The sequence below is a fragment of the Babylonia areolata genome, chromosome 21, assembly GCF_041734735.1.
Source record: "Babylonia areolata isolate BAREFJ2019XMU chromosome 21, ASM4173473v1, whole genome shotgun sequence".
In the NCBI taxonomy this organism is placed as follows: domain Eukaryota; kingdom Metazoa; phylum Mollusca; class Gastropoda; order Neogastropoda; family Buccinidae; genus Babylonia; species Babylonia areolata.
Window position 1 is genome coordinate 35,283,953 of NC_134896.1, and position 72,089 is coordinate 35,356,041.

The following is a 72,089-nucleotide window of genomic DNA, read 5'->3' on the forward strand; positions in this document are numbered from 1 at the left end:
TAGTGTCGTTTGCAATTAGACCATAGGATATTTTGACGCGAGTCTGTTTGCGAACGATGCTGCACAGTCACTGAGCACTCTCAAAAAGGTGTGTTTGTGTGCGGTGTGGGGTGTGCGTGTTTAAATGTCTGTTTGTATGCATGTGTGATCAAAACCAACAATACAACAGCGGTCTGGCGCGATGTTCCAATAATAAGTTATGTCTAATGAGTTCAAGACCTGCTTCTGTTTAAATTGTCAACATGTACCCAAAGCAATCGTTCACAATATTAGACTTGCCCGTTCGCATTTACCCTCAGGCACCCCTGCCATTTCAAACGTCGACAAAACGTTGAAAAGAATGAGCAGACGAACTTTTCCTGGTGCAACCAGTTAGAGAAAGCCTTTGAAAACAAAAGAACTGTGTTTGACTATCGTACGACATGTTATCTTTACAGTACACACGTTGAGCTGGTCGCTTCTACTGGATCGTTCGCAATTACCCATACATTCCTTAATTGTCATTAGTCATAGCTAAAGGTATGTGACCAAATAGTACGTTCTGAACTAAATCTGCTTTGATTCAAAGCTAAAGATATGCGACCACAGAGTTTGTTTTGAATAAATCTACTTCTGACAGCTTTATATACATACATACATACATACATATATATATATATATATATATATATATATACTTTCCAAGCTTTTCGTGCGCGTGACGGGGATCATTCATAAGCTGAGTATGAATGGATGATGTAAATGACATGGCGTTGAAATTATTGAGGTGGGGGCGTTGGCGGTAATATGTGTGTGTGTGTGTGTGTGTGTGTGTGTGTGTGTGTGTGTGTGTGTGTGTGTGTGTGTTCGTTCATGGGCATTAGTTTCCGTCCGATAACATAGCATCATTGAGCTGAAATCCCCGATTTCTTTTTCGAATGACCTCTGCTCTGAGGTACACGGTCAATCATCAATCAAACATGTGACATTTAAATACAGTAGAAAACGCCATTATCAGCAACCGCTGATTTTTAATTTTTCAAATGGGTTCTGCTTTTGTGATTATAATATCGAAAAATGAAACAAAATGACGAAATGTGCAGGTTAAAAAACAAACAACAACAACAACAAAACATTCATATATATATATTGTATTTGTATTTCTTTTTATCACGACAGATTTCTCTGTGTGAAATTCGGGCTGCTCTCCACAGGGAGAGCGCGTCGCTACACTACAGCGCCACCCTTTTTTTTCTTTTTTTTTTTTTCCTGCGTGCAGTTTGATTTGTTATAATCAAAATTCATCTACATATTCCACCAATATTGAAAGACGCAGCTGCAGAAGTTCGCGATAAGCTGAGCAGTTTCCACAGTCTGGCGGGGGACCTGAGACGTCAAAAATACCAGCTGAAAAATCTCGTGGAAAACGGTGTTTTTTTTTTTTTGTTTTTTTTTTCCCCCGCCAGTAATCTGACTTCAGCCAGCCGACATGGCGAAGGCGTGCTTGCGCATGTCTGATGACCTATGTTTTTCTGCTTCCTTCCTGTCAGCGCATAGAGGGGTCGGGTGGGAGGGTGGAGGGTGGGGGGGTGGAAAGGGCGTTAACGATAAATCAACATCATAGCATTAATATGCCGCATTTCCCTCCCCGCTTAATTCTTATTCGGTTTTTTTCCCTTCTTCTTCTTCTTTTCTTTTAACCTTCAAGTTAAATCGTGCTATTTGTATTCCGGCCGACTCCTGTGGACAACGCAGAACTTTATTTTATTTTATTTTATTCTTATTTCATTTTGGTTTTTTTACTTTTCTTTTACAACCTTCTCTCTTTTTTTTCTATAGCGCATCTCATGGACACAGTGTACCCTCAAGCTTTACATAGTTACACAATTCACTTTACCTATCTGTTTTTTTGTTGTTGTTTTTTCCCTTTTTTTCTAATGATGTTTCTTCTTTTTTTTTCTTCTTTTTTTCAAGGCCTGAGTACGTGCGTTGGCTTACACTGCTGGTCAGGCATCTGCTTGGCAGATGTGATGTAGCGTATAATTATGGATTTGTCCGAACGCAGTGACGCCTCCTTGAGTAACTGAACTATACTGAACTGTGTATATGTGCTGTGCACGGCAGGCCCGCATTTCTGAACCAGTACTTGAAAGCGAAAGCGAAACTCCAGAGAATCATTTGACAAGCCAAACTCCCTGGCTTTTCAGTTTTTTTCCAGCCAGCATTTAACTAAAACGGACCTATCATGAAAAAAAAGGGGATGAAAATTTGAAGTGCTGATTCAGCCGCCTGTACCTTTGTGCACGGAAAGCGAACATTGGGTGCACTGGGAATGATCTGAGGTCCTCAAGTCGAAAGGTTACGGGTTGCAGAGACAGCACGAAATCTAATCACGGGGAGGGCGTTTGTTTTTGCACCGTATCGATTTCACAAGAGCGCAGAGAAACACAGAGAGAGAGAGAGAGAGAGAGACGGAGGGAGGGAGGAGAGAGAGGGAGATATGTGTAGAGAGAGATATCGGGGAAGGAGAGGGAGAGAGAGAGAGTGAGATGGAGAGAGAGATGGAGAGAGAGAGAGAGAGACGGAGGGAGGGAGAGAGGAGAGAGAAGGACATATATGTAGAGAGAGATGTCGAGGGAGGAGAGGGAGAGAGAGAGAGATGGAGAGAGAGACGGAGGGAGGGAGAGACGAGAGAGATGTCGAGGGAGGAGAGGGAGAGAGCGAGCGAGAGATGGAGAGAGAGGGAGAGGAACGGAGGGAGGAGAGAGAGGGAGATATATGTAGAGAGAGATATCGGGGAAGGAGAAGGAGAGGGAGAGAGAGAGTGAGATAGAGAGAGAGATGGAGAGAGAGAGAGACGGAGGGAGGGAGTGAGAGAGGAGAGAGAGGGAGATATGTGTAGAGAGAGATATAGGGGAAGGAGAGGGAGAGAGAGAGAGACGGAGGGAGGGAGAGAGGAGAGAGAAGGACATATATGTAGAGAGAGATGTCGAGGGAGGAGAGGGAGAGAGCGAGCGAGAGATGGAGAGAGAGGGAGAGGGACGGAGGGAAGAGAGAGAGGGAGATATATGTAGAGAGAGATAACGGGGATGGAGAAGAAGAGGGAGAGAGAGAGTGAGATGGAGAGAGCGAGGGAGAGAGAGAGGGGGGGACGGAGGGAGGGAGAGAAGAGAGAGAGAGGGAGATAGATGTAGAGAGAGATATCGGGGAAGGAGAGGGAAAGAGTGTGAGATGGAGAGAGAGGGGGGGAGCGAGGGAGGAGAGAGAGACAGAGACAGAGAGACAGAGATGAGGGAAGGAGAGGGAAAGAGGCCTCTGCCTTGTGATGAAGAACGACAAGCAATTACATATGAGAAAAAAAAAACGTTTTGAGAACAGGTTGATGCATTTAGAATTAGTGAAAGATGAACATAATGGAGTGAAGATATCTTAAGTGAGTATAGAGCTATAGACATACTTAAGAACATAGTTTCCGAACAAATAAGGATCTTTTTCTTTCAAGTATAATCTATCTGAACACGTCTTACTCTGTGGTATGCAAAAACAACATCAGTCCATTTCAAGTATATCTGAACACACGCATTACCATGTGGTATGCAAAAAACAAAAGTGTCATGCTTAGAAAAGTAGGTTTTTTAATTGGTTATGAAACTTGTTTGACTTATCGTACAATTGATATGGAGCTGGAATTTGGGGTCTGTCTGTGTTTTGCTGCAGCCTATTGTGAGTCTCTTGTCTGTGTCTCTCTGTGTCTCTGTCTCTGCGTTGTCAATGATCTTTGTGTATGTATTTCTGTTGTTTGGGGTTTTTTTTTTCGTAATTTGAAATCTACCAAAGTCATGTTATGCCTTTTACATTGCGTGCTTGTTATGTTTTCCCTTTCATGAGGACAGGATGAAAATCAGCCTTATGCGCTTATTCCATTTTTCCTTAATAAAAAGTTCGTTCTCCCTCTCTCTCTCTCTCTCTCCCTCTCTCCCTCTGCCTCTCGCTCGCTCGTGGAAAACGTTGCGCCATAATTGACAGGCGAAACCAAGTAAATAGATAAACCACATTATAAGATACCACTTAAATAAGATAATTAGGGTATCTCTGGATATGCAAGACTTCCTGCTTTGACTGCGTGCGAACCCGGTTCCTACCTCCCCCCCCCACCCCCCACATCTCCCCCTTGTGCCACCATACCCCTCCTCCTCCCCCGGCCCCCTACCACCCACCACAACCACCACCTGAAAATTATAGGTGTCTAAAACAGGAGCTTGTGTAGAGGAAGTAGCCATGTGTGTGTGTGTGTGTGTGTGTGTGTGTGTGTGTGTGTGTGTATGTATGTGTGTGTGTGTGTGTGTGTGTGTGTGTGTGTGTATGTGTGTGTATGTGTGTGTGTGTGCGTGTGTGTGTGTTGTGTGTGTGTGTGTGTGTGTGTGTGTGTGTGTGTGTGTGTGTGTGTGTGTGCGTGCGTGTGTGTGAATGGGGGCGGGAGTTGTGGGAGGAGGGGGAGTGTGGGGTGGGGGGATCGTGGAGGGAGGGTCATAGCATGGAAGCTGCATCAACAATAATTATTCTGCATTAATTGCATGCATGTGACTTTTCTGGTCATTGCGTCATGCAAATTCATCCGCCATCCTCTAAGTATGGTTATTTGTTTTTTGTTGTTGTTTTATTGTTTTTGTTGGTGGTAGTGTTTTTTTGTTGTTTGTTTGTTTGTTGTTTGTTGTTGTTGTTTGGTTGTTTTTTTGTTGGTTTTTTTGTTGTTTTTTTGGGGGGAGGGGAGTGTGTGTGTGTGTGTGTGTGTGTGTGTGTGTGTGTGTGTGTGTGTGTGTGTTAATTTTAGACACAGACGCATGTGCATTGCTGGTTGAAAAGAAACAGATCCTTTTACACACACACACACACACACACACACACACACACACACACATATACATATATATATATATATATATATATATATATATATATCAACCAATATGAAAATGTATGAATGAATAAATGATTGAATTTATTTATTTACTTATTTATCTACTTATTTGCAATTAGTTTTTACATTTGACAGCCAAAACCGAAGCCAGGACCATCACATACATCTAAAATGAATCAAAACAATCGTTTCAATAACATCGGATAAAAGTTAAAAAAAATACCTAGCTACTACAAACTATGAACAGACAAACAAAAAATTAGGAGAAGAAAGGGATAGCTGGAATGATATGAAACTGTCATTGTTGATAAAACAAGACATACCATCTGTATACCATCTCTTTCTGGTTTGTTTGTTTGTTTGTTTTTTGTTTAATTTTTTATGATGATGATGATGATGTTGTTGTTGTTGTTGTCGTTGTCAGTCATCAATAAACATGCAAAAAATAAACGCAGGAATACAACGCCACGCTAAAATGACATCGATTTCAACGATCCGCATTTGATGGAGAAAACTGAGCAGATATTTTCTTCTGTTTCTGCAACGACTACGACTACTACGACTACTACAGTTGCTGCTACCACTACTTCTACCACTACTGCTGTTGCTGCTACTACTATTACTACTACATCTACTTGTACTACTGCTTCTACTACTTCCACTGCTGATGCTTCTGCTGTGAGATTGGTACTATTCCGAGTAGAGCGCACTAGACCTACAAACACTTCCGTTCAGTGCTACCTCAACTGCTTCTGCCTAATGCTGTCACTGTTGTTATTGCTGCTGCTGCTGCTGCTCACTCCTACTACTACCACTACTGGAGTGATGGCCTGGAGGTAACGCGTCCGCCTAGGAAGCGGGAGAATCTGAGCGCACTGGTTCGAATCCTACAGTCTGCCAGTATTTTCTCCCCCCCCCCCCCTACCACCCACCCCCTTTCACTAGACCTTGCGTGGTGGTCTGGACGCTAGTCCTCGGATGAAATATGCTCTCAGTGGGGCGACGCGCTCTCCCCGAGGAGAGCAGCCCGAATTTCACACAGAGAAGTTTGTTGTGACAAAATACAATACTACTACTACTACTACTACTAACCGGGAACTACTACTTCTACGATTATGCTACCTAAAGCAGCCGCTGTTTGTGCTCCAACTTGCATATATCTTACTCCTGCGACTGTCTCTCACTAAGTCATGTCGGCATTCATGCAAGAAACACCCGGGGGAGAAATTTTGTGCCGGGGTCACTGGATCCCTTTAGTTCTGGTCGAATGTTTTAGTGAGGGGAGGGGTGGGGGGTGCGGGGGGGGGGGGAGGAGGAGGAGGAGGGGGAGGGCAGTTATGGGGTCGGGGGGGGGGGGGGGGGGAGGCTGGATGGGTGAGGTGGAGGTGGGTGGGTGGAGTGAACTTTGGTGCCGGAGAAATGGAGAAAGGATGCGCGTGGGGGTCAGGGTCTGTGTGTGCGTGTGTGTGGGGGGGGGGGGGGGTGGAGGGGGGAGGGAGGGAGAGGGGTATGTGGGGGGGTGACAGGTTGAGTTGCAGAGGAGGGACAAAAAGAGAGAGAGAGAGAGAGAGAGAGAAAGGGGAGGGCTGGAGGTAGTTGAGGGAGGAGGAGTGGGGGGGGTGTGGGGCTGCCGGGGGGAAGGGTGGGGGGATGTGTGTGTGTGGGGGTGGGGGGGGGGGGGGGGCTCAGGGGGGCGTTGGGAGGGGGGGGGAGGTTGTATTATATGCAACGAGAATGTCGTTTTGCTATCAGGGGGCGAGAGGCCTGTTTGCTCTGCAGGGCCTGACATTGCGTGCCAAGAGCTTCCCAGGGCAGAATCGTGCTTTCGCATGCTGGTCGTCATTAAAGCGATAGATTTTCCGTGCAGTGCATTTATTTTTATAGATTTCCCGAAGACGAGCGAAATGTAATTTCCTCCTTCTCTCTCTTTCTCTCTCTCTCTCTCTGCACACACACACGCGCGCGCGCGCTCGCACACGTACAAATGCGCGCCACGCACACACGTATGCACGCACTCACACACACACACACATACATGCAAGATCAGTGCACGGGCACGCATGACATGCACGCTTGCATACATACGCACATACACAAATTCATGTACACACACACTCAAAGCCAGAACAACGCGAGCGCGCGCGTGCACACACACACACACACACACACACACACGCACGCACGCACGCACGCACGCACGCTCTTCTTCGTTGTTGAGGGCCCACTATCATACAGGTTGATTATTCTGGCACGCTCGAACACACACACACACACACACACACACACACACACACACACACACACACACGCACACACACACACATACATGCATGCACGCACGCACACACACACACACACACACACACACACACACACACACACAGCGGCACACGCAACCAATCTTGATTAAAACTGAATCATTTTTACAGAAAAAGCATACAAAAAAAAAAAACCCAAACCTTTTCTAACTTTGACTTGAGGAATCTTTAAGACAAGCATGTGCATTAGATGTGAGGTGTGGGCAAAGTTTGTTTTTCCTTCCTACTTAAACAAGTTTAACTCACTCAGTACGGCCAGTCCTCTCTTCTCCTCTACACAGACCCCTTGGATGTCCAGTGGGTGTCTGAATGACCCAACCTTTAGCTTCTGTCGTCAGAATTGTGGTATTCTTTGTCAACATTCACCTCTTCAGTATAAGAGCCTTCCGCTTGTAATATTTTGATGATGGTAATTGGGGTGAAACGCTGTTAACGTCGTCTCTTTCGCCGTTCGTATGGAGAGAGTTAAAGCCCCCTGCTCTCGCATATTCCCCCGGCACTGAGAAACAGTCAGCGACATCAACCAAATCAATTAAATCAACAGATATACATATGCGCATCTTTAGGTATTATGATAGAGAGTCACGCTATGTGTGTGTGACAGGAGAAGAAACAGAGAGAAAGAGAGAGAGAGAAAGATAGGGGACTTGGGGGAGGGGGGACGGGAGGCCGGGGGCGGGGGGGGGGGGGGTGATAGAGAACAGGGGGAGAGAGACAGACAGACAGACAGAAGGGGAGAGACTGAGACATACATACAGATATTGGATAGACAGAGACACACAAAGAGAGAGAGGGAGAGAGAGAGAGGAGAGAGAGGGGGGAGAGAAAGAGAGAGAGGAGATAGAGGAGAGAGAGAGAGGAGAGAGAGGGGGGAAGGGAGGGAGAGAGAGACGGGGGAAGAGAGAGAGGAGAGAGAGAGAGAGGAGGGAGAGAGAGAGGGGAGAGAGCGAGAGGGGGAAGGGAGGGACAGAGGAGAGAGAGGGTGTGGAAGGGAGATAAGGGGAGGGAGAAAGAGAGAGAGGGGGAGGGAGAGGGGGGAGAAAAAGAGAGAGGGAGAGAGAGAGGGAGAAAAAGAGAGAGAGGGGGAGAAAGAGGGAGAGACAGAGGGAGGGGGAGGGTGGGGGGAGACACAGAGAGAGGGAGGGAAGGAGACACAGAGAGAGAGGGGGGGGGGAGTGAGAAAGAGAGAGATGGAGAAACAGGGAGAGAGAGAAAGAGAGAGGGAGACAGACAGACAGACAGACAGACAGAAAAGAAAAGCCACGACTACGAGCGTGTACGTCTTTGGTTCGCAAGTTTGTTCCTTTTTTTTTCTTTCTTTTTTTGTCTTATTTCGTGATTTTAACTTTTGAAGTTTGCTCTCTCTCTCTCTCTCTGTGTCTCTCTCTCATGCCAATTCTTTTTTTCCCCACTAAATGGCTTACACGAACCTTTTTTTTGTTGTTGTTGAAACATGCATGCAAACATACATACATTTTTTTCCCCATTTTTTGGCAGTTTATTATTTGATATTTCCAGAAACGTATAACATGTATGAAACTGTGTTACTTTCCCCCAACATACATACATAGCCTACATACCGTGCTCAATCATTGGCGTGTGTGTGTTGTTGTTGTTTTTTGTTTTAGTGTTGTTGTTGTTGTCATTTTTGTTGTCCTCTCATCCGAAAATCTCAAAACAGAGAGATGGGAAAAAAAAAAAAAAATTTAAGCATATATACTACTACTACTACTACTACTAATAATAATAATAATAAATAAAATAAAATAAAAGAAATAAGTAAATAAATAATAGATAAATACATAAAAAAAGGAACTACTACTACTAATAATAATAATACTTATAAGGCGTAAAAACGTGATTAAGTCAACTATAAGCGTACTAAAAAAAGAATAAATAAATAAATAGAATAAATAAAAAATAAAATAATGAAAATTAAAAAAATAGATAAATAAATAAAATAAAACAGGTGGGGTTAAAAAAAAATTTGAGAGAGAGAGAGAGAGAGAGAGAGAGAGAGAGAGAGAGATTAGGTATACTTGTTTTCTTCGACGGTTTTCTTTCAGTATTAAACAGAAGGGAAGAAGTTAGATCAGGATGGCAGAGGGCCCAGCTCATAATTATACGGTCCGGGCTTTGTGAGTTCGAACACACAGACACACAACATTTAAACAAAACAAAACAAAAAACAAAACAAACAAAAAGACATTTTCGCTGTCTATGATATTCTGGTGGTGACAGTGCAGTGTCAAAAAAGTCACTCAGCCCCCCCCCCCCCCCCCCCCTCCCCGCCACGATTTCCAGGAATGGTTAACCCGGTCGTCCATAGTTATGTATAATAACTTCTTCTTCTTCTGCGTTCGTGGGCGGCAACTCCCACATTCACTCGTATGTACACGAGTGGACGTTTACGTGTATGACCGTTTTCAACCCCGCCATTTAGGCAGCCATACTCCGTTTTCGGGGGTGTGCATGCTGGGTATGTTCTTGTTTCCATAACCCACCAAACGCTGACATGGATTAAAGGATCTTTAACATTTGATCTTCTGGTTGCGTATACACACGAAGGGGATTCAGGTACCAGCAGGTCTGCACATATGTTGACCTGGAAGATCGGAAAAATCTCCACCCTTTACCCACCACACCATGCGCCGTTACCGAGATTCGAACCCGGGACCCTCAGATTGAAAGTCCAACGCTTTAACCACTCGGCTATTGAGCACGTCATGTAAATAACAATAACAACCATTATCATTATGCCTGAATTGTGATACCACACCCTCATATCTTTCTAATCTTGTTAACCCGTACTTGCCAAACAGAACATTGAGATCTTTTGACTCCTCCCAGCTAACTGTTCCCCGATACTTCCTTAACTCCTGTGGAAAGAGATCATTTTCCATCTTCGGCCCAACAACTTGGAATTCTCTGCCTATTGCTCTCAGACAAACAACTCATCTGTCTACCTTTAAAGCAAATCTTAAAACTTATCTCTTAAAAAAAAAAACTTGTCATAACTCAAATAGTGCTGTTGTCCCAGGCTCATGGCAATATGAGTGTGTGTGATGGGTGAGTAGAGAGAATGGGGGTGGGTAGATGGATGGTGGTGGTGTGGTTCGAAAGGGAGAGTGATTTTTACCCCTTTTACCTTTTCTGTCCAAAACTTTATTTTACAATTTTTACAAAATCTATGGCATGCAAATTACAATTATGCTCCTTTTTACATGTATGTATTTTAAGTGAAAATTGCTGTTTGCCGTTTAATCATGATGTGTGTGTGTGCGTGTGTGTGTGTGCTGGAGTGTGACAGTTGTAGTATTGAGAGTATGTTTGTGAGTTTTATGTATTGTATTTTTATTAATACTAATGATTCTGTTTTATGTTTCTACTACTTTTTTCTTGTTTCACTTTTGGTACTGGATTGTAAAGCGCTTAGAGCTTGCTTATGCGTGTGTTATAGCGCTATATAAAAAATAAAATATTACCATTATTATATTATCATATTATCATTCATCACCTGACATCGTTCTAGTGGTGTAAGTGTAGTGTCATACTGGTCACCTCCCCCCCCCCGCTACCCCCTCCAGGGATGGTTAACCCGGTCGACCATAATTATGTATAATAACAATAACAACCATTAATAATCATTCATCACCTGACATCGTTCTGATGGTGTCAGTGTAGTGTCATACTGGTCTCTCCCTCCCCACCCCCATTTTCCAGGAATGGTTAATCATCAACCGGTCGACCTAAATTGTTTCTAACAATAAAAAATGATGATAAGAACGATAACCATAATGTCGTTGGTTATCACCTGACATCGTTCTGTTGGTGTCAGTGTAGTGTCATATTGGTCAACACCCCACCCCACACCCCAACCACCACCAGCACCCCTCCTGCTTTCTTTGGATGGTTATCCACCCTTGTAGAGCGGTGTAACATGAGGTGAGGACGTAAAAATCGAAGGCAACCACCAACAAAATAATTCCATATAACCAATTCACAGCACACGTGCTAAAACTCTTTTTTGTTTGTTTGTTTTGGGAGTGTATTATTTGTGTGTACACCTTCAAACGGGCCCATGGCCTTTCTTGATTAAGTATCGTTCTCTCTATCTGTATGTCCCTCTCTCTCTCTCTCTCTCTCTATATATATATATATATCTTATCTCTCTCCATCTCGCACTGTCCCTCTGTCTCTCGGTCTTTCTCTTTCTATCTGTCTGACTCTCTGTCCCACTATGTCTCTCCCACAGTCTCTCTCCCTCTCTCTCTTGTCTCTCCATCTCTCTCACTGTCCCCTTATCTGTCTGTCTCTCTCTGTGTCTGGCTCTCTGTCCCACTATATCTCTCCCACATTCTCTATCTCTCTCCATGTCCATCCTTCTTGTCTGGGAATGTACTCAAGACATAACTAAGTAAAATATCAGGTCCATGAACAGTATGATATTATATTATGATGCTACTCAAGCATTATAACACCCCCTTCCCATGCCCACCCCCAAGTCCCTCGGTTCTGACTTGTGGTCCATGGCCAAAGTTCATGAAAACATATTCGTGAGTTCGTTTGTTCGTTCTCTGTCTCAGTATCTCTCCTTCTCTCTCTCTGTCTCTCTCTCTCCCCACCCAACCACATACCCTCCTCTCTCTCTCTCTTTCAGCCAGCATTCACTCCGACTCTCTCAGCACGTAGACAGCTTTGCCAGATCACGACACGAGCGGCACGTGCTCAGACTCCGGCTCCACCAATCAGCTCCGAGAGAGGGAGGGAGAGAAGGGAAGGGAAGGGAGGCTACTCTCACTTCAGCACACGTCTGGGCGATGTGAAAATCCTGACAAGAGTCTGGAGTGAATGGGACGGATGGATCGAGGTAGGAGGTGATGGGGGAGGGAGGGGCTTCGGGGTGGGGGGAAGCAAGGTTGCTGAGAAATGGACACTGAATGGAAAACGTGCCTTGAATGGGAGGTGACACCTTTTTCAGACTCTCTGGAAACTGGTGAGAGAGAGAGAGAGAGAGAGAGAGAGAGAGAGAGAGAACTTTCGGGGAGATTTGGGATTTGGGGAGGAGGAGGAAGAACTAGAGGGTGGGGGAGAGGAAGGTGGAGCGGTAGTCTTTTACTGCGGGGTGATTCATGAGTTTGAGAACACAAATTTCAATAATTAGGGGGAGTGGAGGGGTGGGGGAAGCGGGAGGGAGGGTTGATAACGGTAAAGAAGACTGTTAATGAGTGCAACGTCACAACGAATTGCTCTGTGTGTGTGTGTGTGTGTGTGTGTGTGCGTGGGTAAAGTAGGAAGCATCTTTCGAGGCTAAGATATTCGTATGTTAATGACACAAGAGTCAGGATGACACTGAAGTAAAAGATTTTTTTTTAAATTAGATGCCTCGATTTCACATCATTTGGATATTTTCTCTCACAACATAGCATGCCTCAGCGTCATACAAAATTTGTAAGATTTTTGATCGCTTCTTTCCAGTTTCTCACTTTTTCAGTTCAACAACTGGGTTGTGGCGGAATACGAATGCAGAATTTGTGTGTCATTATCAAAGTAATTAACAAAGATAAGGAGAAAAAGACAGAGGGGGGAGCAATGAAACCCATTAATGAGAGCAACCGCCGTCCAACCGACAATTATATTATCGATTCTTGTAGACAGAGAACACTCGAGTGCCAATTCAAGCTTGACTTGACGTTGTCTTTCTTCTTCTTTTTTTTTTTTTTAATTTTTTTTATGATTGAATATACTATAAGCTATCCACTCTGACCTTTTCCGCAGTCAACGGATCTGGCCCCAAGTATCTTTCTGAACTCCTCCATATCTATACCCCGTCTCGCCAGCTCCGTTCTTCCTTTGATACTCGACTTCTCAGGATTACCTCACGTCAGAAGTAAGACCTATGGACACAGATCGTTTTCTTTTCAATCGCCAAAGACGTAGAACAAGCTCCCTGATAACCTCCGTCATTCTGACTTCTTTGCATCTTTTAAATCTCGTCTCAAAACTCACTTTTTCCCTCAGCGATAAGTTCAGTTGTGGCAGGTCCACTTCCTTTGCGTTAGCTGTGCTCGACTATGTGTGTATACCTTGACATAGTGTATACCTACTCTATACCCAACTCCCTCCCTTAACCCCTCCCCCTAATCTACTCCATGCGCCTCCCCCCTCCCTTAACCCCTCCCCCTAATCTACTCTATGCCCCTCCCCCCTCCCTCTAATCTACTCTATGCCCCTCCCCTCTCCATTAACCCCTCCCCCTAATCTACTCTATGCTCCTCCTCCTCCCTCCCTTAACCCCACCCCCTAATCTACTCTATGCCCCTCCTCCCTCCCTTAACCCCACCCCCTAATCTACTCTATGCCCCTCCTCCCTCCCTTAACCCCTCCCCCTAATCTACTCTATGCCCCTCCTCCCTCCCTTAACCCATCCCCCTAATCTACTCTATGCCCCTCCTCCCTCCCTTAACCCCTTCCCCTGACCTACTCTATACCCCTCATGGCAGCCGGCTCTTCCCCAGGTAGGCAGCATATTGTGCAAATGACTGTGTTTGTAAAGCGCTTTGAGCTTGGTCTCCAACCGAGGATAGGTGCTATATATAAATATCTAAATCATCATGACTTCTTTCCCCCCCCCCCCCCCACCCCCGTAACCCCTCAAACTGACCTACCTCTACGCCCCTCCTCCCCCTGTAACCCCTCCCCTGACATTACTCTATACACCTCCCACTTCCTGTAACCCCTCCCGTGACCTACTATATGCCCCTCCTCCCCCAATAACCCCTCCCCTGACTTTATACACCTCCTACCCTGTGTAACCCATTCCCTGACCTATTCCATACCCCTCCTCCCACCCTTAACCCCTCCCCTATGCTACTCTATGCCCCTCCTGCGACCCTTAACCCCCCTTCCCCCCTCCTCCCGCCAACTTACTCCATACCCCTTTGCCTCCCTGTAACCAGTCGTTGACCTACTCTATAACCCTCTTTCCCTCCGCAACTCCCCCCACTCCCACCCCCCACGAGCTGTTCTATGCCCCTCCTCCCCCAAGAACCCCTGCTCTGACCTACTCTATGCCCAGAGTTTCTTTCTTTTGGTTGAAATTGATCAAAAAGGCTGAGACCATCTTGGAGCCTCTCAACACTGCCAGCAAGAGAGAATCAGGGTGGCGACCGTGATATTGAAGATGGTATATTTTTGTTGGTAACTGTCTTTCTCTCTCTCACTTTCTCTCTCTCATCCTTTCAACCACACAAATCATCCAAGCTCCCACATTCACCACACAACGGAACTGATAAAACGCAAAATAGGAAATAGCTGATTGAATTGGAGCACCATCCAGTAGTGCATGTATAGTCATTCGGATGAGACGATAAACCGAGGTCCCGTGTGCAGCATGCACTTAGCGCACGTAAAAGAACCCACGGCAACAAAAGGGTTGTTCCTGGCAAAATTCTGTAGAAAAATCCACTTCGACAGGAAAAACAAACAAAACTGCACGCAGGAAAAAATACAAAAAAATGGGTGGCGCTGTAGTGTAGCGACGCGCTCTCCCTGGGGAGAGCAGCCCGAATTTCACACAGAGAAATCTGTTGTGATAAAAAGGAATACAAATACAAATTTTATTGCATGTTCCCCCAAACCTCTATGTGTATATATACATATATCAGTATACAAAATGAAAAAAAAGTGTGTGTGCTTTCATGCGTACACATCCCTTTACGTCCACGAATGTGTGGAAGTGTGACAGTGGATATATGTGTGTGTAAAAGGACGTACTGGTCATCCATGCCAGCATGCGTACGTCTATATTCAAGCATGAATTGAAAGACATACCAGGTCATTGTAAATGCAGTTTGAAAGTTACAGAGATCTTTCTTTCTCCCTTTCTTTCCCACACAGAGGTAAAGATACATGTGTGTGGTGTGTGTGTGTGTGCACGTGGCGTTCTCTCCTTCAGAGAAAGTAGTTTATTGGAAAATATAAAATACAAGGATGACAAAAGATCAGAGAAATGATTAAATCTGAACAATCAAAAACAAATCTTGAAAAAAAAAATATCCACAGCAAAAAAAAAAAAAAAAAAAAAAAAAAAGACTATGAAAGACCAGAGCATGGTGGTTTACTTTACACCTAATGGAGAGTGAACAACAGCAAAGTCACTTCTGTTAGTTCCCCTTAGTTGATGACTCCACTTCACTGTACTCCTGTCTTGTATCTGATCACCACAGGATTTCTCATTTCAGCAGAAGCCCAAACATCGCAAAAGCCCCAGCTTATTATCCAAAAAAGCGTATCTTTTTGTAAAGGCACAACATTCAACTATGTTCTTTTGACTGTTTTCTATTTAAAAAAAACGAATCACCCTGGCTTTCACAGTTGGGAGCTTTCAGTTTTGAAACAACATTCTGACTGCCACCCGAATAACGTCAAGGCCGCATTCAAGCGAAGTGTACCTCAAAGTGACCCATCAAAGCAGCTATATTTAACCCATTCAACCCTGGGGAGTTTACAACCTCACCAGGGGAGGGGGGGAGGGGGCGTGGGGTGAGGGCGGGGGGGGTTGCGGGGGGGGGGGGGGGGGGCACAGGATATGTACTGAAATCAGCTGGGATTTTTTCCTTCAAACTGACATGTGTGGATACAACCAGAAACTCTGTAGAAGTTAGATGCCTTCACTTGCAGGTAATGTGCATGTAGGAACGTGGAAACCATTTTTACTGAAACACGAGTCCAACGTCAAGAGCATTGTTCGGGTGCAGGCAGGGCTGAATGAGTTAATTAAGCAATGTCTTCTTCCCCACCACCCACAACAACCACCGAGTTGACAAGCAGTGTGGCGCGACGCAGCGCGGGCTTAGCGTTGGGGAACTCCTGGTTGAGGCGCTCCAGGATGGAGGAAAGGGCCTGCGCGCGCTGCTGCTGCTTGTCCCGTTCCATGCTGGCCGCAGAGTCCGATCGACAGAGCGGGGTGTATCTGTCCTCCTTCGCCTGTTGGTAGTACTTGGCCCGCTGCTGTTTGAACACCAGCTCCGACAGGTTCTGTCGGCAGACGCCACATGGGGAAGGGGGTGTGTTCACATCGTAATGATTACTTATAGAGCGATGGTTGACAGGCGCAATAGCTGGACTTTCAATATAAGGGTCCGGGGTTCGAATCTCGGTAACGGCGCCTGGTGGCCGTGGATAAAGGGTGGAGTTTTTTCCAACCTTCCAGATCAGTGTAAGTGCAGACCTGCTTAGTGCCTGAACCCCCTTCGTGCGTACACGCAAGCAGAAGATCAGCTACCTACGTTAAAGATCTGTAATCGATGTCAGCGTTTGTGGATTATGGAAACAGGAACATACCCTGCATGCACACCCCCGAAAAAGGAGTATGGCTGCCTACATGGCGGGGTAAAAACGGTCATACACGTAAATCCACTCGTTTACACATGAGTGAACGTGGGAGTTGAAGCCCACGAACAAAGAAGAAGAAGAGCAATAGTTTCTTGTGTTCAGATGATACTGATTACTTACAGATCAATGGTTTCTCCAAAGCAATGGGAACTCAGCTTACAGCTTAATCTTTTGTGGACTATGACTCTCAAACTAGGAGGCAGGATTGCACTGGCTCTTTGTGCTGCAGCCTTGGGGGGTCGGTTCGCCTTATGGGACAATCTTAACACCGAGTGTCCTAAAGCCATCCTGGCCGAAAGAGTGGTGATGTTATTTGGGCACGACACTCCAATAAATCGAATTCTACGGGACAGCAGTTGCCTCCTCTGCTGTTCTGATGGTCCTAGTCGGTCACAACTGTTTATCGCACATACGCTGTTATATCTTGGATACAAAGCAAGAGAATGGGGAAAGCTTTATCGGTGGTATCTTACTGTTTAAAGCGAGCCAGGATCAAGGTGTTTCACATGCACTGACGCACACACATAAGCACACACACAAGACCACGCACACACAAGCACACATACATACATACACCCACACCACAACACACACACACCCATTCCATCACCATCCCCCATTCAGCTCCTTCGGTGAACTAGTTTTGACATATAGTTAACTGTGGAGTTTGGCCAGCACAAGGAATGCAGCAACCCTCAAAATAACTCTGGCACCACAGGTCAAGGAACGTAAACAACCACCCCTTCCCACGCTGACAGCACCAGTCCCTTTGTTTCTCTGCCCCTTTCCTTGCATGCAGTGACCGCTCATGGAACGTCCACCTGGAATCTCTTTCTGTAAAGACCTCTCTGTACTGCAGCCTGCACCTGAATGAAATAAAGTGTTTGGAAAAATCAACCAGAGTTGTCTCTGGTTTAAATGAATGGACCTTTCAACAACAGCATTATTGCTATCATTACATCCACCACACCCCTCTCCAACACACAGACTGTTACACAATCCCTGCTAACCTTCTGTTTGTCGTCCAGCATCTTTTTAATGTCCTCATCCAGTTTGTCGTAAGTGGTCTGCAGACTCTGGGAGTTGCGGTTCTTCTCCTCTAGGGTTTGGCTGACATCACTATGGTACTCCCTCAGCCGGTTGACCTCTGTGTCACACTCGTTGGCATCCTGCCCGGCATTCCAGCCAATGGACAGCTCCATATATTGCAGTAACGTTATTTGAAGACATCCTAGTTAGCCTGTGGTTAAATTTACTATGGGCTCCTTGGGGTGAAAGTGTTTTGAGGAACTTGTCATTGGACAGCTCCATATATTGCAATAAAGTTATTTAAGACATCCTGGTTAGCCTGTGGTTAAATTTACTACGACCTCCTTCGGATGGAAGGATGGTAAGGTGAGGAACGTTTCAATCGACAGTTCCATATATTCAGGTAGGTAAAGTTTTATAGATGTCCTAGCTAGCATGTGGTTACATTTACTGTGGCCTCCTTGGCAAGAAAGCATTGTGAGGGACGTTTCATTGGACCACTCTATCACTCACTCACTCATTCCCTTAACCGCTGGGGTCGTTGGGGGGACATGAGGAAGATGTCATAGCTCGCCACGCCGTTCTGTTGGCAGCTGTCGTGAGGAGATCTGGCATCGTCATTTTGGTCCATTCCTTGACGTTGTCGGACCAGCTCTTTCTCTGCCACCACAGTCTGCGCCCTCCCTCTACAGTCCCTTGCAGGGTGGTTTTGGAGAGGTTGTTATACCGTATGACGTGACCAAACCATGCCATCTTCCGTCGTTTGACAGTCGCCAGCAGTGGTTCTTGGGGCCCAACAAGGTTGCTGACCAGGTTCCGCACATAGTCATTGGTCTTGTGCTCCTTGTAGGAGATGTGTAGTAGTCTCCTCAAGCATTTGGTTTCGAACTCTATATGTTCCGGTAAAAGTTTTATAGACATCTTATTTAGTCTGTGGTCAGATTTATAGTGACTTCCTTGGGATGAAAGCATTGTGGGGAGCTTTTCACTGGACAGTTCCATACATAGCAATAAAGTTTTGAAGACATCCTAGTCAGCCTGTGGTTACATTTTCTATGGACTCCTTGGGAAGAAAGCATCGTGAGGAACTTTTCATTGGACAGATCCATACATTCGGGAAAGATTTTACAGAAATCCTAGTCATCCTGGGAAGAAAGTATTGTGATGAATTTTTTATTGGACCACACCATGTGTTCTGGTAAAGTTTTCTGGACATCCTAGTCAGCCTGTGTTTAAATTCATTATGGCTTCCTTGGGAGGAAGCATTGTGAGGAACCTTTCATTGGACCGTATGTTCTGGTAAAGTTTTATAGACATCCTAGTCAGCTATGGTCCTATCTTACATCCACAGAACTGAAAAAGGCGTTGATACATACCAGCACTTCTCAGTTTTTTAGCTGAATGTTTTGTTGTTGTTTTTTCTCGCTGAATCTCATTTTTACTGTATGCGGAAATCTGTAACTTCGTGGAAAACTAGGAGCCCTGGAGATCTAATATGGCATGTCCATTCTTGTTTCGTTTCAAATATAGTTATCATGTCTTGATCTTCATATTCATGCACACACACACTCAAACACAAACACGTAAACACACGTTTGCATACAGTCATTTGTACGCACACAAACAAATACTCATAAACGCACACCCACAAGCACACACCCACACACATACACAAGCACAATAACTCTTGTCCCTTTCTTTCTTTCTCTCTCAAAGTCACTGTCTGGTCCACGAAACATATCTGAAGAGCCAGCTTCTGACCTCGATGGTTTTCTTGATTTTCTTTCGCAGGTCGTTCATCTGTCTCTCGAACGTTGCCCTAGTCAGCACCTTTTGCTTCATTTGGGCCTGGGCCTCTCCCCTCGTCATAATGGTGTCACGTCTGTACAACACACACACACACACACACACCTCCCCTCGTCATAATGGTGTCACGTCTGTACATCACACACACACACACCTCTCCCCTCGTCATAATGGTGTCACGTCTGCACAACACACACACACACACACACCTCTCCCCTCGTCATAATGGTGTCACGTCTGTACATCACACACACACAAACACACACACACACCTCCCCTCGTCATAATGGTGTCACGTCTGTACATCACACACACACACCTCTCCCCGTGTCATAATGGTGTCACGTCTGTACAACACACACACACACCTTTCCCCTCGTCACAATGGTGTCACGTCTGTACATCACACACACACACACCTCTCCCTCGTCACAATGGTGTCACGTCTGTACAACACACACACACCTCTTCACTAGTCATAATGGTGTCACGTCTGTACATCACACACACACACCTCTCCCCTCGTCATAATGGTGTCACGTCTGTACAACACACACACACCTCTTCACTAGTCATAATGGTGTCACGTCTGTACAACACACACACACCTCTCCCCTCGTCATAATGGTGTCACGTCTGTACAACACACACACACCTCTTCACTAGTCATAATGGTGTCACGCCTGTACATCACACACACACACCTCTTCACTAGTCATAATGGTGTCACGTCTGTACATCACACACACACACCTCTCCCCTCGTCATAATGGTGTCACGTCTGTACAACACACACACACACCTCTCCCCGTGTCATAATGGTGTCACGTATGTACAACACACACACACCTCTTCACTAGTCATAATGGTGTCACGTCTGTACAACACACACACACCTCTCCCCGTGTCATAATGGTGTCACGTATGTACAACACACACACACCTCTTCACTAGTCATAATGGTGTCACGTCTGTACAACACACACACACACCTCTCCCCGTGTCATAATGGTGTCACGTCTGTACAACACACACACACCTCTCCCCGTGTCATAATGGTGTCACGTCTGTACAACACACACACACCTCTTCACTAGTCATAACGGTGTCACGTCTGTATAACACACACACACACACACACACACACACACACACCTCCCCTCGTCATAATGGTGTCATGTTTGTACAACACACACACACCTCTCCCCTTGACATAACTGTGTCACGTCTGTACAATACACACAGACTTCTCCCTGCGTTATGATGGTGTCCCGTCTGTACAACACACACACACACACATACACACACACACACACACACACACACCTCTCCCCTCGTCATAATGGTGTCCCGTCTGTACAACACACACACTTCTCCCCTTGGCATAACTGTGTCACACACACACACACACACACACACACACACACCTCCCTTTGTCATAATGGTGTCACGTCTGTACAACACACACACACACACACACACACACACACACACAAGCATCTCTCCCCTCGTCATAATGGTGTCCCGTCTGCACAACACACACACTTCTCCCCTTGACATACCTGTGTCACGTCTGTACAACACACACACCTCTCCCTGCGTCATGATGGTGTCACGTCTGTACAACACACACACACACACACACACACACCTCCCCTCGTCATAATGGTGTCCCGTCTGTACAACACACACACTTCTCCCCTTGGCATAACTGTGTCACGTCTGTACAACACACACACACACACACACACCTCCCTTTGTCATAATGGTGTCACGTCTGTACAACACACACACACACACACACACACACACACACACACACAAGCATCTCTCCCCTCGTCATAATGGTGTCCCGTCTGCACAACACACACACTTCTCCCCTTGACATACCTGTGTCACGTCTGTACAACACACACACACCTCTCCCTGCGTCATGATGGTGTCACGTCTGTACAACACACACACCTCTCCCTGGGTCATGATGGTGTCACGTCTGTACAACACACACACACACACACACACACCTCTCCCCGCGTCAACACACACACCTCTCCCCGCGTCATAATGGTGTCACGTCTGTATAGCACACACACACACACACACACACACACACACACACACACACACACACACACACACACATCTCCGCGTCATAATGGTGTTACGTCTGTATAACAGTTAACACACACACACACACACCTCCCCGCGTCATAATGGTGTCACGTCTGTATAACACACACACACACACACACACACATCTCTGCATCATAATGGTGTCACGTCTGTATAACACACACACACACACACACACACACACACACACACACACACACACACACACACACACCTCTGCATCATAATGGGGTCACGTCTGTATAACACACACGCACACACACACACACTCACACACCTCTCTCCACGTCATGATGGTGTCACGTCTGTATAACAGTTAACACACACACACACACACACACACACCTCTGCATCATAATGGTGTCACGTCTGTATAACACACACACACACACACACACACACACACCTCTCCCCCCGTCATAATGGTGTCACGTCTGTACAACACAGCCACCTCTTCCTCCGTCATAATGGTGTCACGTCTGTACAACACACACACACACACACACACACACACACACACACCTCCCCTTGACATAATTGTGTCACGTCTGTACAACACACACACTTCTCCCTGCGTCATAATGGTGTCACGTCTGTACAACACACACACACACACGCGCGCGCGCGCTCACGCACCTCTTCTCTCATCACAACGGTGTCACATCTGTACAACATAAACACACCGTTGTATACACACCTGAAAACATACACACACAAGCAAGCCAACAAGCAAATGAAAGCATGCACACATAATTATGCATGACCAAACACAGACACAGACACACACGGTGACTTAAACACACTCATGTACAGTCTACTCACTGCACCAGCATGTATACTCTCAAAAGTATACAAAACGTACATGTAACATAGCAGACAAGACCCAGATTCAAACTTGGATCTCACATAGAATTTGCATGGCTTCGTACTGTCGTTATATCTTTTTACCCAAATAATCTTGTATGTCTATCAGAATATTCAATTCAAACCAGATATTGTAATCCATACACACATAGATTATTGGTCAGTTTGTTGTTCTTTTGCTTCTTCCTTTTTTTCTTTTTTTTAAGGGGGTGGGAGTGACTTAAAGCAGGGTTGTAAAGAATGAATTATCTTTAAAAAGAATCACACCGAACTAATGCAAAATATACAGAGATAGTAATGTATTGGATTTTTTTTTTAACCAAAACACACACACACACACACACACACACACACACCTCATCCACCCACTCTCCCCCGCCCCAGCCTCCTACATACACCCACTCACACGTACACACAGTCGGACAACACACACACACACACACACACACACACACGCGCGCGCGCGCGCTCAAACACGTTCCCACCTCCACCACCCCCCAATCACACACATACAAACACAGCAGCTGTTCCCCCACAAACACACACACTTGGAAACACACCTCCCCCACCCACCCACACAGCACACACCACCACCACCCACTTCATACACACACACACAGTCAGACCACACACAAACACCGCCCCCTCCACACCCCCACACCCCGCCTCCCACACACACAGTACTCCCCCCTCCCTTCTCCCCACTACACACACACACACACACACACACACGGTCAGACCACACAGAAACATCTCCTCCCCCCCCTCCCCCCTCCCACACACACACACACACACAGTGATCAAGCTGTCTGACCTGGAGACCCACTTCTCCATGTCCTGCACCATTTTCTCCTGCATCTTGAGCAGCTGGGTGTGGCGCACCGTCATGCGGTGGATCTCTGCCTTCATGGCCCTGATCTCCCCTTGGCCCACGCTGGAGTCCACCGCTGCCTGCATCTCCCGTGCCAGCTGGGTCCTCTTATCCCACAGCATGATCTGTCGGCTGAATGGAGAGGAGTGGGGGTGGGGAGGGACAGCATGATAATGATGTTGTTGTTGCTGTCAGGTACATTCGTTGGATGTAGTAGAACACTTTTCTCTGTGCGTCAGGTCAGGGGCATAGCCCTTGCTACTGGTACCATGTATCCCAGTACTACCTGCCGCATGTGAAGTCACCCAACGACGAGGAAACCTTTGACAAAGGCTGTAAAGGCGAAAGAGGATGACCAAAGGGCAGGCGGAGCTCTTATCCTTGGCTGGAAGTCCTCCTAGGAGTCGGAACTCCGAAGAAAAAAACTGCACCTGCCGAGGCCGTTCTACACGTGGCAGTATCTCCACCTGTGGGACTGTGAGTGTCGGTAGGCGAGAGAGTGGGGAAGGGACTGCACAACTCCTCTTCACTAAAAAAAAAAAAAAAGTCACCTGTGCTGGTCAGGCAACCAGGCTAATGTCGGAACGACGAGCTAGCTCTTCAACACCCAGCTTTCCCAAGCCCTGCGGCAATGGAGAAGTGGTAACGGGGACAGGCAGAGGATGCTGCTGGCAGTTCCTAGTCACGACTCTGCACGCAGGCGTCTGTGGGGTGATGGTCGTCCGCCGTAGACTGGGGCAGATGCGGAGCCCGTATCCTCCCACAGTGTCAGAGCAGCCCGACGGTCGTCGGTCCGACGGGAGACTCCATCATCAGAACACTTTTCTCTATTCAAGTACTAGCCTACATGCTGCAGTACAGAGAGGTTCTTTCCACTAAGAGAGTCAAAGTGGAAGTGCGGTGTAATAATGATGCTGTTGTTGCTGTAAGGTTCATTCGTAACCACCAGACTGTAGAACACTTTGTTCTGTTCAACTACCAGCCTACAGGCTGCAGTACAGAAAGGTTCTTTACACAGAGAGTCAGAGCAGGGCACGAGTGCCGTGAGTGGTGGTCACTGCATGCAAGGAAAGGGGCAGCGACAGTGATGCTGCAGCATGGGAAAGGGATGGCTGTTTGCATTCCTTGATCAGTGGTGCCAGAGAAGTATTTCCAGGGTGGTTGCTGCAATCCTTCTGCTGGCCAAATTCCCAATATTAACTGTAAGACAAAACTAGTTCACTGCCGGCAGAACATTTGACATTAATTTGGCAGTGTTGCTTATTATTGGTCCAGCTGACAGCACAGGGCCGTATTATCAGGACTGCCTAACCGCTTTATATACAAAACCCTGTCACGTCTTGAAAAAACACACCCAAAAACCCTACAAAATAAACACAGTACATGACATAATATCATCTTACATTAAGCTCTTTCTGGCAGATAAGACAAGGCTGTGCTCATGATGTCAGCCCTTCTACTTGATTTATCATCCCCAGATTGCAAAAAAAAAAAAATCGTTACAAAAGGATTTTTTTTAAACTTTAAAATAAAACATAAAAAGGAAAAAGGCCATATAGGCAAATAACATTGCAGAATAAACAGCTAGTGACCATCCCAGTGTTTATAATATCACTACCTGATCTCCAGAGCAAAACAGTACATACACTGTGGAAAAGAAAAAAAAATTGTCAGTGATCGGTGGGAAAATAAAGGGGGAATGTACTAGGAAGGCAAAAAAAAAGCCAAAAAAAAAAGCATGGAATAGTAAAGAAAGAAAAACAGTAGAAACAAACACAGCGACAGCAAGAGGAAATTTCAAATACAGCATTTCCAGAAGGTGGGGATGCTATGCTTAAAAAAAAAGAGAGAGAGAGAGAGAGAGAGAGAGAGAGAACAGATTGAAACAAAAGACAAAAAAAGAAGAAAAATCCAAATACAACTTACGCAGCTTCAAAGAGCTTGTTTAGCAGACTCTCCTTCTCCTCAGTGACTTTTTCAAGTTTCTCCGTGAGCTCAATGGACGCCTTCTCTGCTGCCTGACAAACAAAACAGGCACTGAAGTGAACCACCATACACACATAACCAACCAGACAGAACAACAGCAGGGTAAGTGATGATTTTTCATTTGTTCTATTCAAAAAAAGAAGACTCCCAGTTTGATGAGATATCAATCAATTAAATGGTTGTTTTATAATATATTTTTCTGCTTCAGGACACTGAGTTGTATAAATGAAAAGTCCCTTCAGTAAAGTTTATTTTCACACACACACACACACACACACACACACACACACACAAATAAATCAAATTCTACACACATTCACAGCGAGTGAATACATTTTCCTTCCTTCTTGTATGCAGGTTTTGTTTCTGTTCAGCTTGCTCATAAGTTTGAAAAATAGAGGAAAATATGACAGAAAATAAAGCAACTTCTTCAGATGCACATGCATGAACACATCTAACATACACACAAACTCTCTGACGGTTATTCAACACGACTTCAATGGATAAATTACGTAGATAGGCTGGAGTAATGAACAATATGGAGAGTTTGCAGACTCTCATTTTCTTCTGATTTTCGTGGAGGTTCCCCGAGAATCGCATGCATGTGCACGTCTCAATTTCATGTTTTTTCCCATGTCACCGAAAGGCTAAAATTTCGTCGTGGAAATTACTGTTCTGATGAAAGGATTTTGAACATTTTCGGTCACTATTTTTGCAAGTTTATAAGATATATAATATTTGGTTTTATAGTTATACCCATTGTTTGCTTTAGTCTTCTACGTTTACTTTGAGCATGTTTCTGCCATTAAGTATTCGAACTGATCCATTCATAAACTTTGCCGAAAGGTTGTCCAAATACAGGCAGTGCCTGCCAACGCTGGAACTGTGACGGACGAACCCGGGTGTGGCCGTGTATGGGTGAATCTAAATGAGCGGCGTGGGAGTAATGCCACTGAAACGGTGCAGATGATGGGGCAAAAAAAAAAAAAAAAAAAAGGCAGTGCAAACTCAAAATAGCTGGTCACGGTGGTGGGCTGCCCATGACGTCACATGACCTACTTCTCGCTCTGCAAGCGACGAAAGGTCCCACCACGAAAGCGGGCCTGCAAACCCTCCTTGATATCTGATTGTTTCCCCATGGCCTGACCTTCAGGTCAGCGATGAAGACGTTCTCCTTCAGGATGTTGTCCTGCTCCACCTGGTGGTCTTTGTCCCTCTCCTTGAATAGCAACACGTTCAGCTTCCATATGTCCGTCTCCATGGTGCGCACAGTGCGGTGGACGTCGCCGATCTCCCGGTTTTGTCCCTCAATCTCGTCTGGCACGACAAAACACATGTCAAGTTTGAGAACTCTAAAAATAAAATGTTACAAAATAAAAATGAAAAAAAAACCCAATCACACCATAATTCACACATTCCCATCAACCTTAAAATCAAAAACAATCATCCCATAGTTCACACAATTCCATCAACTTCTAAAAGCTATCACCCCATAATTCACACAATTCCATCAGTTAGAGAGGGAAAATTCCTATCACCCCATAATTCACACAATTCCATCAATAATTCAAGAAATTCCATCAATCAGAGAGAGAAAAAAAGCTGTCACCCCATAATTCACACAATAAGCTATCACCCCAAAATTCACAGTTCCATCAACTGGAGAAAAACAACAACTATACCACATAATTCGCACAATGCCATCAATCTCATCTAGCACAACAAACACGTATCGAGCTTGAGAACTCTTAAAAAAAAAAAAAAAAAAAAAACACACACACACACACACCAAAACTATCACCCCATAATTCACTCAAAGAGGTGGGAGGGGCAATTTAAAAAAGAAAAGAAAACAAATGCCTGCAACAAGAAAGACCACCACCAAAACAAACATGAAGAGGAACATCAGGAGTTTGTACTGTACTCGTTGAGTATAACTTGCCATGTCAAGCTGACGCAAACTAGGCCTACTGGTTTGCACAAACATTCATTCTTCACTGTTCAGCTAGAGTGTGTGAACACATTAGTTTGCTCAAACACATTCCCTATCGCATACAATGAGCGAATGCACTGGTTTGCTCAAACCGATAGGCCTACATTCCATCAGTTTCACGTTTTTGTTAAAATATTCACCGAAATTGTCCATGAAAACCGATTATTCAGACAAAGAACTTAGTGTATTTGGAAGAATACTACTTTGAATACATTTAAAAACAATGTATTAATCGAAAAAAATTATTAAAAAAAAAAAAAAACAGAAGGAAGGAAAGTTTTTGGGGTTTTTTGGCCAATGAAGAAGGCGTGTGAAAGCACCAAAAAAGAGGGGGTGGGGGGAGGGGGGGGAGGGGGGAGCCCAATACATTCTGGTGCTCCATGACCTGCATGCAGCTGAGGCCACAAAAAAGGGATGTCACAGTTTCAGGCCTGGAGTGCATGCATATATATATATATATATATATATATATATATATATCTGTGTGCCTATCATACTGGATTTCCTCCAAAGATTTTTGCCAGAGCACAATCCTTTTTGTTGCCATGGGTTCTTTTTCAGTGTGCCAAGTGCCTGCTGCAAACAGGACCTTGATTTATCGTCTGATCGGAATGACAAGATGCTCAGTTTGATTTTCCAGTCAAACTTTGGAAAAAGGAAGAAAAAAAAAAAGAAGAAAAAAAAACACCTTCACCCTGACGGACACTGTATTGGCAGATAAGCATCTCAGCCATTCTGTCACCTTCCTGCTAATGACCACATGCAGAGATGCCAACTCCTGTTAAGCGTTTATGGGAACAATCAGGAAATTTGGTGGGAACACTCTAACTCCGAGTCACATCAGCAAACGTACATTTTATCTGCAAGGCATACAAACACTTGGGCCTACCTGCAACACGGTGTAACTGCTACGAATGAAGCTGATTGGTCCACTGAATGCTGTTTCAATGTAAACACGCACGCGATTAGCGCGATTAGCTAAGCATCATCAAGTGAGACCAATGTTAGTAGTGACTACCCTGGGCTCCTGATCGATGTGTCTGCGTAATGTTACGTCAGAAAAGCATGTGACCATGCTATGCAGTCGAAAATGAACTCGTCAGAACAATTTTGACAAAATGCGATCGAGTGTAACAAAATACGGCGGACCCTGCACATGATCACTCACTCTCAAGGCGGATCTTCTTCTGGGAGAGGATGGTGAGCTTGCTCTTGAGGTTGTCCAGGCCAGAGGACTGGGCGTCCTTGTCGTGGCACAGGCGCACCAGCTCGGTCTGGCGCCGCAGCCAGCGCTGCTGCAGCTCCAGGGACTCGTGCTGCAGCTTGTCTATCGACTTGAGCACCGAGTTGATCTGGATCTCCAGGGGCCCCAGCTCCACTCCCTGTCACAGAGAGATGCCAACCCCTGTCAAGTGTTTGGTAGGATCTTCTTCGTTCGTGGGCTGCAACTCCCACCTTCACTCATATGTACACAAGTGGGCTGTTACGTGTACGACCGTTTTTACCCCGCCATGTAGGCAGCCATACTCCGTTTTCGGGGGCGGGGGGGTACATATTGGGTATATGCTTGTTTTCCATAATCCAAAGAACGCTGATATGGATTACAGGATCTTGAACATACCCTGTTTAACCGAGATGCAACTTGTTTCAGCCACGTCATCTCTTGTTCCGGCAAACGACGATTAAGCTGATCGGTCCACTCAATTCAATGCTGCTTCGATCTAAGCACGCACACGATTAGCCGAGCATCATCACGTGAGACCAAGGTTTGTAGTGACTGCCCTGGCCTCGTGATCAACATGTCTAGAGCGTCTGGGTAATATCATGACAGGAAAACATGGCTATGTAGTCAAAAATGAACTTGCCGGAACAATTTTGACGTTGGCGTAATGTCGGAACAAACTGTGATCGAGTGTAACAAAATATGGCGAAACTGTAACAGTTGGCGTCTCTGCTGTCACACCGCACACTGTTGCTCTTAGTCCAACCCACCCGCTAAGGACCGCCCAACTAAATAACCACTTCAACAGCATTAAATTACAAATGTCTGTCGTGAGAAATGTATCAAAAACCTGCATAAGTTCCACTTAATTCATCATTCCCAGATTACGAAAAAAAAATTAAAACATGATAAAAAAAAAAACAACAACTTCAAAGCCATACAAAAAATACATAGAAAAGTCCATATAGGAAAATAACTTTGCAGAATGGACAGCTAGTGCCCATCCCAGTGTCTACATTATCATTACATAGTCACCAGATCAAAACAGCACAAATAATACATCATGACCTGCAGATAAGAGAGGGAAAAGTGTCAAGGCTCGCTGGGAAGAAGGGGGATGGGGGAGGGGGAGAGAAAAGATAATAAACTGGAAAGGCAGAAAAAGCAGGCATTGGTGAAGGAAGAAAAAAAAATGCATCAACAAAGAGAGCACTAGAAAAGAGGAAATTTTTAGCACAGGATTTCCAGACGGAAGAGACGTGACTGAAAGATTCCAGGCATCCTACGAGTTCACCACCTGTGGACACTTGTAGCAAATACTGGCTGTTCTAGTCTTCACTGTGTTCACGGTTATTGTGACAAATCTTCCACTCATCGTTAGTGGAAACTACATTTTAACGTAGTGTTCTGGCTGTCATTCGATATGGTCTTTATTTAGCGGAAATAGATGTAAACGTGCAAATGCAAACTTGCTTTCTCATGATTTCAAGGAAGCATGTCCATTCATCTGTGTATGCAAATGTAGTGATTTATATATGCGAATACGAATGTCCATCACAACTTAAGAAATGATTCAAAACGAAAAAAGGAACTGTTCTTGCCATAAGTGGAGTGATGGCCTAGAGGTAACGCGTCCGCCAAGGAAGCGAGAGAATCTAAGCGCGCTGGTTCGAATCACGGCTCAGCCGCCGATATTTTCTCCCCCTCCACTAGACCTTGAATGGTGGTCTGGGGGCTAGTCATTCGGATGAGAAGATAAACCGAGGTCCCGTGTGCAGCATGCACTTAGCGCATGTAAAAGAACCCACGGCAACAAAAGGGTTGTTCCTGGCAAAATTCTGGAGAAAAATCCACTTCGATAGGAAAAACAAGTAAAACTGCACGCAGGAAAAAATACAAAAAAACAAAACAAAAAAAAATGGGTGGCGCTGTAGTATAGCGACGCGCTCTCCCTGGTGAGAGCAGCCCGAATTTCACACAGAGTAAACTGTTGTGATAAAAAGAAATACAAATACAAATACATACACCTGTAACAAAAAAAACCCAAAATAAAACAACCAAAAAACAGCAAAACACTCACGCCAGAAGCACTGATCATAGCATCCAGCTTCTTGCTGTAGAAGTCGATGAGGTTCTGCTGGCGCTCATCGGTGGCGTTCATCCGATGGATCTCCATCTCGCTTCTACTGATGATGTTGTTCTTCTCCTTTATCTTGCTGTCCAGCCCGTCGTGCAATTTCCCCAGTTCCTCCAGCCGCGCCCTGATCGTCACCGCCTCCAGCGTGTCTTTCGCAATGTTGTTCTCCATGTCGACGATTTGAGATTCCTGTGTTTAGGAAAAAAAAAACAAAAAACGACAAAGCAAGCTACTGCTCAGTTCGAAACCATAATATATATACCTATATATATATATATATATATATATATATATATATATATATATATACCTATATATATATATGGTTTTTTGGTTGTTGATTTTTTTTTATTTGATGTCTTAAAAAAAATTTTTTAGACATTCTCTTCATAACCAATGTGTATCCAAAGAACCAAAGCAACTGTTTCCACTGTTAAAACAGGTCAATTGTTCAGGTGGGAGTGGTCATTCTATCTTTAGTAACAATATCAACATTTACATTGTGTACAAAAAAAATAAAATAAAAAAAAATAAAAAACTGACTGTAGTTTGTGAATACTCTCTATTTTTGTATCCTTGGGATACTACATAAGTTAAGTGTTTATTGTGTAAACTCTTGTGTTTTTCGGCAAAACAAGAAGTCTGTTGTAGTGTACATGACTTTTGTGATTTGTAGTGAACAATCAGGAAATATGCATATATTCAAAGCACTGAACATGTAGGTTTTGACAGTGCATTCAGTTTTGTTTCAGATGAAAGACAAATGATTGCTTTGTCAATAAAAGTTAAAACTGTGAACTGGAACTCAATATCTTGGATTTTTTTGTTCATTGAAAATAAGTGAAATACTGAAAATACTCAAAATGCTTTTTTATTTTTTAGGAACAGAGGTCAAAGGTAATCAAAATGACAATAATCCGCAAGTTTTTCACAATCAAAAGTTTGTTTTATTCTGAAGACATTGACTTATTACACATGAAGTTTGATCCAAAATTCCACTCCACTCCAAAATTCCACATTTTAAAACTGCTGCATGGCTATTGCTAAAAAATGTGTGAAAAACTCAAAAACTGTTGTGAGCTAATTGACAAAATAATGATAGTAATAATGATAATAATAATGATAATATATATATATGGATAATATATATATATATATATATATATATATATAATACACACAGCAATAATAATCAAGAGGGTGATTTTACAACGTCTTCTTCTGCACCCTTAAATCCTAGAAAAGTATGTGGGCGCTGCACTGAAGAACTGTTCACAAGATTCCTCCGAATGATTTCTGTGTTCCTATCTGTCAAACTTTAAAGCTTTTTCCTGTCTTTTCCACGGCTTCACCTTTCAGATACTTCGTAACAAAAGTTGCTGTTGCATGCTGCACGATTTTACACGTGAAAACCCACTTGTGTATACGAGCGAATGTGAGAGTCGCGGCCCACAAACAACGAAGAAGAAGAAAGAGATAAAACTGACCAGTCTTCTGGATTGCTCGCGGGCCTTCTCAGTGAGCTTAAGGGTGTAATTGGCAGAGTTGTTCAGCGTCATCTGGGACTGCAGCCTCTCCATGATTTGGTCTTCCAGGGACATCTTCTCCTGGCACTGCGCCTGGATCTGCTTCCTCAGGGCATCCAGCTCGTTCTCCTTCAGAGTCTTGTCCTGCACACACGTAGCTGCTCGTTTGTATTTATCTATATAATTATGATGTATACATATACATATTCGTGTGTGTGTGTGTGCGTGTGTGTGTGCACACAAGCGTGTGTGTGTGTGTGTGTGTCTGTGTCTGCGTGTATTTGTGTCTGTGTCAGAAAGAAAGACACGTCCACCAAATCGCTGCACATAATTATTAACACCACTGCTTTGTACTGGCATGTCACAACATTCGCACAAAAGATAACCCCGCCATTCAAAAAGAAAAAAGAAGAAAAGAAAATCTTCAAACAAATACAGAAATAACCTTCAGCCCCATCCCACCCCGAAAAAGAAAACCACATCCAAAACTAAAAACAGGCGACCGATCGATAGTCTATCCATCCATCTAGCCCAGGACTCACAGCGACGGCTCTGTGCAGGGCTTGCTCCGTTTCCTGCAGCACGCAGGTGTAGGTGGTGAACTTGGCCTTGAGGCCAAGCCACTCATCCACCCACCCACCCACTCACCCGCCAACCCATCCATCATCTACTCACGGCGAGATGGTGAACATGGCCTTGTGGCCAACCCATCAATCCATCCACCCACCCATCATCTTCTCACAACAGCTGTGAGCAGGGCCTGCTCCGTTTCATGCAGCACCCGGGGGTGTAGGTGGCGAACTTGGCCTGGAGGCCAACCCACCCATCCATCCATCCCGCCCACCCACCAACCCCTAGCCCCTGACTCACAGCGATGGCTCTATGCAGGGCCTGCTCCGTTTCCTGCATCACGAAGGTGTAGGTGGTGAACTTGGCCTTGAGGCCAACCCACCCACCCATCCACCAGCCCAGGACTCACGGCAACGGCTCTGTGCAGTGCCTGCTCTCTTTCCTGCAGGACGTATGTCAAGGTGGTGAACTTGGCACCCACCCACCCACACACTCATTCATCATCCAGCCCTGTGCAAGTTCTGCTCTGTTTCCTGCAGCACGCAGGCGTAGGTGGTGAACTTGGCCTTTAGGCCAACCCACCCATCCATCCACCTGCCCACCCTCTGACCCATCCACCCACCCACCCATCCATCATCTACTCACGGCGATGGCTCTGAGCAGGGCCTGCTCCGTTTCCTGCAGCACCCGGGTGTAGGTGGTGAACCTGGCCTTGAGGGCATCCAGGTCCCCATTGCACTGCACCAGCAGCTTGCGGGTGTTCTCGATGTCGCGCTCCGTCCGGTTGAGGATGAGGGTTAGCTTCTCGTTCTCCTCCTGCGCCTTCAGGATGGACTTCTTGTAGCCCTCGATCTCCATCTCCAGGGTCAGGACCATCTGCTCTTGCTGGCTGTGTGGCATGAGCGTGGGGCGGGGCGGGGCGGGGCGGGGCACGCGCGCGCGCACACACACAAGGTTTTATGACAATAAAAAGTATTCTATTCTAATCACACACACACACACACACACACACAGTCTCCATTCATGTTTCCACCCTCGTGTGTGTGTGTGTGTGTGTGTGTGTGTGTTGTTTCAGCATTTGGGACATTCTGTTGTTCTATATTTTGGTGATGACGAGTGATAATGGGAGAGATGATGCTGCTGCTAATAAGTACACACACACACACACACGAGGGTGGAAACAGGAATGGTGAATTTTTATTTTTGGGGTTTTGTGTGTGTGTGTGTGTGTGTGTGTTTTGTTTTGAGAGGAGGTTTTGATGTTTCGGCATTTGGGACATTTTGTTTTCTATATTTTGGTGATGACTTATGATACCGGGGGGAGATGAGGATGCTACAAATAGACACGCACACAAGAGGGTGGACTTTTTTGTTTATTTGTTTGGGGGTTTTTTTTGTTGGGTTTTTGGTGTTTCGGTATTTGGAACATTTTGTTTTCTCTATTTTGGTGATGTCGAATGATAATGGGGGAGATGATAACGCTGCTAATTAGCACACACAGATACAGTTTCAGTAGCTCAAGGAGGCGTCACTGCATTCGCACAAATCCATATACGCTACACCACATCTGCCAAGCAGATGCCTGACCAGCAGCGTAACCCAACGCGCTTAGTCAGGCCCTGAGAGAGAGAGAAAAAAAAGAGGAGTGAATAAATAATAGATAAATACATTAAAAAATAACTACTCATAATATGTATAAGGCGCAAAAACTTGATAAGTCAACTATAAGCGTACATAAATAAATAAATAAACAATAATTATAAGAAAGTAATAATAATAATAATAACAATAATAATGACAATAAATAAATAAATAAGATACTAATGATGATAAATAAGCAAATAAATGTAAAACATGGAGACATCCCCCCCCCACCCCACCCCCCCCCGCACACACACACACAACAGATATGCACCAAACACGCAGTTTCACAGACACGAAAGCACAGTCAAACACACACAAACGCACACGAGCCCCAACACACACATTACCCTGCACCTCCTCTACCCCCCTCCTCCACACACTCTTTTCTAGGCTACGTATTGCGCAAATTTCTTCAAAACGGAACAGAGTCTCTGTGGGCTTTTCCAAATACAATAGACTGAGCAACACACTAGACGCCACGTTCTGGGCATCAGAGATCTTTTCCCATCCCTCTTGCGGCCAGTCAGTGGCAGCCTCTTTGCGTGTGTGTATGTGTGGGTCTGTGTTTGAATGCGTTTGTGCATGCGCGAGGGTGTAAGTATACACAAGTGTCAGGAGAGTCCTGTGCACGTGCGTATGTGTGTGTGTGTGTGAGTGGGGGGCTGCGGGGGGTAGGGGGGTAGAGGATGAGGCATGTGTGTGTATGCATGCCTACACTGTGGGAGCAACGGAATATTGGAACGTGCGGGTGTGTATATATATATCTTTGTATATATGTGTGTGGGGTTGGGGGTGGGGGATATGGGCGTATGTGTGTGTGCTTGTACAAGTAAGTGTTCATCTGTCTCTGTGTGCGTGTGTGTGTGTGTGTGTGTGTGTGCCGTGGAAGCTGCGATACAGATACAAACACACACACAAACACAAGAGGGTGGAAACAGGAATGGAGAATTTTTAATGATTTTTTTTGTTTATGTTTCTTTTTAGAGGAGTATTTTGGTGTTTCAGCATTTGGGACATTTTGTTTTCTATATTTTTGGTGATGACGAATGATAATGAGGGAGATGACGATGCTGCTAATACGCACGCACAGACACACACACACACACACACAAACAACACAGGAGGGTAGACAACAGAATGAATTACGGAGCACTGTTTTGCCAAATAATGGTCTTGACCTCTCACCCTGCTCACCTGCTCATCATCGAGGTTATGACTACAAAGCACTTATACATACCTACCTTCACTCACACATGTACAACTGAGACCAAGTTAATTTATTTGACTCATTTTGTTCACACACCTGAGTAACAAAAAAGCAGAAAACACACACACACACACAACTTCCAACTGATGCCAAAAATGAAAATTAGTGAGACCTGAAAAAGTTGTCTTTTTTTTTTCATAGTTGCAATCAAGTCCATGGAGCGCATTGATTGATTTTTCCTCCTTCTTTTTCTTTGTGCGGCACATTTCTTCACTGGCCAGAAAAAGAAATCGGTGGGGGGAATCCCCCCCCCCCCCTCACACACACACTTTTCTGTCTGTTTACCTTGTTTTTGTTTTTTTTTGTTTATCAATTTGTTTGCTTGTTTGTAAAGTGCTCTTGTGTGTTGCTTTTTGTGATGAATGTGTGCGAGAGATCTGAGCGATGGTGGAGGATGGATGGTGGAGATCTGAGTCATGGTGGAGGATGGGTGGTGGAGATCTGAGTCATGGTGAAGGATGGATGGAGAAGATCTGAGTCATGGTGGAGGATGGGTGGTGGAGATCTGACTGATGATGTAGGATGGGTGGTGGAGATCTGAGTCATGGTGGAGGGTGGGTGGTGGAGATCTGACTGATGGTGAAGGATGGGTGGTGGAGATCTGACTGATGGTGAAGGATGGGTGGTGGAGATCTGAGTCATGATGGAGGATGGGTGGTGGAGATCTGAGTCATGGTGGAGGATGGGTGGTGGAGATCTGAGTCATGGTGGAGGCGGGGTGGTGGAGATCTGAGTCATGGTGGAGGATGGGTGGTGGAGATCTGAGTCATGATGGAGGATGGGTGGTGGAGACCTGAGTCATGGTAGAGGATGGGTGGTGGAGATCTGAGTCATGGTGGAGGATGGGTGGTGGAGATCTGAATGATGGTGGAGGATGGGTGGAGATCTCAGTCATGGTGGAGGATGGGTGGTGGAGATCTGACTGATGATGTAGGATGGGTGGTGGAGATCTGAGTCATGGTGGAGGATGGATGGTGGAAATCTGACTGATGATGTAGGGTGGGTGGTGGAGATCTGAGTCATGGTGGAGGATGGGGTGGTGGAGATCTGACTGATAATGTAGGGTGGGTGGTGGAGATCTGAGTCATGGTGAAGGATGGATGGTGGAGATCTGAGTCATGGTGAAGGATGGATGGTGGAGATCTGAGTCATGGTGGAGGATGGATGGTGGAGATCTGAGTCATGGTGGAGGATGGATGGTGGAGATCTGACTGATGGTGAAGGATGGGTGGTGGAGATCTGAGTCATGGTGGAGGATGGGTGGTGGAGATCTGAGTCATGGTGAAGGATGGATGGTGGAGATCTGAGTCATGGTGAAGGATGGATGGTGGAGATCTCAGTCATGGTGGAGGATGGATGGTGGAAATCCGAGTCATGGTGGAGGATGGATGGTGGAGATCTGACTGATGGTGAAGGATGGGTGGATGGTGGTGATCTGAGTCATGGTGGAGGATGGGTGGTGGAGATCTGACTGATGGTTGGAGGATGGGTGGTGGAGATCTGAGTCATGGTGGAGGATGGATGGAGATCTGAGTCATGGTGGAGGATGGATGGTGGAGATCCGAGTCATGATGGAGGATGGGTGGTGGAGATCTGAGTCATGGTGGAGGATGGATGGATGGTGGTGATCTGAGTCATGGTGGAGGATGGGTGGTGGAGATCTGAGTCATGATGGAGGATGGGTGGAGATCTGAGTCATGGTGGAGGATGGATGGTGGAGATCTGAGTCATGGTGGAGGATGGGTGGAGATCTGAGTCATGGTGGAGGATGGATGGTGATCTGAGTCATGGTGGAGGATGGATGGTGGAGATCTGAGTCATGGTGGAGGATGGGTGGAGATCTGAGTCATGGTGGAGGATGGGTGGAGATCTGAGTCATGGTGGAGGATGGATGGTGGAGATCTGAGTCATGGTGGAGGATGGATGGTGGAGATCTGTCATGGTGGAGGATGGGTGGTGGAGATCTGAGTCATGATGGAGGATGGGTGGAGATCTGAGTCATGGTGGAGGATGGATGGTGGAGATCTGTCATGGTGGAGGATGGGTGGTGGAGATCTGAGTCATGGTGGAGGATGGGTGGTGGAGATCTGAGTCATAGTGGAGGATGGGTGGTGGAGATCTGAGTCACAGTGGAGGATGGGTGGTGGAGATCTGAGTCATGATGGAGGATGGGTGGTGGAGATCTGAGTCATGGTGGAGGATGGGTGGTGGAGATCTGATGGTGGAGGATGGATGGTGGAGATCTGAGTCATGGTGGAGGATGGGTGGTGGAGATCTGAGTCATGGTGGAGGATGGATGGTGGAGATCTGAGTCACGGTGGAGGATGGGTGGTGGAGATCTGATTCATGGTGGAGGATGGGTGGTGGAGATCTGAGTCATGGTGGAGGATGGATGGTGGAGATCTGAGTCACGGTGGAGGATGGGTGGTGGAGATCTGACTGATGGTGGAGGATGAGTGGAGATCTGAGTCATGGTGGAGGATGGATGGTGGAGATCTGAGTCACGGTGGAGGATGGGTGGTGGAGATCTGATTCATGGTGGAGGATGGGTGGTGGAGATCTGAGTCACAGTGGAGGATGGGTGGTGGAGATCTGAGTCATGGTGGAGGATGGGTGGTGGAGATCTGAGTCATGGTGGGGGATGGGTGGTGGAGATCTGAGTCATGGTGGAGGATGGATGGTGGAGATCTGACTGATGGTGGAGATCTGAGTCATGGTGGGGGATGGGTGGTGGAGATCTGAGTGATGGTGAAGGATGGGTGGTGGAGATCTGAGTCATGGTGGAGGATGGATGGTGGAGATCTGAGTCATGGTGGAGGATGGATGGTGGAGATCTGAGTCATGGTGAAGGATGGGTGGTGGAGATCTGACTGATGGTGGAGGATGGGTGGAGATCTGAGTCATGGTGGAGGATGGGTGGTGGAGATCTGAGTCATGGTGGAGGATGGATGGTGGAGATCTGAGTCATGGTGAAGGATGGGTGGTGGAGATCTGAGTCATGGTGGAGGATGGGTGGTGGAGATCTGAGTCATGGTGGAGGATGGATGGTGGAGATCTGACTGATGGTGGAGGATGGGTGGTGGAGATCTGAGTCATGGTGGAGGATGGGTGATGGAGATCTGATGGTGGAGGATGGGTGATGGAGATCTGACTGATGGTGGAGGATGGGTGGTGGACATCTGAGTCATGGTGGAGGATAGGTGGTGGAGATATGAGTCATGGTGGAGGATGGGTGGTGGAGATCTGACTGATAGTGGAGGATAGGTGGTGGAGATCTGACTGATAGAGGATGGGTGGTGGAGATCTGACTGATGGTGAAGGATGAGTGGTGGAGATCTGAGTGATGGTGGAGGATAGGTGGTGGAGATCTGACTGATAGTGGAGGATGGGTGGTGGAGATCTGACTGATGGTGAAGGATGAGTGGTGGAGATCTGAGTCATGGTGGTGGATGGGTGGTGGAGATCTGACTGATGGTGGAGGATGGGTGGTGGTCCCACATACTGCTCTGCCAGCTGCATGGCAGCATGGGCCTCGTCACGGCGCCTCATGCCGATCAGACTGGAAGTCCACTGCTGGTACAGCTGCTTCTTCTCCAAGCCAATCGCCTGCAACACCAAGGGATGACTGACTGTGTACAGAGATGCCAACCACTGTCTAACAATCAAGGAAATTTGGTAGGATCATTTTGAATTTTTTTTTTAGGTAGGAACACTGGGGACTCCGAGCAACATCGGTAAACGTTCATTTTATCCACAAGGCATACAAACACTTGCTCCTTCCTTGCACTTCATAGCTTTAATCCTCCGGGCACAGATGCTGTTTGACCGAGATGCAACTTTATTTAGGCCACGTTCTCTCTTGTTTGGGCAAACTATTAAGCTGATTGGTCCACTGCCTATCGCCAAAGGAAAATAACTGCTGGCAAAGTCATTATACACATCCTACTTCTGTTTCTTTTTCCCTGATTATGTCTGTTATATAACGACTCAGCCCCGACTTTCCTTGAGTGTTAACACGACAGAATCCGATTCATCATTGTAGGTTTAATCTTTATTTTCAGTGAGATTATTAAGGTTCCAATGCTGCTGCAACTTCCAGAATTTTTTTTTTTTTTTTTTTAAGTTAGTTTGAGTCCATCTGAATAACAGTTCATTCCTATTTTGAGGGGGGGGGGGGGGCAATTTGGACTTCCAACCAGACATTTCCTTGCAACTTTCTCCTGTCTCGTGTAGTGTAGTGTAGTATTATTTTGTCACAGATCTCTGCGTGTCTCTGCGTGAAATCCCCGGGAATGGTGCATCAGTACCACCCATTTTTTTCTTATTTTTTTCTGCCTGCAGGTATATTTCTTTTTTGTTTATTTATCACAGTGGATTTTTCTACAGTATTTTGCGGCGGACAACTCTTTTCTTGCCGTGGGCTCTTTGACAATGCGCTACACTGCACACAGGACCTGTGTTCATCATACCCCATGAAAACATCCAGCAACCCAGACCACCACCACCGTGGGTTCATTGACGGTGCGCTAGAAAGCGCCATGCTTCACACAGGACCTGCGTTCATCATCCCATCCAAACAACCAGCAACCCAGACCGCCACCCACCACCACGGGCGCAACAGCCAAGTGGTTAAAGCTTTGGATTTTCAAATCTGATGGTCCCGGGTTCAAATCTCGGTAACGGCGCCTGGTGGGTAAAGGGTGGAGATTTTTCCAATCTCCCATGTCAACATATGCGCAGACCTGCTAGTGCCTGAACTCTCTTCGTGTGTATACGCACACAGAAGATCAAATACGCACGTTACATGTAATCCATGTCAGCGTTCGGCGGGTTATGAAAATAAGAACATACCCAGCATGTACACCCCCCAAAAAACGGGGCATAGCTGCCTGCATGGCGGGGAAAATAAACAAAAAACGGTCATACAAGTAAAATGTTACATGTTTCTGTGTGTGTATGTGTGCGTGCCTGAAACCTGGTTGCATGACGCAGGAAACGAATGATGAACGCCCAATGGCAGCCGTCAGTGGACTCTACCCAGGTGGGCAGCCTGTTGTGCAAACTGACCCCTGTGTTTGTAAAGTGCTTTGAGCTCGAGTCTCCGACCGAGGATAGGCGCTATATAAGTGTCCATATCATCATCACCATCATCATCACCACTGGCGCGGCGGCACTCAAGACCACCATCACTGTGGCAGGTGCCCTCCTACCAACCAGCATCTCGACGTTGGCCTCCATCAGGGCGTCCTGGGCGGCGCGGGTCTCCTGGCCCTGGGCGATGATCTGGGCCTCGTACATGGCCATCTCCTCGCTCAGTTTGTCCACCCGCTCCACCAGCCGGTCCACGTACAGGTCCTGCTTCTGCTTCTCCTTCTCCGCCCTCGTCACCTGTGACTCCACCTTCTCGGCGGCCCGCCGCATCACGCCGATGTCGCCGCGGATGTCGTCCTTGGCGTTGCCCATGTAGAACAGCCGCAGGGCCAGGTTCTCCAACTCCACCAGAAGGTCCGCCGCTGTGGAACGCACAAAAAAGGGGGCAGGTTGCCTGGTGGTGGTGGTGGTGGTGTGTGTGTGTGTGTGTGTGGGACAAACAGAGCTGTAAAGGAAAGGGCAGGTTGGTGGTGGTGCTTAGTGGTTGGTTGGTCAGTGCCATGTATACTATGTTTGGAACAAACTGAGAGGTGTAGACAAAAGAGCAGGCTGGTGGTGGTGGTTAGTGGTTGGTCAATGTCATGTATATGTGGAACGAACTGAGCTGTAAACAAAAAGGGCAGGCTGGTGGTTAGTGGTTAGTCAATGTCATGTGTGTGTGGAACGAACTGAGATGTAAACAAAAAGGGCAGGCTGGTGGTTAGTGGGTGGTCAATGTCATCTGTGTGTGGAACGAACTGAGCTTTAAACAAAAAGGGCAGGCTGGCGGTGGTGGTTAGTGGTTGGTCAATGTCATGTATGTGTGGAACGAACTGAGCTGTAAACAAAAAGGGCAGGCTGGCGGTGGTGGTTAGTGGTTAGTCAATGTCATGTATGTGTGGAACGAACTGAGCTGTAAACAAAAAGGGCAGGCTGGCGGTGGTGGTTAGTGGTTAGTCAATGTCATGTATGTGTGGAACGAACTGAGCTGTAAACAAAAGAGCAGGCTGGTGGTTAGTGTGTTAGTGGTTAGTCAATGTCATGTATGTGTGGAACGAACTGAGCTGTAAACAAAAGAGCAGGCTGGTGGTTGTGGTTAGTGGTTGGTCAATGTCATGTATGTGTGGAACGAACTGAGCTGTAAACAAAAAGGGCAGGCTGGTGGTTAGTGGTTAGTCAATGTCATGTGTGTGTGGAACGAACTGAGATGTAAACAAAAAGGGCAGGCTGGTGGTTAGTGGGTGGTCAATGTCATCTGTGTGTGGAACGAACTGAGCTTTAAACAAAAAGGGCAGGCTGGCGGTGGTGGTTAGTGGGTGGTCAAACTGAAAAAAAATGTTATATGTTTGCCACGAGGGAAATGAACGCTTGATATCTGGCATAGTTGCTTGTAGTTCAGCCGACCACAAATGGCCACAAAACTCTGTCACATCTGATAAACAACAGCAACAAAACAACACACACACACACACACACGCACACACACACACACGCACACACACACACCAAGACACAAACCTGCAATACAAGTCAGTTAATGGTGGGTTATCTTATCCAAGAAGCTCCTTAAGGCGAATCAGACCGTAGGCTGTGCTCAGGTCGTATGCCCTTCCACTCATTTCATCCTGATTTTTTTTTTTTTTTTTTTTTTTTTAGATAAATCATAAGAACTAAATCATTTTACCTAATCATTCTTGTTACCACGTTAACCAGTGCTGATTATCTTACATGTATGCTTGAGCTGGTTTGTTTGTTTGTTTGTTAGACTTGCAACCTTGCATTCAAAAAGTCAGAGCCTCTCAAACCAGTTCTATGAAATGGACTGCAAGTTGAATGCATTCTCATTCATAAACAATATGTTTTGTCAGGTAGTTGTTTTGCTGTTGATGCTGATGCTGCTTTCGTTCCTACAACCCTTCAGGTTGTCTGCATGTCATATTCTGTTCATCCACATGTCACTGTCAGTCTTTTTCTCATACCAAAACAGTGCTACATCAAGATATTATAATTTCACCTTTTTTTTCTTCTTTTTTTTCTATTTAGTCAGGTCTGTCCAAGGTCTCAGACTACGGCTATACATATACTGTATAAAGTATAAGATCAGCACTCTATGTTGTAAATGTATTCACAAATCTGCCCCTTCGTATCTCTGTGGCTGCCTTCACCTCCGCACTCCATCTCGCTCTCTACGATCGGTTTCAGATCCATTCTGTTTACGCATAACCAGATTCAAACACTCCACTGTTGGCCGCCGTTCTTTCTCTGTCTCTAGACCTTGTATTTGGAATGAACTTCCTCTTTCACTTTGTCAGGTCTCCGCACTCAGCTGTTTCAAGTCTGGCCTTTAAACCCACCTCTTCCCAAGACAGCCTCCCTCCCCTGCCTCTTCCTTGTTTTCAGTTTCTCCAGTTTTAGAATTATGCATGCGTGTGAATGACTGGTGTGAAAGCGTTTGATTTGTTTGTGCACAAGATTCAGCGCTATATAAATATTATTTCTATCATTATTGTTATTACTATTATCATTATTGTTATCATCATCATTATTATCATCATTATCATAATAATCAATAACTGTCTACCCATGTAAAACAAAACAATATTTAGATATATTATGCACCAGATAAACTCATTAATTAACAATACCTACTCAGCATTATTCTCCCAAAAAGCTCTATGTACATTTACACTCTTTAATCAAATTACCTTTTAACAATTTGAAAAAAAAAGTATTGTTTGTACATTTCTAAGGTTGTGAATGTCTCATTAATCACACATTGCTTTGCTTTCTCTTTGTGTACATATTCCTTTAATGTTTTTATCAGTATATCTAACAAACTTGTCATCAAAACAAGAATGAAATACTGAAAGCAAAAAAAGCATATATCACCTCTCTGCTTCTGTATGTAACTTTTGCACACACAAAAATATACTGTTCATATTTTCATCAAGTTTGTGAAAGTCTCATTCGCCAAGTACTGATAAATAATTATATCTAACCATTTTATCATTACAAAATGTGTTGTGTTGTGTTGTGTTGTGTTGTGTTACTCTTTGTCAACAGATTTCTGTGTGTGTGAAATTAAGGCTTGCTCTCCCCTGGTGAGAGCACGTCATACATACATATCAGCGCCACCTTTTTTCTTTCTGTTTTTTTTTCTGCCTGCAAGTGCATCTGTTTTCCTGTCAAAGCTGGGGGGTTTTTTTTCTTATTTCTCTTTTCACATTTCATTACAAGCCCACTACCATCCATCTTTCACCTCTCTGCTTCTCGAAATCAAACTCTAGTCTGGTCACGACTACGATTCTGCATACTTACATGTATTACAAATTGTGAACCATCCTCACCCAACTCTTTTTTTTTTCTTTTTTTCCCCACACTGACATATCTTTACATCTCTCAGTCTCTCTCTCTCTGTCTGTCTGTCTGTCTCTGTCTCTCTCTCCCCTCTGTCTCTCCCTTTCTCTGTCTTTCACATAATGTGTCTATCTGTCCATATCCCTATTACCCGTCGCCTTATTTGCTGTCTTTTATGTCTCTTACATCCGTTACATTACTTTTCTGTGTTAATTTCACTTGAATCATTCATGTGCAGCATTCATGCTAGGGTTTTGTTGTTGTTTTTCCCTTGGTGTGTGTGTGTGTGTGTGTGTGTGTGTGTGTTAGTGTGTGTGTGTGTGTTACTCGCTTCCGTTCCGTACAGATGTGAGCGATGTTGTGTCTCTCAGTTTGACGCTGTGTTATACTCGTACATTATACATGTATTAAGCATTAATTATAACTACATTTATATGCGTACATGTTTGTGTGTCTCTTAGAACAACGGCAGATGTGTAAGTCGGCCAAAGTGCTAATATCTTCACCGTTGGAAAATAGATTAATTCATTCATTCATTCATTCATTCCTTGTTGAAGGTGAGCTGGTTGTTCCTGGGTGCTCCTTTGAGCTGGGTGTCCATGATATTTCTCCTCTATCAGTTTCAGTTTCAGTTTCTCAAGGAGGCGTCACTGCGTCCGGACAAATCCATACATGCTACACCACATCTGTTAGGCAGAGGCCTGACAGCCGCATAGCCCAACGTGATGATTGTCAGGCCTTAGAGTGCATGCTTGTGTACCTATCAAAGTCGATTTCTTTTTACATAATTTTGCCAGAGGACAACACTCTCGTTGCCATGGGTTCTACTTCAGTGTCCCAAGTGTGTGCTCCACACGGGACCTCGGTTTTTCGTCTCACCCAAAAGACTGGATGCTCAAACTGATTTTCCAGTCAAACTTGGGAGAAAGGGCGAGAGCGGAATTCGCACCCACACCCTCAAGGACTCTCTATATTGGCATCTGAGCGTCTTAACCATTCTGCCACCTTCTCTCATCACATTCACACAACCCCATAACGGATCCATCACCTCGCTGCTTCTCCTTGTTGAAGGTGAGTTGGGTGTCCCTGATAATTCTCCTATCGCATTCACACAACCTCATGAACATCAACCCCATCAACAACCATCTACCTGAAGATCTAGTCATCAGCCCCATCCACATGTAATATGCAGCTTCTGTTCAAACGTGTGTGTGTATGTGTGTGTGTGTGTGTGTGTGTGTGTGTGTGTGTGAGAGAGACAGACAGACAGACAGACAGAGAGAGATAGACTTTTTGTGTGTGTGTGTGTGTGTGTGTGTGTGTGTGTGTGTGTGTGTCTGTGCAGTGCGTGCATGTGTGAGTATGCACAAGTTTTTGTAGTGATATGCACTTGTATGCATCCTAATTTCTACTGTATCTGTGTTTGTATATGATTTTCGATCTATGATCGTATCTTGTTATGTATTATCCCCCCGATATTCCTTGTGACCCCGGTACACTTGGTAATAAAGACATATTCTATTCTATTCTATTTTATTCTATTCTAACGGATCCATCACCTCGCTGTTTCTCCTTGTTGAAGGTGAGCTAGGTGTCCCTGATATTTCTCCTATCACATTCACACAACCCCATAACGATCCATCACCTCGCTGTTTCTCCTTGTTGAAGGTGAGCTAGGTGTCCCTGATATTTCTCCTATCACATTCACACAACCCCATAACGATCCATCACCTCGCTGTTTCTCCTTGTTGAAGGTGAGCTAGGTGTCCCTGATATTTCTCCTATCACATTCACACAACCCCATAACGATCCATCACCTCGCTGTTTCTCCTTGTTGAATGTCAGCAGGGTGTCCCTGTAGAGGGCGCGCACCTCGCGAAGCTGTTCCTCCTTTCGGAAGCGCTGTTGCGACATGTCGGTGAAGTGGTCGTGAAGGCACTCCAGGTTCATCTGATGCCGGGCCAGGTCCTGCTGTGTGCCGTACAGCTCCACCCCCAGGTCCTCCCGCTCCACCTTCTTCGACTTGAGTGTCGCGACCTGCACACACAAGCCAGCATCACGCATCAGTGCTGCGTCAGTGACAGGTTTTCATTGCTGTTGTGTTGTTGTTTTTATTCTCTGACAGGCTGATGTTCGTCCTTTGGATTTGAAGATGACCGTAGGAAAGGACATCAACCTGTCAGAGAAAGAAAGAACAAGAGAGGCAAGGCCTTCAAGACTCACTTGTGATACACTTTAAAAAAAAAATCCAAGCTTTTTATGTATTGAGTATAATTTCAAAATGTAATGTTTAAGATGAGAAAGAGCAGTTTAAAGCAAATTAACTCCCCTAGTATTAATTACAGAGTAATTTCCCTTTTTTACTATCTGCACCAAAACGTTTGCAAAATAAATAAAACTTCCATGCTTAGCAAAAGAAGTTCCTGTTTGAACAAAAAATGATAATAATGACTGCTCTAGTTGTTGGGTCAGAATATCAGATCAAAGTGCCAAGGTTAGAGAATACAAAAAATATAACAGTAAATGCAGTTTGCATATAATTAGGCTTCATTCTTTTTTTTTTTTGTGCCCATCCCAGAGGTGCAATATTGTTTTAAACAAGATGACTGGAAAGAACTGAATTTTTCCTATTTTTATGCCAAATTTGCTGTCAACTGACAAAGTAGTTGCAGAGAAAATGTCAATGTTAAAGTTTACCACGGACACACAGACACACACACACACACACACACAACCGAACACCAGGTTAAAACATAGACTCACTTTGTTTACACAAGTGAGTCAAAAAACAAGTCACTGATCACTTGAGCGTCGCGTCCTGCACACCCCAGCATTATGCATCGGTGCTGGGTCAGTGACGGTTTTGTTTGTTTGTTTTTTGTTTGTTTTTTTTACCTTTCTTTCTCCGACAGGTCAGAGGCTAAAGGTCCCATAACCTGAGATGCCAACCCCTGTCAAGTGTTCGTAGAAACAATCAGGAAATTTGGTAGGAAGATTCTGAATTTGGTAGGAACACTCCAACATCAGCAAACGTGCATTTTATCCACAAGGCATACAAACACTTGTTCCTTCCTTGCACTCCATTGCTTAATAAAACCGGGCATAGATTCTGTTTGACTGAGACGCAACTTGATTCAGCCACGATCTCTCGTGTTCGGGCAAACGATTAAGCTGATCGGTCCACTCAATGCTGTTTCAATGTAAGCACACACGCAATTAGCCGAACATCATCACGTGAGACCAAGGGTTAGTATTGACTGCCCTGGCCTCGTGATTGATAGGTCTGGGGTAATGTTATGACACGAAACCATGTGACCATGCTGTGTAATTCGAAAATGAACTCTTCGGAGCACTTTTGACATTGGCGAAACGTCGGAACAAACCCGCTATCGAGCGTAACAAAATACGCCCAAATCATGACAGTTGGCATCTCTGTATATGGTGAGTGCAAAAGATGTATGCGTGTACTGTTTCAATGCCCCCGGGGAAATAACCTTCTTGCCTTGCCTTTACGAGGTAGTTTACAGCCTATGCACCATAATACATGGTGTTCCCTCACCAGTTCTTTCAGCTCCAGCATCAGTTTTGTATCTTGCTTCTCCAGGTGAGATTTGAAGGCAGCTTGGAAGCGTTTCATCAGTGGCTGCACACATTGATAGAGAAATACTGCTGACAATCAGGTTTGATTTGAAAACAACAAACATAAAAAAAACAAAAAAACATGAGTACTATTCAGCCCATATTTTTCTCAACACTGTGTGTGTGTGTGAGTGCATGTGTGTGTACGTGTGTGTGTGTGTGTGTGTGTGTGTGTGTGTGTGTGCATGTGTGTGTACGTGTGTGTGTGTGTGTGTGTGTGTGTGTGTGTTTGTGTGTGCATGTGTGTACGTGTGTGTGTGTGTGTGTGTGTGTGTGTGTGTGTGTGTGTGTGTGTGTGTGTGTGTTTGTGTATGCATGTGTGTGTACGTGTGTGTGTGTGTGTGTGTGTGTGTGTGTGTGTATGTGTATGTAGGGGTGTGTTGGCGGTGTTTGCGTGAAGGTGTTGCGGTGTGTGTGCACGTGTGCAAGTGTGTGCAAGCAGGTGTGCAAGTAGACATGAACGGTACAACACAAAGAGTTTAGAATAGGAGAGAGACCACTGGTTGCTCTCATGATGATACCTATACAACATCTACCTATATTTTCCATCCTCATCACAATCCACAATTTTTTGTATTACCCTTGTAATGCATAGTTGTGGGTTATGTGTGTGTGCGTGTGTGCTTGCGTGCGCGTGCGTGTGTGTGTTTATGTGTGTTAGCATGTGTATGTGGTGTGTGTATGTGTGTGTGGTGTGTCAGCATGTGTTTGTGGTGTGTGTGTGTGTGTGTGTGTGTGTGTGTGTGTGTGTGTGTCAGCATGTGCATGTGGTGTGTGTGTGGTGTGTCAGCATGTGCGTGTGGTGTGTGTGTGTGTGTGTGTGTGTGTGTGTGTGTGTGTGTGTGTGTGTGTGTGTGTGTGTGTGTGTGGTGTGTCAGCATGTGTATGTGGTGTGTGTGTGTGTGTGTGTGTGTGTGTGTGTGTGTGTGTATGTGTGTGTGTGTGGTGTGTGTGTGTGTGTGTGTGTGTGTCTGTGTGTGGTGTGTCAGCATGTGTATGTGGTGTGTGTGTATGTGTGTGTGTGTGTGTGTGTGTGTGTGTGTGCTCGTGCGCATGTGTTGTTTCTTCCCATCCACAACAAAGACTTCCACACAACTCACATGATCTGGGTCCATGATGACCATCTGTTGGTCTTCGTCGTCACTGCCTTCCGTGTCACCCACATCCTCTTCCTCCTCCTCCTCCTCATCATCATCGTCATCACCGCTGTCTCCGTCACCACCATCCCCATCAGGCTGACCAGGGGAGTGAGGGGCTGTTGCCGTGGGGTCTTCAACACCCGAAAGACAGTTAGTTCACATCAGTGTTTGCACTTAACAATGATAATAGCCGTTCGGGCCTTCAAACAACCCCTGAGAGAGACAGTTCACCTCATTCGTTATTACTTAGCAATGATGACAACAGCTTTTACGTTTGTAGTGCTCAGCACTTTCTGGTGTCCCAAAGTACAGATCTCAAGCCATGCACACATGTCAGGCCAAAAACAACAACAACAACAACAAACCCCACAAGCATACACCCTGGCACACAACCACTTGCACACAGACACAAATGCATGAAGAAGGAAGATAGATGAGGGTTCACTTACACTGAGCGCATAAGCAACTGATCATGTTGAAGATAAAATGCAATGAAGAGACAGCTATAGATATTATATATATATATATATATATATATATATATATATATATATATATATATATATAAACAATTATGAAATAAATGTGTTAGAAAATGATTACAAAAATTACATTAAAATTCAAGAATTAAAAAGCAAACAAATTTAGAGAATCTGACTCAGTAAATGATAAACTGAATGATTAAGCTGAATGATAAATGCGTGCGTGCGTGCGTGCGTGCGTGCATGCGTGTGTATGTGTGCGTGCGTGTGTGTACATGTGTATGTGTGCGTGCGTGTGTGTACATGTGTGTGTTGTGTTTGTGTGTCTGTGACTGTGAGCACACATACATGATTAACGTACAAAAAAAAAAAAAGTTTGCCTTTGTTGCATGCAAAATAATATGAAAGTAATATCAAAACAAAAATTTAAACAAAAGAGATCATGATCACTGAAGCAATAGCATGCATCATAATACCAACAATAAAAACAGAAACAATAACATGTACTTTTGTTGTGTTGTGGCAATACTTAGTATGGAAGACCACAGTACACTGCAAAAAAAGACACACAAAAAAAGAAAGAAAAAAGACAAAGCTCTGGTGACATGTGAACTAAAACAGTAACATCATTAATAAAACCGTTACCACCACAAATGGGTTATATATGAGTTGAAGAAGTTACATTGTTAATTAAACCGTTGCCTCTACGAATGGGTCAAAATGAAGAAGTTACATTGTTAATTAAACCGTTGCCTCTACGAATGGGCCAAAAGAAGAATAATGTAACTAATTCTTTTAAATCACGGGTAAAACTAAGCATCTATTAACTTTAAGCCACCCTCCTTTTTTGTCATAACATTAAATTAGTGCTTCATGTGTAATGAAACATAATATTTTTTTTTTCTTTTTAACGTCCTTTGAAACTATTTAGACATGAAAGAGAATTGTTGGAGTATCCAGTTAATTAAAAAGAAGCAGAGCACAGTTCTGCTCATTACAAAAAATACACACCAAAAATCTACTAAACACTAGTTTATCCAAGATCCTTCTGGGCTCACTGGATATGGAAAGAAATGTTCCCTTTTTTTTTTTCCAGAATTCCGTTCTTAATTCTGATCCGTTTTATTGAAGACATTGGACAACACACTTCAGACTTTCATCATGCCTCATAAAACAAGGAAAATTTTCCTTGCAAGCACATCAAAACACAAAATAGAATTAAGAAGACATAAGCACATGTACATTCCCCCCCCCCCCCAACCCCCACTCTCCCCTCCCCCTTCCTATGTGCTACCATACAGTACACTTGCAAGCGCACACATACGCACATACATGCACTTGCAGTTCCCCACTTCCCACCCACTGTACACACATCCTTGTGCACAATGTTATCACACCAAGCTACCGACTTGCTTAATTAAGCCACTGACCGCTTTAAATTCTGTCAAGTTCTGATGAGAAGAAAACACTCCAAACACCACACACACACACACACACACACACACTAATATCACTTCAAGTGGAAAGACGTCAAACTGAAAACAACACACACACACACACACACACACACACACACGCACGCACACACACACACACACACACACACACTAAAATCACTTCAAGCGGAAAGACGTTAAACTGAAAACAACAACACACAGACACAGACACACACACAGACACACACACACACACACATTCTCGGACTCTCTCACCTTGGTCCTCCCCCTCCTGTACCATGCCACTCTTCCCCTCAGCACCTGTACACTCCTGCTCCTGCTCCTCGTCTTCATCCCCGTCTCTTTCCATCACAGGTATTACGTATCCACAGCATCCTGCATGAGCACCCCATTCCGCTGTCACACACCCTATCCTTGACCTCTTCACAGGCCTTGCTAGATGCAGGAAGCGTCACTGCAATCGGACAAATCCATATACGCTACACCACACCTGCTAGGCAGATGCCTGACCAGCAGCATAACCAAACGCGCTTAGTCAGACCTTGAGTGCATGCATATACATTTATGTACCTATCAGAGTGGATTTTATTCTATAGACTATGGCCATCACTTTTGTTGCCACGGGTTCTTTTTCAGTGCGTCAAGTGCGTGCTGCACAGGGGACCTCTGGTTATCGTTTCATCCAAATGACTAGATGCTCAGTTTGATTTTTCAGTCAAACTTGGGAGAAAAGGCCATGAGTGAGATTCGAACCCAGACCCTCACGGACTCTGTACTGGCAGATGTGCATCTTAACCATTCTGCCACCGTCCTCTGTTGGCTGCAGCAGTGGCCGCTCAGACTCGAACCCAGGAAAGACGTGTACTGCAGACATCTGATGACCACTTCTCAGCTGTCATGGGGGTTCAGCTTCTTTTTTTTCTTTTTCTTTTTTTTTTTTTTCATTCGTCATGTGGGTATAACCCATTGCAACACTCTGACATTACTGAATGAACAGAGATTAGATGGCTGTTGAGATATGTTGAAAATAGCAATGAAACTTTTTTTTTTTTGTTAGGTATGCATGAGAATGACGATTTGTGATCACCCGCTGTTTCAAAGTGGTTAGCATCGTGGCTTGACAGCTGGGGGGACACAGGTTTGATTCCCAGTAGAAGTGGGTATTTTCGGCATGTGACCGGCTCCTACCCAGAGCTGATTGTGCTGTGGGCTTGAATGGGAAAACTAGGCCACATGGTTGAGTATCATACTTGACTGATGCGTCTCCGGGCGTACTGCTCGAATTTCCAGACCAACACTGTGTCTGTATCTCTCAGGCTTGGTTAACACTAAGATATCATTATGGATGGAAGCAGCTTTGTCAAAGTCCCCAATCTGAACTGGACCTCCATAGCAGCATCGTGATCATCATAAATCTCATTCATCTTCAATAGTAAATGATGTGTTTTTCATGCCCTACTCTCAAGGTGACATCAGTTTTGATCCCCCTCCACTTTTATGCTTGGGGTGAGTCCTGTCAAGGTCTTAGTTTTCTGCAGGTTCATGGGGGCCTGTTGTTGGAGGGCCGTGGTGGTGGTCTCCACTCTGCGGGAAATCCTCACTTAGACTGGCTCTGCGGCTGAGCAGTTATTGTTGTCAGTAAGGGGCATAGTAGGCGGTGTCCTTATGTTAAATCAGAACAGGCACATCTGAGCACCACAAAAGTGAATCAGCAGCTGTGCAGCGTCTCCTCTGGTGTGTGGCCTTCTGACAACCTAACATTAATAGATCCCTGTGGACTGATGATATCCTGTGGCAGAAACAGACAAACCAGGATCAGTGGATGTAGTCGTTTGGTGGGGGGCGGGGGGAGGGGGACTCGGAATGAGCGGTGTTGGAGTAATGCCACCAAAACGGCATAGATGATGGGTCAACAAAGAACTTTATTTTTTGAATGAACATTTCTATTTATTGTTGCATGGTACCTAGAAGTGTTTCTATTACATCCTTTCTAGTTTTCAGCAGATAATAAAAGTATTTTGACATCAAATCTAAGAAGTGTTCATTACCACTACGATTCCCTTATACTAGAGAAGAACTACATTTAGAAGTAATCACAGAGGGGAAATTTTCTGCCATAATGGATATGACAAAAGCTTACCTGCTGAAGCAGGAAGGGAGGACAGCCTGACTGCTGATGCTCGTCAGTCCTCAGTAGAAGTGACACAACTGGACTCTTTAGTTTTGCAACTGACGAACCTGGACGCAGTGATTGTTCAGCTGAACCGGGACGTGAGGCAGGACTGGGTGGACACTGAAGTCGTGGACACTGTAGGTGGATGAGATGCTGGTCTTGCTGTGGCTCAAGATGGGTGTGATGATGGTTTGGTTTGGTTTGGCTTTGCTGAGCTCGGATGTAACCCTGTTTATCATGCATTCAACTGTCCATGGCATGCGTTACAATTTAAACCAAAAAAAACCCTGGTATAAATTTTTTTTTTTTTTTTGAACATTGAAGGCATGCTTTTCAACTTTGATGGAACACTTGCAGATATCATGCAATAACCACGAAGCTGACCAAACATGTTTTCAGTGCACTTGTTCTTAACTTGTATGATGAACTGGAGATCAATACAAAGAAAACAAGAGAGGCAAGGCCTTCAAAACTGTTGATTATAAGCTGCAATTACGCAATTCAAATGCTTTACACAACAAGCATTGACCCCGGGGGGCTCATTAGACCCCCGCCCTGTAGGGTTTCGTCAAGAAAGCAATTAAAACAAACTGTTTAAATCGGTCAACTACGTTTAGAGAAATCGTAATTTATCCATTTTGACCATTTTGACCCTAATGGGTGTGACCATGACCTTTTGTGCTTGAAAAGGTTCGTGTGTCTATCTCTTAAGGTTGTGATCTCATACACCAAAAAAGAAGAGATTTCGTTCAGTCAGTTCTTAGAAAATGCCCAAACAGGTAAATTGCCATCATCGGGTTTGAACCACGAATTGCCCATTCGCTGTTGGTCCTACGTGGAAATGGTTAAGGATACTTCAGGTAGCGCTTTCGTCAAGGAACCCATTAAAAACAACTGCATTTAAATCGGTCAACTACTTTTAGAGAAATTGCAATTTATGCGTTTTGACCTTTTTTGACCCTAGTGGCTGTGACCTTGACCTTTCGTGCTTGAAAATGTTCGTGTGCCTAGCTTTTAAGGTTGTGAACTCACACACCAAAAATTATGTGATTTCATTCAGTCAGTTCCGAGAAAATGCCTGGACAAACACACACACACACAGACACACACACACACACACACACACACATACACACACACACAGAGCGATTCCAGTAGACCCCCCCCCCCCCCCTTCGGAGAGGCGGGGGTCTAAAAAAGAACATAGTCTGCTAATCAGGTTAGGCGATGAAGTTGCCATAAGAATACAAAACCGATTAACTGACGGGAATCCAATGATTTTCTACAGAGAGAGTCAGAGAGAGAGATAGAGAGAAGAAGAAGAAGAATTGCTGATACTGACACCGAAAAAATGCAGAAGCCCGTTTATAAGGTAGTTGGGCTTGGGTTACTCCTTATATCCGAGAACTCTGTTATAAGGAACCTCGGTTATAAGGAGTAAAAAATTTGGTCCCCGAGCGCTCCTTATAAGCGGGCCCGAGTGTATATATATGCATATATATATATACATACATACATATATATATATATATATATATACACATACATACATACAGAGAGAGAGAGAGAGATTACATACTGGTCATCAAATATGAGAACTTCTACCAATTGACATCTGTTACAAGGACTGCCCCACTAACAGTGAAAGAAAATCAAACAGCCTGATCCAAACATTGCTGTAAAATGACAACAAATCAGATACCTCTCTCTGAGACTAAGGACTGCGGGCTTGAACAAGGCTGTTGTCCCTCCACAGTGTCAGTCTGCTGAAAAGTCAACGATACAACACACGCACACACACACACACACACACACATGCACACACACACACACACACACACACACACATGCACATACACACATACACTGACAAGATGAGCACATCCAAGAGTCTCACAATTTCATTTTATGGTCTAGAAAGCTAAGAAGAGTAGATTAATTCAGGGTACTTTATGATATATAAATGCGCGCACACACACACACACACACACACACACACACATATATGTATATATATAGAGAGAGAGATATATAGAGAGACAGAGAGAGAGAATGAACACGAAGGGGCAGGGCAGTGATGAAGACGATGTCTAGATAAATGTTGTCAATGACAAGAAGATCTTAAATTTACGCTCTGTGTAAACACTGAAGTCTCATTTCTATACTTACGATCATTTCATGCCGAAATGATAGTCAGGTCCCTCCAAAAATATCTATATTTTGGTACTTGCCTTGTTGACAAGTTTAAACATATGCAAGCATACAGAGAAAATCAAACAGCTGTGGACGCATGCGAATGCTGGTTTTCCAATATACAACCTGCTGTTGGGAGACCACCCCCCCCCACCCCCACGCACTCCCCCCTCCCCCCCTCCCCCCCAAAAAAAGCCAAGCATCTGCATAGTCTTGAACAAGTGAAGAATTAATGGTTACAAAATAATTAGGTTAAATCTGTTTACACGGATTCAGTAGGAATACTTACTGAAGTAGGATCTGCAGTCGTTTCTGCGCCAGCCGCGGGCTCCCTGTAACAATTAAAACAAATCAACTAACAACTTCACTCAAATTAGAACATGGATAACTGAAAAGTCATACTGTTAGTGTCACAGGCCCTTCTCACTCTCTGTGGAAAAAAAAAAAAAAAAAATCAGTTGATAACCTCTGATGCTGTAACTATGGTGGTGACTAATGTGACATTATCATGAACCCTCACTAGGATTCCTGAAATTAAATATCAGAACTTCTGATAAGGCATTCATATGCATCCCTAACACTTTGAAAATAGTAAGGCCACGATGCATGTTTATCATGTGGGTCTGTGGGATGCTTTTAAAATGTCTTGAATTAAGACACATATAACTGTAAGAGTGAAAATACTGCACAGGAATCATAGCCTGCTGCAATGATCATCTGTTTCTTAGTAGTAGTTGTATCAGTTTCAGTTTCAGTAGCTCAAGGAGGCGTCACTGCGTTCGGACAAATCCATATACGCTACACCACATCTGCCAAGCAGATGCCTGACCAGCAGCGTAACCCAATGCGCTTAGTCAGGCCTTGAGAAAAAGAAAAGGTGAATAAATAATAGATAAGCTTACATAAATAAATAAATAAATAATAATTATAATATAAAAAAGGTAGTAGTAGTAATAATAATAAAATAATAATAATAATAATAATAAATAGATAAATAAATAAGACAACAATGATGATAAATAAGCAAATAAATGTAAAACATGAAGACACACATTCACACATACACCCACACATGCATAACAGATATGCACCAAACATGCAGTTTCACAGTAGTTGTAGTGGTGGCTTTTTTTTCTTTTTTTTACCTCGCGATCCTTTTACAACCCCTCTTGTTGCCTAGATTCTTACAGTGGTTTGCTTTGCATGCCTGATTTCCTTTAATCATCATTGAAAATAGAATCATATGCCCATCAAAATCTTGAAAACTTGCATTTTAGGACCACTATAGAGAGTATCAAGCAGATTTTTTTTAACCTTTTAATTAACACTTTGTCCAGTTTTAATCGTAGTGTTCAAACTGTTCCTGATTTTGGTCCATAAATATGGAGAACTATGCCCTGAAGATTTAATATGCCTGCTTATGTTGAGTGTAACAATGCAAACTTGATAAGAATGTGCAGCATTAGTGTGACACTCCAAAGAGTCCGTGACCCAAAAGATTTGTAACTAAGCAGATGGTGTCTTTACTGTTTTGGATTGTTGAACTGAACGAGCAACGTGCACTGTGTGTTTTACAAAAAAAAAAATTCAAGAGAATCATCATCATCATCATCATCACAGCAATAAATACCAATCAATGCTGTGATGTTCAATAATCAATAATGATAGGATTTGTTTAATCAGCTCATCAAGTAGTAGTAGTAGTAGTAGTAGTGTAGGGACTGGCATCTGACTGCCTAGGCCTCACGGCCTTTTCTATGTCCCCTTAAGTATCGGTCTCCTTTGATTTGTGAGATGCACATATGTTTTTCTTTTACATGTACATACATTTCACTCGTCAAAGTCAATAAATTTTTCTTTTAAACTGATGTTCATGTCAAGGAGATTTTTTTAACACATTAGTTAAGTTTCAATAGGTAGTGCATTCCATATTTGTGCAATTCTATTAGCTAATGAATTTTTCCTTAGGTTAGTATATTACAGTGCTCTTTACAGATTTTCATCATTGAATTTCTTGTACTCTATTAATCTGACACTCTAAAAATATTATTCGTATTGACTTCATTATAGCAATTTAACATTTTGTACGTTTCTATTCAGTCCCCTCTTCGCCATCTACCCTTTAAAGAATACAGATTTAAGTATATAAGTCTCTGTTGATAGCTCATAGATTTACTTTCTTTTCATAACTTAGTTGCTCTTCTTTGCACCCTTTCTATAGCTATAGATTGTCTCTTGAGGTATGGGTGCCACACAATATTACCATATTATACTTGTGATCTAACCAATGCTTTATACAGTTTAAGAAATATATCTTTATCTAAATAGGTAAATGTTCTCTTAATTATTCCTATCATCTGGTTGGCTTTATTTATTATATTCTGTATATGTATGTCAAATGACAGTTTATTATCGAAAGTTATGCCAAGGTCTTTCTCACTTTGACATTTCTCCATATCCTGTGTGGTGTCTTCTATTATCATATGGTATTTGTTTTCTGGATTTTTTCCCCATGTGCATTACTTTACACTTTGATACGTTAAAATACAGATTCCATCTATCAGTCCAGTCCTGTAACTTATCCTTTTGTAGTGTAGTATTATTTTGTTCATTGCAGTAAAGTTCAGTATCATCTGCAAATAGTTTGCATTTGCTTTCTATACTTTCAGGGAGGTCATTTATGTATATTGCAAAAAGCACAGGGCCAAGTATGCTACCTTGTGGTATACCACTAACAACATTTTCATTTGTTGACATTTTTTTCTCCAGTTCTAACTACCTGTGTTCTTTCTGACAAGAAGTTTTGTGTCCAGTTTAGTATGCCTCCAGTAATACCATATTAAGCTAATTTTAATAAATGTCTTTGAAGTGGTACAGAGTCAAATGCTTTTCTAAAGTCTAAATAAATTGTGTGTATAGGTTTACCCATATCTATCATTTTTTGTGAGATCTTCAATTACTTCTAGGAGCTGTGTTGTACACGGTCTTCTCTATCTAAAACCATGTTTACAGTCTACATACAGATTTTTTGTTGTCATATGTAATACTATGGTATCCCTGATAAAAGTCTCCAAGATTTTACATACAAGTCAAGCTCACTGGTCTGTAGTTTCCTGGTTCATGTTTTGACCCTTTTTATATATATATATATATATATATATATAGCTGTTACCTCAGCCATCTTCCAATATTTAGGAAGGCAAGCAGATTCAAGTGTTTTATTATAAATCATACTCAAAGGAAGAGCTGTCTTTCTGCTCAATTCCTTTAATATTCTTGAGTGTATTCTGTCTGGTCCTTGTGCTTTGTAGGGGCCCAAGGCATGCAACTTCTTTTCTACTGCCAATGGAGTGACTCTTAAATCACAAATATTAACATTTCTCGACCTGGAGCTTTCTCAAAGGTCGAGTAAATTTGTCAAGGTCTCTTTAGTATACACACTTGCAAAGATTTTATTAAGTGTTTCTGCTTTTTCTAGATCGTTTTCTGCTAAGCTACCATCTTCTTTTTTCAGTACCCCTATTCCTGTACTAAATTTCGTTTTTTCTTGCACATATTTCCAAAATATTTTGGGACTTTGCTTACATTTTTTGGCTAAATTTCTAAATTTCTTTCGTAATTTTTTTTTTTTTTTTTTTTTTTTTTTTTAATGATTTTGCAGCACTTATTCTTTTCTTTGATGTAACGTAAATAGGAGTGGCCTGACTTAGTTCTTAAAAAAAAAAAAAAAAAAAAACACGCTTATACAAGCTTATACAATTGATATTTCTATTTCTCTCTGACGATTTTCATTATCTCATTGTTCATCCATGGGGGTTTGATTCTTTTTCTCCTGTCTATCTGACACTTTTGGTATATAACACTGGTTCACGTCTTTCCATCCCAATCCATTCATGCCCAGTCCACTTTATTTATCATTTCTCTCATTCCATAATAGTTTCCCTTTTTTAAAATCAAATTTATACTTCTTTTCTGCTTTTTCCTTCACCAATGAAATGTGGAACTGAAAAGTCAATATATCATGGTCACTCTTTCCCAGGGGATCTAGGTGGCTGATATCTGATACTAAATTGTTTTCATTTACTATTTCCAGATCCACAATACTGGGATTTTGATCTGGTTTAGTTCCTGTTGGTTTTGACACCTTTTGTATCAGGAATGCATCATGTAAACATTCAATAAATTTATTGTCTGAAGCGCCTGTCCAGGTACCATCCCACTGTATAGGATAATTAAAATGTCCCATAATACATACTTTGTTAAAATTTGTTATTTCTTTGGACTTTAAGAGGGTAATGTTCAACTTTAGAATACTAAACTCAGGGGGGCTGTTTAGACGAAAAACAAAGGGTGTCTTAGGCTCACCTCGATGCGCTAAGTTGAATGGAACCCTCAGCTAAGCTGTACGACCACTACTTGCCCATGAAACTGCGACAATTTTATACACAGTAAGCTCAGCCGATCACAGCCAGAGCAACCACCTGCAAGCCATTTTGACTGCTGATCACGCGGGTGGTCGCGTCATCAATCTCTGTGTGGGTAGTCTTCAGCTTACTGTGTATAAAATTGTCGCAGTTTCATGGGCAAGTAGTGGTCGTACAGCTTAGCTGAGGGTTCCATTCAACTTAGCGCATCGAGGTGAGCCTAAGACACCCTTTGTTTTTCGTCTAAACAGCCCCCCTGAGTTTAGTATTCTAAAGTTGAACATTACCCTTTAAGAGTTCAAATAATCTTTCTGTGTTTTGTTCTGATGAATGTGGACTTTTGTATATACACCCCATTAAAACTCTCTCATCGTTCGAACTTTCATATTTGCACCATACACTTTCTTCAAAAGTAAAATTTGCTATGTACGACATTCTTGGGCTTTTAACGATTTGCGTACATACAGAGATTTAAAATGTCTGTTGAGGAAACTCACCTGTTCTCTCCGTCTGCCATGATACCTATGGCTTGCTGTGCTCTGTCGAAGAAGTAAAACACACGTTGTTTATGAAGTGAAACACAGACGTTGTCAACGTCAGAAGTAACCCGTGCCCCGGAAGAAGAACCCTGGAAAATAACTCAGCCAATCTGTGTGAGGGCGCCAATTCTGAACTAAGAACAAGTGTGGTGATCTAGATCTAAGTATCTAAATAGTTCTTCTTGGCTCATTGCCAGGGCAGAGTGAAAACTGCAGTGCCGGAGAAAGAATGACCAGCCTACTACAGTATTACGACCCGGAATACTGCCACCCTAACCCATTCCCCTTACTTTTAACTGGGAATAAATACATCTTCTAACAGTGATTTTTATGCAAACAAAATGCGACAAAATTGTAAGTTTCCACCTAAGTTTCTCCGTCCAGATTTACCACATGGGGGTTGTGATTTATATAACAGAGCGAACAAAAATTGCTTAAGAATCTTGGATCTACAATAATGTGGATCCTTGCTGGCACAGAGGTATGTGGTCAATGGTCGAGGGGAAATAATTCTGCGTCCTTTAGAAACTGTACTGCCAACACTATTTCCTTGAAAAACTTTAGAGTTGATCCAAAGCCCACACGATATACATATTTCTCAATCATTTTCACACTGCCTAGAGTACATCTACAGAGCACAACATGACAATATTAGTAGATGTTCTGTTCAATTTTCTGTATTTTCAACTAAATCTTTGAATTTGATGAATTTTCATCATTATACAAGATAAAGTGCAGCCATCTCGTCAGATTTGAAAATAAATAAATAAATAATAACATGATGAATGAAGTGTTCATTTAGTCTTTGCCAAAGAGCTGCTTCTTCTGTTTATTGGCCCCCATTCATGTAAAGGTACACAAGAAACATGGCTCGTGTCAACGAGTGTCGGTTTGTGTTTATGTTGTGGGTTATTTTGTTTGTGTTAAAGCCTAACTTTTGATTACAAGGATCTAGGATGAGTTGCATGCTACATGTCATTTCTCACATGCCTTTGTAAGTTCATTGCAATACTCACAAATATATGTTTGTTTACAATGTCCCAGAATTTAGGACACCAATTAAAATAAGAAATACCCCAGGTGTTTGTGTGTGTTTGTGTGTGTGTGTGAATGAGATATATATATAGATGTGTGTGTGTCTTCAGATTTGGGTGTGGTGTTTATGGTATTGCTCAGGACTGGGAAGTGGAATGATGTTTAAATCATTTTGTATTCAGAGGGAAGGTGGCAGAATTGTTTGGAAGCTTAATTATCTGCCGTTACAGTGTCCAAATGGGTCTGGGCTGGAATCCCATCTCACTCTTTCTTCAACATTTGACTGAAAAAACAAACTGAACACGTAGTCATTTGGATGAGACGATAAACCGAAGTCATGTGTGCAGCATGCAACTGGTTCACCAAAAAAGTACCCATGGCAAAATTGTGTTATCCTCTGGCTAAATTCTATTGTTGAAATCCACACACACACACATCTATCGATCTATCTAAATATATATGTATGCATGCACTCACAGCCTGACTAGCATGTTTGAGGTTATGTTGCTGATGGGCATCTGCCGGACATAATTATGTGGTGCAGAGTACATTGTGCAGAGTAATATGGATTAGTCCTAAAACAGTGACACCTCCTTGAGAAAGTGTAACTTGGTATAGGCTGATTTAACCAGCTGATACATTATGTGTACTGTGTTATTCTAGAGTTGTGAATTGGCTGCGACTGTTCACAATCAGCTGCTGGTTTTGCTTGCATCTTTGATCTCTCTCTACACCTCAGTGTCCAGCTGTGCTCACTGAATTAGTTGTCAATCTGCACTACAAACGTAAATGTGAACACAGAAAAGCTAACCAAAAAAAAAAAAAAAAAAAAAAAAAAACAATTATGCATCCTTCATTCATACTTCCCAACAAAACGATAATCTGATGCATGATGATTTATTTTACTATATAAAACTTTTAAACAAGGTACATTTATCATAATTATCATTGACAATTCACTTGTTCAGAGCATTAAGAACACATTAACATCAAAATACTATTTCATACAAAATTAATGTGAGCATTTTTTTTCTTTTTCTTTTTAATCAGCGTTTCATCAATATTCCCAACTTAAAACAAGATACATTAACTTTTTTTTCTTTCACATAAGTCAACCGTCGAAAGAGAGGGGAAATGTTGGAAGAGTTTTGGGGGGGAAATCATGAGGACGCTGATTCACTGTCAGCCTGTCCAAATGTCTGAGGCATTTAAAAATGAAAATCAAAAAGTATCCAAAATTATGGGGTGTCAGCATGCAGGCTTATGTCCCCATGCTGCTGTTTTGTGCGAATACCAAAGGAGAACAGTACAAGGGCTTGGCTGTCTTGTTACTGATATTTGTAGCAATTTTTGTACAACTGAGTTATGAATAAATATAATATTTCAAATATTATATAGGATAGTGAAATTCAAAATCCAGTAATATGCAAATATCATAAAGATTTTTTTTTCTCATTCACATACATATATATATGTGTGATGTACACACACACACACACACACACACACACACACAATCGTGTACACTTCAATAAACAGGATCACCACGTTTACATTTATAATTTTTCAGTACATTTACATATCAAATTTTCAGTAAAAAAAAAAAAAAAAAATGAAATGAATGAGCATACTAATGCACAAGTTGCAGACAATGACAACCACTCAAACCAAATTAGAAATGGATTCAATTGGATTGGATCAAACCAGAATTTCAATGTGTGTGTATGAGCGCATGTGTATGTGTGTGTGAAACAAACAGTATTATCATTAGCATGGAGGAAATCCTTCCAAACTTTTTTTCTTTTTAAGACATGAAAATAAAGATACATCAAGCAGCCCAGCTGTAGCAGTAAAAACACACACACACTCACCTAACACATATACTCAACTATCATCCACAATACTATTTTCAAGTTCACATAGAATTGCTCAGTGATTCATACAATTATACTGGCACACTCCTAATGTGAAAAAATACTGATTAATATGAGGCACTTAAGGATGATGTTGCAAACGTTCCCTTTTTTTTTTTTTTTAATTAACAGGCACAGTAGACGAGTGGTGAAAGCGTTGGACTTTCAATCTGAGGGTCCTGGGTTTGAATCTCGGTAATGGCGCCTGGTGGGTAAGGGTAGAGATTTTTCCGATCTCCGAGGTCAACATATGTGCAGACCTGCTTGTGCCTGAACCCCCTTCGTGTGTATATACACGCAGAAGATCAAATACGCACGTTAAGTATGGCTGCCTATATGGCAGGGTAAATAAACAAATCGTCATACATGTAAAACCTTATGTCCGTCTGAGTGTGTATGTGTGCATGCCTGAAATCTGATTGAATGGCACAGGAAACAAATGATGAGCACCCAATGGCAGCAGTCTGTTGGCTCTACCCAGGCAGCCTCTTGTACAAATGACCCCGTGTTTGTAAACCGCTTAAAGCTTGGTCTCCGACTGAGGATAGGCACAGTAAGTATCCATATCACCCATCATAATTAAGGAAACGACAAGAAATAATACATCTAGAATGAAACCTCCAAGTCAAACAGAACATGAATGTATGATAGTCATGTCCCACTGAACAACAGAACAGCAGAGGAGGCAGAATACTGCTCATCAAATACCACATAAAATATTTCAACAGATGATACCGATGATTATGCAAACGGATACTGAACAATGGGTGTTTGTCACTGACCATTACTGGACAATCCAACATTATGGACATTATGGCTTGTGGATACAGCACAACTTGCTTCAATACTAGAGAGCAAGAAAACCAAATATATATATATATAAAACAGGACCTTAAGACATCCATGTAGACTAGCTATCATGTTTAGACAATACCTGTATTCTCAGAAAATGTCTCTTCTCTCTTGGCACTATGGACTTCTTGAATCTCCACTGGCACAAGCATTTCCATATAATGAGTTGCTTTATATACATATATAGGTTTGTGTGTGTGCGAGTGGGATCACTTCACAATCCACTGAATTTGACGTTTCTTTCTACTCATCACAAGGTAATTTTTTTTCTATTAAAAAGAAACACAAAAAAAAACACCCAACAACAACAAAACCTGCTGCAGACACTTACATGTAATGTGAAAACCTTGTTAAGTTTAATCCTTTTGTGCTCTTCACAGCTTAATGTCATATGTTCTCATAAAAATTCTTGTCTTGTAAACTTGTAAAAAAAAAAGCTCAATGCCTTCAGTTTCAGTCCCCTTACTTGCTAAGTCAGATTCGTAACGTTCATTGCCTGAACAGCTTACATCTCATATCATAAATTCTTGAATAACGTGACTGAAAACAATCATGGTCATTTAACACGGAACACAGACCTCATACAACAGAATACCCAGAACAAAGACAAGGTCCCAGCAATAATATCGGTGCAGTACAGTGACAAAACAAAGAGAAGATGGTGGGAGAAAAGGGAGAATTGAGTCAAAAATCACGTCCGTGATTGTGCTGGTTTAATTATGGTCTTTCACTAAATGTTGTTACAGTCCCAAGCAAACAGTCATAACTAAACATAGTTAGAGTCCTAAACTAACAGTAATAGTGTTAAACTGTTGAAAAAGTTACTTTTCAGTATTTAAAAATAAAATAAAAATAAAAAATTACTTTATATTTTCAAGTTTCAATATACTACTTATTTTGTATGAGTATCAGTCCTTTTTAATTTTTTTGAGCATGATACATTATCAAACTTCCAGAATTTAAAATAAACTGGAATGTTTATTGTCTTCAAAATCTGATTTAGGATATTTCCATAAAAAGTGGAATGTGTGGCAACCTGGATTTCAGCTGAAAAATGTCATAAAAGCCCAGTTGTAGTTCAAATGAGTAGGAATTTTTTTTATGTCATAATCTATATTTTTTCAGGCATTTGCATACTGCATCAGCTGAACATTGTAAGTTTTAAACCATCAGTGGTTCAGGTTTAATTTTACAATGTAAAATGTCAAATTGTTTTCGGAGAACAATATTGTGCTTGTGATAACGTTTTTACTGTCAGTTATTGCTTGAAACACATCTCCAATTCAAAATATCATACAAGTCTTGCTTATTTTAGGGGGAAAGTATTTATCTTAAATTTCTTTCCATCACTATTCTTCTTTTGAGTTTTGTTTTGCTTTTGCTTGGATCTTGAGTCCATATGTATTATCTCCCCTGCAATACAATTTACCAAAAGCAGTGATAAGGACACACAAAGATCTAAATATAGATAAATAGATAGATATACTGCTAACAAACAGCTGAAAATATCTTTTAAACAATTCACTGACCATAAGATTAAAAAATCAGGTGATCTGCAGTTTTGAGTGCAATGGCAAGCAAGGAAAATTTCACACCTAAGCAATTTGACATCTACATTTTTCACACAATGGTATTCAATGCAAACAGACAATGTCATTTTCATCTGACAGGCGATTATCACAAATTAGAAAAAAAAAAAATGATGAAATATTCTAAAATGTTATGAATAAAATACAACACAAGTTACATCCCAGAGGCTGGAAGACCAACACAACGAAAATGCAACTGTGAAGACATTACACCGCCAGATGAAAGTAATTCCACACTATCACTAAAACACTAAAACAGCTGTTTCAAGCACATGTGAGCCACAAACAGCTTGAAACTGTGCTTGAAAAACCAATGTTTCAACCAATAATTTATAGTTTTTCAGAAGAAATCTACTTCAACAGCTCATACTGATTCTAACATGGCCAAATTTACCCACCGGGAGACATTCCAAACTAGCCCAGAATGATTTCCATATCCATTATGAGGGGTGGGGGTGCTGGGGTAAAATCCAAAATAAATGAACCACAAAACAACCAGTATCAGCAGGTGGGAAAAGTGCCATCTTACACTGTTCCTTGACAGCAGATTAAACCATCTCAGCAATAACATTGACAGGCCTTTGTCATTCTTAAATGAGTTACTTTCAGGAGACACTGTCCTACTTTGTTCATTAAAAATATATATATAAAGCAAAAAAACAAGAAAGATGATACGAGTTGTTAACCTGGAGGGTAAGAGGAACGTACTTTGAAATAAACAGTACACAGTATGATTAATGGCCTTTGTCACTTCTTATCTGAGTTACTTTTAGGGGGACAAAGTCCTACTTTGTTTTCCAAAAAACAAACCATGCAACAACAAAAAAAAAGAAAGAAAAAAGGCAAAACGAGACATTAACCTATAGGGTCAGAGGAATGTACTTGGAAAAAAACAACAACAGGCGCTTGAAACTGCTGCCCTGATTAACTGGAAACCAATTCCAAACATTTTTTTTTTAATCCACGTTAGGAATCAAATGTCAATTCCCAATCATATTGGCAGATACAGAATGTGAAATAATGTGCTCCAAAAGGGGGCAAAAAATCCTTTTGCATTTCATCTTTAACTGATAATCGATAGTTTCAAACACAATGTGAAGTATATCAATGAATGACTCCAGGAGAAAATTATTACATCAAGTGAAATATATGTGTCAAACTTTTTTTAACAAAGAAAAAAAAGAAAAAAGGATGAATCAAGGCGTTCAGCTTGAAAAAAAAAATCCAGCTTAATCAAATTCACATGTGTTACAGTTTCAGCAATAAAAAAATAAAATAAAATAAAATAAAATATAAAATGAAACAGAAAACACTCTCATTCATGAATGAATGCTTTGGGGCCCCATTCCCCATAGGAGCTAATTAATATCCTTCACAATGGCCACCATTTTTCAGGTAAGTGACATTATCAATTTGCTCTGTCTTTGCCAACCTTTTATGCATTAGAAATGTTACTTTCATGCATGTGGAACAACTGATTAGTCAACAGGTAGACTAACACAACTGGGGTTTGTGTGTGTGTGTGTGTGTGTGTGTGTGTGTTGTTGTTGTTTTTTTTCAGACAGATTCACCAAAATCTTGGCATGACAATAGCAGATAGATCAAGCTTTCCTTCTATTTCAGAACCAACATCAACTTGCTGATGAATCTGTTGTGGTTAACACGTGCTAGTTATTTTCATGTGTCCGTGACCGACCAAACACGGACATGGATGCTTCAGTTAATTAAGTCACTTTCTGCATCAAAGTTGTCATCACATGGATTTAAATCTGAATCATTTGGCTCACTTCCTCCAGCACATATCTGATTTTTTCGACAAAGTTAAAATTCAAACAAACAATTCCGAATGCAAATCAAACTAAACAATCAAAGACTGGTGAAGGAAGTAACTCGTGAAACATGGTATGGATTGAGAAAATGTGGATTTCGGCAAGTTTTGGACTCTAGAATTTGCTAAATTACAAGTACACTCAGAAGCCACTGCTAAGTGGCTGTTACAAGTTATCACAGAATTTGCAATGAGTTACAAGAATTAGAGATTAGAACACAACTTTTTCTTGAAAAGTCTGGCTCTATTCTTATTGGTCAGGCACAAATTTCATCATTTAGAGATTAGAACACAACATTTTCTTGAAAAGATTGGCTCTATTCTTATTGGTCAGGCACAAATTTCATCATTTAGAGATTAGAACACAACATTTTCTTGAAAAGATTGGCTCTATTCTTATTGGTCAGGCACAAATTTCATCATTTAGAGATTAGAACACAACATTTTCTTGAAAAGTCTGGCTCTATTCTTATTGGTCAGGCACAAATTTCATCATTTAGAGATTAGAACACAACATTTTCTTGAAAAGATTGGCTCTATTCTTATTGGTCAGGCACAAATTTCATCATTTAGAGATTAGAACACAACATTTTCTTGAAAAGTCTGGCTCTATTCTTATTGGTCAGGCACAAATTTCCTCATTATGCAACATTCAGTAGAACTAGTTTCAGTGGTGAGCATTTTCTTTTTTACTTTCTACTTTTTTTGTTCTCCCTGGTATGATGCTTTTAAAAGTTAAACGGTGTTGTGATATTTTCCACTTTTTTCAAAATGAATAAATGACTCCACCATTTCCATGTTTGCTAATACATGCAGATGTATAGGCACCCCAACTCAATAGTTACTGGCATTTTCTCCTTTTCTGAGAACTAACATCCTACACATACTTATATATGTACACATGATGATCACGAATAAAACGTAACAATGAAATAAGATCCACTCAGTTGACCTGCTCTCTGACACACATATTCATCATCTTCTTATACAACATCCCTGTACAACCCTTCCTCACCCTCCAACAGATCAACACATCCTCAGGATGTCCATATGAACACGTCATGATAAAGAAAAGACAAAAAAAAAAAAAAAAAAAAAAAGGTATCACAATCACTGTCAATGGTCAAAAGATTTTTTCCCGCCCATCGTTTTCACAACTCCCGCTGAAAAAACTTGCATGTCTATCTACTGCAGGCACCAAACATTTCTTGTGAGGCGTAGGTCATGTAGAGGAAGCCATCATTGTCTTTCTCATCCCGGTACACCTCAGCTATGGTGGCTGACATGGACGACAGGGACTTGTTGTTGACTAACAAGTACACCGACTGGCTGGAGTTGAGAGACATCCGGTTCCTGCACATCAAAGATTCAAAAACAAAAAAAACAAAGGGTTGAATTAAATATCCCTTCTGTAACCTTTTACGGCCATCGGGGCAAAGGGATTCACATCCACCGTGTCTAAGGCTCTGCACAGAAAGGCAGGGGGGGTCCCAATCCTCCCCTTCCACAGTTTTAACTCACTTGGGACAAGTTTTCTCCCTTGCTTTTCCCCACAGACAGCCCATTTGTAAGGGTTTGGAAAAAAATTACAAAAAATACAAAATACTGTGTGCAAAAATGAAACTTTCAGAACTGGTTTATTACGTGTTGAGCTATTACATATAAAAAAAATCAAGTTTCTCATCTTATTTTTACAGTTTTGCCATATGTAGAAAATACTGCCAATTTTTCACCCCGAATCACCATACCCATGCTCGCTTTCTGCATTAAATTCGCTTTCTTCTTCATCATCATCCACCTCTTCAATGTCCAACCCTTCAGTTTGTAGCATTTCAAGTACTTCGGCAACCCTAAAATATTGCCGTCACTGCCTTGTTCGCTTCACAACATTCTGAGAAGAGCCCGCTTTGCTAGCAGGCTGACACACGAGCAGATGACCTGTCAGTGACTTTGTCAGCGTGTGTGTGAGACGGGCCACACATTCCAGGCTGACCAATCATACTGTTCGATTGTGGAGTGACCCAGAATAGCGCACTCTGCTTGGCTAATCACAAAATCACGTGTACAGCGCATGATGGAATTTTACTTTCAGAGAATGCTATTCCATTCCTTCGTCCGAATCCGAATACGTTTTGCGTAGGAATGCGTGAGCATTCCTTCGTCCGGAGAGAGTTAAACTTTCCCAACTGAACTTGGGTACCCATTCAAACATGGGTGGAGTGAGAAGCCGCTGCCGGCAGCTGCCAACAGAGACAGATGGAGAAGGGAGGTTGCGTCTGCGGTCCTCAGGCTTCCCCCAACAACTGCTTTGTAGTTATGGGCCTGAGGTGAGGTGAGAGGTGAGGAATGAGGAGAACTGAAGTGCCTTTCCCACAGACACAGGGGCATCACACCACTTCTGAAAAGAAGGTGTATTTCTTATAAAATGTTACAAATTGAGATATGATTCAAATTACGCAGGCTGCACTTGGTCTACAACTGGCCCTCTCGTTGAACATGCAAACAGCTGATTTAGGCACACATTACACCATGCACAGTCTGATAAATATGTTTGAAAATTTCTTTTCAGGCAAAAAATTTACAGTTATTCAGTAGGTGTTGTGTTTCAACTTGTTAAAAAAATAAATAAATAAATAAAATAAATTAAATTTTTTAAAAATGCAAGCGCATGTGCGAAAAATCTCCTTTTGTCACAGGTGGTGTTCACTACATTTTCTGCCTACACCATACTTTGCAGAAATTTCAGCATCATTTCACCAAGATCTCAAGAAGAGAACTACAAGTTTCGTATTTGTATTTGTTTGCATTTGTATTTGTATTTCTTTTTATCACAACAGATTTCTGTGTGAAATTCAGGCTGCTCTCCCCAGGGAGAACGTTTAGCTACACTACAGCGCCACCCTTTTTTTTTTTTTTTTTTTTTCCTGCATGCAGTTTTACTTGTTTTTCCTATCGAAGTGGATTTTTCTACAGAATTTTGCCAGGAACAAGCCTTTTGTTGCCGTGGGTTCTTTTACGTGCGCTAAGTGCATTCTGCACATGGGACCTTCGGTTTATCATCTCATCCGAATGACTAGCGTCCAGACCACCACTCAAGGTCTAGTGGAGGGGGAGAAAATATTGGCAGCTGAGCCATGATTCAAACCAGCACGCTCAGATTCTCTCGCTTCCTAGGCGGACACGTTAACTCCAGGCCATCACACCACAAGAGGTCCGTAACTTCTTGTGAACCCTGTATATCAAAACTTGAAACAAGGTGGCCTCAAGACCGCTTATGTTAAAAGCAGATAGAAAAGAAAAATAACACACAAAAAAAACCCAACAAACTCATTAACTGAATCGAACTGACACAGAAATTTATGTTAAGCATACAAATAAACTGCGCTGTTCCATTTCAGAGTGATAATGTGCAAGAATGGGAGCGTCAATGACAAGATAATGAGTGTGGTAAACATGCGATGTTTGTGACAGTTTACCCTTGGCTCAAGTCATAAACACCCTGCTTGTGACAGGGATTTCACCTTACAGCAGTCACCTGATCTGTCCTTGAGTGGAAGATAAACATATTTGCTTCTCTCTCTTTCTTTCACACACACACACACACACACACACACACACAATCTCTCTTTCTCCCTCTCTCTCTCTCTCCCCCCTTTACACAAACACACACACACACAGGATGGCACTTTTCCTAATCAATCTGATATCAAGTGAATATTAAGATAGATTTCTTTTAGGAAGAACAATGCTGCACAAACATGATAGCATACGTGCAAAGACCCACACGTAACCAAAGCACTAATTTTGCAAACACTCTCAGTTGTACACAAACACATGCGCTAACACATGCACACACTCACATAAACAAGGATAAACTCGCAAACACATGGAGACACACACACACACACACACACACACACACACACACACACACACACCATTCACAAGAAAAACACATACAAGCACACACATGCTGTCTCTACGACACATTATTAAGAAGAAAAAAAACTCCGCAATTCCAGGGTGTGGGTCAGAGAAACAGTGTTGAGTTCCACTTCATGTGCAGCTGATCTAAATCTTAACATGTCCTTCTAAAAACTAGACTTGAATCAACAAGGTCTAGCTTTTAACTCAGAAAAAATCCACTTTCTGGATCCCAAGACACATTCCTACTTTCGGCTGACACACACACACGCGCGCAAAAAACAACAACAGAGACTGAGAAGCAGACAGACAGTGACAGCATAGATAGATGGAAGAACTGGGGACATATGTTGAGGGGAAAGGGGGAGGGGGGGGGGGGATGGAGAACCAGAGAGATTAAGACGGTAGTGCGCATGCACCAACAGAGCAAGAAATTAGTGCGCATACACCAACAGAGCAAGAAATAAAAATCCAATGGTAGTGCACATGCACCAACAGAGCAAGAAATAAAAATCCATATTTCTAAAAGATCATGCTGTTTCTTTCTTCTTCTTCTTTTCCTCTCTCTCTCTCTCTCTCTCTCTTTCGTTCCTTACTTTTTCAAACTATACCATTCAGGGAGTGAATGATCACTCAAGGGGATTGTGCATGCCATTAAAATAGCGTCCCTAATGAAATGATGAGGGGTACTTTTTTAGGCCCAGGTCGAACAGCATTTAGCAGTGAGGTGGAGTGACAGGTATAGGACTGCGCAAT

General features: G+C 43.1%; 2 protein-coding genes across 4 annotated transcripts in view; both read right to left on the reverse strand.

Moving 5' to 3' along the window:
* Positions 1-15,803: 15,803 nt before the first annotated feature.
* Positions 15,804-59,727, reverse strand: LOC143296068 (coiled-coil domain-containing protein 40-like). Of its 3 annotated transcripts, none has more exons than XM_076607822.1 (20): positions 59,595-59,727; positions 55,519-55,561; positions 54,739-54,799; positions 53,004-53,264; positions 51,119-51,317; positions 48,886-49,055; positions 47,706-47,789; positions 45,964-46,183; positions 40,874-41,172; positions 39,162-39,265; positions 33,394-33,637; positions 32,140-32,322; positions 30,596-30,841; positions 28,462-28,675; positions 26,448-26,617; positions 25,241-25,332; positions 23,258-23,446; positions 19,402-19,522; positions 17,622-17,780; positions 15,804-16,254 (listed from the first exon to the last, which is right to left on the reverse strand). In XM_076607822.1, exons 5-20 carry the CDS (start codon positions 51,210-51,212, stop codon positions 15,994-15,996), a joined length of 2,850 nt encoding a protein of 949 aa, XP_076463937.1. In that variant the 5' UTR covers positions 51,213-51,317; positions 53,004-53,264; positions 54,739-54,799; positions 55,519-55,561; positions 59,595-59,727; the 3' UTR covers positions 15,804-15,993. The 3 variants fall into 3 exon arrangements, with proteins under 3 accessions (XP_076463937.1, XP_076463936.1, XP_076463938.1); XM_076607821.1 differs by having other exon boundaries at positions 54,739-54,802; XM_076607823.1 differs by lacking the exons at positions 17,622-17,780; positions 19,402-19,522; positions 23,258-23,446 and having other exon boundaries at positions 54,739-54,802.
* A 2,381-nt stretch (positions 59,728-62,108) lies between these two features.
* The window catches only part of LOC143296501 (microtubule-associated protein 1 light chain 3 gamma-like), a 20,197-nt gene continuing 10,216 nt past the window's right edge, over positions 62,109-72,089 (reverse strand). Inside the window, exon 4 of the mRNA XM_076608469.1 lies at positions 62,109-68,762. Coding sequence (XP_076464584.1) covers positions 68,591-68,762 — 172 coding nt within the window. The 3' untranslated portion in view covers positions 62,109-68,590. The remainder of the gene's footprint in view (positions 68,763-72,089) is intronic.

Coding starts and splice junctions, on each gene's coding strand:
- LOC143296068 (XM_076607822.1), bottom strand. CDS start 51,212: ATGGAAAGAGACGGGGATGAAGACGAGGAGCAGGAGCAGGAGTGTACA. Junction 47,790..48,885: donor TCATCATGGACCCAGATCAT/GTGAGTTGTGTG, acceptor CAATGTGTGCAG/CCACTGATGAAACGCTTCCA. Junction 26,618..28,461: donor GAAGAAGATCCGCCTTGAGA/GTGAGTGATCAT, acceptor TTGTCGTGCCAG/ACGAGATTGAGGGACAAAAC.